This window comes from Suncus etruscus, chromosome 10 (assembly GCF_024139225.1).
Source record: "Suncus etruscus isolate mSunEtr1 chromosome 10, mSunEtr1.pri.cur, whole genome shotgun sequence".
Taxonomy (NCBI): domain Eukaryota; kingdom Metazoa; phylum Chordata; class Mammalia; order Eulipotyphla; family Soricidae; genus Suncus; species Suncus etruscus.
Genome location: NC_064857.1, coordinates 50,523,668 through 50,595,756, shown reverse-complemented (window position 1 = coordinate 50,595,756; position 72,089 = coordinate 50,523,668). Strand labels below are relative to the sequence as shown.

At 43.8% G+C, this 72,089-nt stretch overlaps 1 protein-coding gene and 1 non-coding gene across 2 annotated transcripts; one reads left to right on the top strand and one right to left on the bottom strand.

Annotated features, from left to right (window-relative positions):
* Positions 1–11,960: 11,960 nt before the first annotated feature.
* On the bottom strand, positions 11,961–52,184 carry ZMYM5 (zinc finger MYM-type containing 5). The gene is made up of 7 exons (XM_049782564.1): positions 52,106–52,184; positions 43,371–43,836; positions 43,041–43,134; positions 31,192–31,477; positions 29,831–29,996; positions 27,826–28,035; positions 11,961–13,044 (listed from the first exon to the last, which is right to left on the bottom strand). The coding sequence occupies exons 2-7, from the start codon at positions 43,824–43,826 to the stop codon at positions 12,304–12,306; spliced, it is 1,953 nt and encodes a 650-aa protein (XP_049638521.1). The 5' UTR covers positions 43,827–43,836; positions 52,106–52,184; the 3' UTR covers positions 11,961–12,303.
* Positions 32,284–32,393, top strand: LOC126021600 (U6 spliceosomal RNA). The gene has a single exon (XR_007500102.1). It is a non-coding gene; the product is annotated as a U6 spliceosomal RNA (small nuclear RNA).
* Positions 52,185–72,089: the final 19,905 nt, after the last annotated feature.

Genomic DNA, 72,089 nt, shown 5'->3' with positions numbered 1-72,089 from the left:
GAGCAATTTTGGGGCACAGAGCCAAGAATAACCCGAGCGTCACCAGGTGTGGCCCAAACCGCTCTCCCCTGACAAAAAAGAAAATACCACTTTGGTATTTGGCCACACCTAGGGCCCAGGAAATACACTGGGCTCAGTGCTTGGATGTTTCTCCCAGAGTAATGGAGGAGAAGAGCATGTAATTTCAGGTATGACAGTTGAGCCTATTGACATCGAAAGAGTTCATTTAGTCCTCTCAACTCTTTATTTGATAAGTTTACTCCCAGGTTGGTCTTGATACACAGGAGTGAGAACACTTGACTGTGGCCAACTCAGGTTCAATCCCCAGCACCAATATGGTACCCCATGCCCACCAGGATGATCTCTGAACCTAGAACCAAGAAAAAGCACTGAGTATTGCCAGGTATGGACCAAAGATTAAATTAAAACAAAAATTATTCCCAAGTGGTGCTATTTTGTAATAGGATTATTTTCTTTTTTAAAATAAATTTTAATTGAATCACCTGAGATATAATTAAAAGCTGTTCAAGTTTCATACAATTTCCAAGACCCATCCTTTCACCAGTGCACATTTTCTGCCAACAATGTTCCCAGTTTCACTCCCACCTTTCTGGCAGGTATTTGCCTTCTCTGTCTTTCTCTTTTCCTTTTAAGAACTATGATTTTCAGTATTATTATTGCAGGGGTATCACACATACCACTTTATCTCTTTTAATCATCTTGTCCAGAATGATCATCTCCAACAATCATTGTTATAGTGGTAGTACTTTCTTTACCCTGACTGCACTCCCTCACTCTTTGTGGCAAGTTTCTTACCAGTCCTCTAAGCCAGGTGTCCTCAAACTTTTTTTTTTTTTGGGGGGGGGGTGGTTTGGGTCACACTGGCGGCGCTCAGGGGATACTTCTGGATATGTGCTCAGAAATCGCTCCTGGCAGGCATGGGGGACCATATGGGATGCCAGGGATCGAACCAGTGTGGGTCCTGTGTTGGCTACATGCAAGGCAAACACCCTCCCTGCCGCTGTGCTATCACTCTGAACCTATGAAAATAATTTTACCTCCAAAGAAGCCATTAATAGCAAAAGTTTAGTAAGCTTGTTTTGTTGCCTATTTATTATGTTAAGCTGATGTGTTCCTAAAGGGATCAAAGTATCAAACAAAGTTGTCCAGTAATTCAAAGCACTGTTACTGATATTTCAGCTTTTGTGGGGCATGTTCTCAGCCAGGCCTCCTGAAAAATGGAGGACACAGGAGGAGAGTTGCCACACTTGTTGCAAAAAAGCCCTAATGATATCAGCCCCAAACCGACATACCTGCAATTTTGTCAGATTGATGTCTCAAAGGGAATCATAGAGGGGCAGAGAGGCAGGGCCAGTGGTAAAACATTGATTCTGGGTGATGGATACAGCAGGAGTGACTTAAAAGCAGCTTGGCTCGCTTCCTCCTTCCAAGATGGCTAGCTTTCTGTTGCATTGCCAGTGTACCCATAATTTTTCTTTCTTTTTTTTCTTTTGGTTTTTGGGTCACACCCGACAGCGCTCAGGGGTTACCATATGGGATGCCAGGATTCAAACCACCATCCTTCTGCATGCAAGGTAAACGCGCTACCTCCATGCTATCTCTCTGGCCCCATTTCACGGCTTGTGTTTTTTTTTAATTTGTTTGAGAAGAGTGAGTCAAAAAAACATTTAAAGAAAATACCAGTTCACTGTATACAGACTAAAATTTTAACACATTTCACAATAGCCAAAAAGTAATTTTCAGTTATACATTGTCCAACACTCATCCTTTCTCTAGTGTACATTTTTAGTCACCAAAGTCCCTAGTTTCCCTCCAACCATTTCCCCTGCCATCTCCCCTGCCTCTCTGGCAGACAATTTTCTTCTCTTTCACTTCATCTTTTTCCTTTCAGATACAGTGGTTTCATCTATGGAATTTAAGAAAAATAAAAGACATTATAGTAATAATACCCAGAGACAACAGAGATGAGGACCCAAACAGGATTTAACACATGAAAGCTAAGAGCCTTTCCCACCCACCGTATAACCTCTGTGGTACTCTATAAAGTTAGTTTTGTCCAGTAATTTTTAAAAAAAATGGCCACTCTCAGCAGTATTTAGGATGTGTTCTAGGGATGTGTAGTATGTATTATCTTAAACTTGATCTTACATATAATAGGAATTTGCTCTATCATATGAGCCATGTCCTGATGACCAATTGTGTGTGTATGTGTTTGTGTGTTTTCAGGGGGGGTCATACCCAGCAGTGCTCAGGTCTTCCACCTGGTTCTATACTCAAAGATCACACTCCTGGTAGGGCTCAAGAGACTATATGTGTTTCTGGGGATTGAACATGGGTTAACCAGGTGCAAGGCAAACACACTATGTAGACCCTATATGGACTCTCAAAAAATTTTGTTTGTTTTAGTTTTGGGCCACACCTGGCAGTGTTCAGGGGCTTCTCCTGGCTCTGTGTTCAGAAATCACTTCTGGCAGTCTCAGTGGACCATATGGACACCGGGAATCAAACCCGAGTCTGTCCTGGGTCGTCACATGAAAGGCAAATGCCTTAACACTGTGCTATTTCTCCAGCCCCAAGTTGTATATTTTTAAGAGACTTGACATAATAGATAAAATTTATCTAATTTTTACCTAATTAATATATTCAGAAAGTATGATTTTAAAGGAGTTGGGAATCTTAAATAAAAAGCAATTAGACTTCAAAATCTTGAAATTCATAAAAAAAAAAAAACCCATTGGTGGGCTGGAGAGATAGCACAGCAGTAGGGCATTTGCCTTGCACGAAGCCAACCCAGGATGGATGGTGAGTGGAATCCCGGCATCCCATATGGTCCCCGGAGCCTACCAGGAGTGATTTATAGCACAGAGCCAGGAGTAACATCTGAGTACTGCCGCTTATGATCCAAAAACTAAAAAAAAAAAAAAAAAAAAAAAAGACTTCAAAACTTTGAAATTCATTTAAAAACAAACAAACAAACAAACAAAAAAAAACACTGGTGGGCCGGACAGATAGCACAGTGATATGATATTTGCTTTGCATGTGGCCAAAACAGGACAAACAGTGGTTCGAATCCTGGCATCCCATATAGTCCCCAAGCCTGCTAAAAGCGATTTATGAGGGCGGAGCCAGGAGTAACCCATAAATGCTGCCAGGTTTGTCCCAAACGCCACCCCCAAAATTTAAAAAAAACCACTGCAACTCAAGGCTGAAGATAGTACAGAGGGCTCCTGAGTGCACAGCCAGAAGTAACCCTGAGTATCACTGGGTGTGGCTTCCAAACAAACACAACAAAAAACAACTTTAGGCCAACTCCATACTACTTTATTCTCTTTTGTTATTTTTGGGTCACGCGCAGTGACACTCAGGGGTTACTTCTGGCTATGAGCTCAGAAACTGCTCCTGGCTTGGGCGACCATGTGGGACCCCGGGGGATCGAACCACAGTCCGTCCAAGATCAGCCACGTGCAAGGCAAACACCCTATTGCTTTACCACCACTCCGACGCTTCCATATTGTTTTTGAAAGAGATGTAAACTAAGCCATGAAAAAAATATGCATACACAGGCCACAGAAATGAAAGCTGGAAATCTCAGGAAGAGGGGATAGACCAAGTCCAGCTTTGCCAAAGAGTAGCCTCCTGCACTCATCACCCAGCATTGCCCTTTTGCTTATAAGCTCCTCTCCAACTCAATACAGAGACACCAATCTGACCAAAAGTCCAGGTATGGAGATATTTGGGCTGATATTAAAAGGACCTTTTGAAGTGAGTGCAGGCAATCCTTGATCCTCAAAGGCCTGCATTACTGTACTTCCTTTTTTTGATTTTTGAGTCACACCCAGCAGCACTCAGGGGTTACTCCTGGCTCTACACTCAGAAATCGCTCCTGGCAGGCTCAGGGGACCATATGGGATGCCCAGATTCAAACCATTGTCCTTCTGCAAGCAAGGCAAATGCCTTAACTCAATGCTATCTTTCCAGCTCCGTGTTACTGTACTTTCCAGAAGACCTGGCAGCCCAAAACATGCCCACAAATAAGTCAACAATAGTGTCTTGAATTTCTAGACTGTGGATGCTATGTGACAAGTCCATTATTGTTTAATACTATCATTCCTATAGAAACACACCCATTTAAATGGCAGTGTGTAACTGAGGTCACCTAATGTTCAGAAATAAGTGAAGTAGCAGAATGGTCAGCAACAAGAGTTTGCTAAACCTTCTGACAATAACTTAATCACCTGTTTGAAGAGAAAATAATTTTCAAAAATTTTCTTGTCAAGTATTTTTTTGGGGGGAGCCATAACCGGTGACGCTCAGGGGTTACTCCCACCTATGCACTCAGAAATTGCTCCTGGCTTGGGGAACCATATGATACGTTGGGGGATTGATCCGCAGTCCATCCTAGGCTAGTGCGCACAAGATGAAGTCTTAACAGCTTCTGCCACCACTCTGGCCCCGTTATTCTTCTTTCATTTTTAAAAATAATTTTGTTTTGTTTTGGTTTTTGGTTTTTGGCCACACCCATTTGATGCTCAGGGGTTACTCCTGGCTAAGTGCTCAGAAACTGCCCTTGGCTTGGGGGGACCATATGGGACGCCGGAGGATCGAACTGCGGTCCTTCTTTGGCTAGCGCTTGCAAGGCAGACACCTTACCTCTAGCGTCACATCGCCGGCCCCAAAAAATAATTTTGATATCACTTATCTGGAAACAAATATATTAGGAACAATTATTTTTCTTTTCTTTTTTTTTTTTTTCTGGATTTTGGGGCCACACCTGTTTGTTACTCCTGGTTAAGTGCTTGCAATGCAGACACCTTACCTCTAGTGCCACCTCTCTGGCTCCAGGAACAATTATTTTTCAACTATGTGCTACATGCTCTGTGACGCTCAGGGGTTACTCCTGGTTAAGTGCTTGCAAGGCAGACACCTTACCTCTAGTGCCACCTCTCTGCTTCCAGGAACAATTATTTTTCAACTATGTGCTCCATGCTCTTTAAATATAGTTGATTAAAAAAAAATTCACAATTCAAGTCCTAAAATGACAGGAAACTTCCAACCTGCCTACCCACTTCTTGATAGAGCTATGATGAGCAGCATTAAAAAAACACATGCGGGCCCGGAGAGATAGTACAGCAGTGTTTGCCTTGCAAGCAGCCGATCCAGGACCAAAGGTGGTTGGTTCAAATCCCCGTGTCCCATATGGTCCCCTGTGCCTGCCAGGAGCTATTTCTGAGCAGACAGCCAGGAGTAACCCCTGAGCATCACTGGGTGTGACCCAAAAACCAAAAAAAAAAAAAACAAAAAAAAAAACACATGCATATGAGTTGGAGATATAACATGAAGATAGGGCATTTGCCATGCATGCAGAAGGACGGTAGTTCAAATCCCGGCATCCCATGTGGTCCCCCGAGCCTGCCAGGAGTGATTTCTGAGCGTAGAGCCAGGAGTAAACATTGAGCACTACCGAGTGACCCAAAAAATAAAAACACCCACATGTATGGGGGCCAGAGCAATGGTGCAGTGATAGGGCATTTGCCTTGCATGCAACTGATCCAGGATAGGCCAAGGTTCGATCCCCCAGCATCCCATATGGTCCCCTAAGCCAGGGGTGATTAATGAATACATAGCCGGGAAGAACTCCTGAGAGTCACCAGATGTGCCCCCCCCCCAAAAAAAATAACGAACCACATGTATGGTCAGGATGCTTTTTGGGATCACATCCTTTACCTATGATGCTAAGGGTTGAACCAGTGACAAGTGCTCTGAAGCCTGCAGTTTGATGTATTTCAGCATCTGCTCTGATGATGCATGACACATGTTGGCAACTTCAGGCCTCACAGTCGCAGAACAGGCACTTTCTACCACTGAGCCATTTGTCTCATTCTACTGAACTCTTATTTATTTATAGTCCTCATATAGTATATCTCTTATAGTCCTTGTGGACCCGGGTTCAATTCCTAGCATACCATATGGTCCTCTGAGCACTTCCCGAAGTAATCCTGAGTACAGATCCAGAAGTAACTCATGAGAATCACCAGGTATGCACATACAAAAAAGTAGATATTAGCAACTAAGAATGGAAGCACCAGGTATCTCTCTCTCTCTCACACACACACACACACACACAAAATTCTCAATGTAAGTAAGCAATTTTATGATAGCAATTTTGAAAATTAGGTTCTTTTCGGCCATACCTCTCAATGCTTAGGGGTTACACTTTGGAAATAACTACTACCAATCTTTGGAAACCATATAGATACTGAAGACTTAACCCCAGTCTACCATGGGCAAGACAAAACTGCCCTACCCTTCCATTGTACTTTCTAGCCCCCCTTTTATTTTGGGGGGGGGGAGGCTGGGGCCACATTTGTTGGCGCTCACAAATTACTCCCAGCTATGCACTCAGAAATCACTCCTGGCTTAGGGGACCATATGGGATGCTGGGGGATCGAACCTTGGTCCATCCTGGGTCAGTCGCGTCCTGGCTCTCTGCTCAGAAATTGCTCCTGGCAGGAATGGAAGACCTTATGGGATGCCAGGATTCAAACCAACACTGGTTCTGGGTCAGCTGCTTGCAAGGCAAAAATGCCCTACTGCTGTGCTGTCTCTCCAGCCCAAATGAGGTATTTTTTAAATCAAAAACAATTTTTGCCACACCGGCCTCAGGACTTAAACCTGGATCAGGACCCAAGTTACTTCTGGTGAACTTAAGTTCTGGGGAACTTATGTGGTGCTGGGAATGGAATTCAGAACAGCAGTGTGCAAAGAAAGCACTGTCCTATTATCGTCGGTCTGAAAATGAGGTTTATTTAAAAATTTATCACTGGGGTCAGAAAGATAGCACAGTGGTACAGCATTTGCCTTGCATGCAAAAGGATGGTGATTCAAATTCAGGCATCCCATATGGTCCCCTGAGCCTGCAGCAGGCGATTTCTGAGTAGAGCCAGGAGTAGCCCCTGAGTGCTGTTGGGTGTGACCCCAAAACCAAAAATGAATAAATTAATAAATAAAAATATGAGGGCCCAGAGAGATAGCATAGCAGTGTTTGCCTTGCAAACAGCCGATCCAGGACCAAAGGTGGTTGGTTCAAATCCCAGTGTCCCATATGGTCCCCCGTGCCTGCCAGGAGCTATTTCTAAGCAGACAGCCAGGAGTAACCCCTGAGCACCGCCGGGTGTGGCCCCCAAAAAAACCCAAAAAAATTAAAAATAAAAATATGAATTTATCACTGTCTTCTGTGAGATAAGAAAATCAATAATTGACATTTTTAAGGGGATATTAATTAGGGCTATGGCAACATCTGGAAGTAGAAAAATCATATACACTACCAGGAACTGATCCAAGGTTAGAATGAAACCAGGGTGTGGAAGGGCCTTTATTAATCACTGTTCTATCTGTATGTTTCCAAGGGGTCTCTTACTTATTTTTTGGTTTCTGGACAACGACCCACCATGTTCAAGAATTATTCCTCAGGCCAGAGCAATATCACAGGGCCAGGGCGTTTGACTTGCATGCGGCTGACCCATGATGAACCCAGGATCGATCCCTGGACTTCCATATCCCCTGAGACTGCCAGGAATGACTTCTCAGTGAAGAGCCAGTAGTAGCAATGGAGTGCTGCCTGGTGTGACCAAAAACCAATTAATAAAGTTAAAATCTAAACCCTCCGGTTCCAACCTGGAACACTAGTGAGACAATTTTTTTTTTGGTTTTTGGGTCACATCCAGCAGTGCTCAGGGGTTACTCCTGGCAGGCTCAGGGGACCATATAGGATGCTGGGATTTGAACCACCATTATTCTGCATGCAAGGCAAATGCTTTACCTCCATGCTATCTCTCCGGCCCATAGTGAGACAATTTTTAACAGAAGGCACTCTGCAAAATAATCAGACACACACTTAAATAAAGAAAAGCCTTTAAAAATTCCTGTTACCCTATCTCTAGTCCACAGACCACCGGCAAGCAGCCGCATGAGAAAGCTCCAGAATGATAGCTGTACCTCCTTTAACCATCCTTGCCTTTTATCTATGGAAAAATGTCACACCTACCAATCAGAGGTGCTGCATTCATAGAATAACATCCAATGAGAACCCACGTGGGAGTTGATTGACATAGACACAAATCCCGAAATCCCACAATAAAAAAAGAATTACTCCTGGCTGAAGAGATAACATGAAGGTAGGGCATTTGCCTTGCATGCAGAAGGACGGTGGTTCAAATCCCGGCATACCATATGGTACCCCAGCCTGCCAGGAGCCATTCCTGAGCTTAGACCTGGGAGTGGCTCCCCCCACCCCAAAATAAACCATTCAAAAAAAAAGAATTACTCCTGCAGTAGCTGCGAGACCATACAAGGTTCCAGGATAAGGTTCCACATAAGGATCCAAGTCAGCTGCATGCAGGTCAATTCTCTCCAGTTAGGGTTTGCTAATTTTGAAATATATGTCTCGGGCCCGGAGAGATAACAGTGGCGTTTGCCTTGCAAGCAGCCGATCCAGGACCAAAGGTGGTTGGTTCGAATCCCGGTGTCCCATATGGTCCCCCGTGCCTGCCAGGAGCTATTTCTGAGCAGACAGCCAGGAGTAACCCCTGAGCATCACTGGGTGTGGCCCAAAAACCAAAAAAAAAAGAAAAAAGAAATATATGTCTCAAAATTTTGAGATTAAAATATTCTAAGAGGGGGCCAGTGAGGTGGTGCTAGAGGTAAGGTGTCTGCCTTGCAAGTGCTAGCCAAAGAAGGACCGTGGTTCTATCCCCCAATTCGATCCCCCGGCATCCCATATGGTCCACCCAAGCCAGGGTCAATTTCTGAGCACTTAGCAAGGAGTAACCCTTGAGCATCAAACGGGTGTGGCCCAAAAAAATATTCTAAGAGACAGTATTTTATTTTTTCTTTATTATTTCTGGCACCACTAGGCTATGCTTAGGGATTGCTTGGGGCTCTGGATTTTCACTCATGAGTATACTCCTGGTAGTACTTGGGGGACCATACAGGATGCCAAGGATCAAAACTTTGCTGCATGTAAAGCTTGTAGTTTCTTCCGAGTCACACACATATAAATCTAAAAAATGTAGAAAATTAGGGGTTGGGGGATAGCATTTGCCTTGCATGCAGTATGGGGGTTCAAATCACGGCATTCCATATGGTCCCCTGATCCTGCCAGGAGCAATTTCTGAGCATAGCACCAGGAGGAACCCCTGAGCGCTCCTGAGTGTGAACAAAAAAAATATTAGAAAATTAGATGAGAAAAAAAACCCTGAATTTTCTTTCTACATTTCTTTTTTTTTTTTTTTTTTTTTTGGGGGGGGGTCACACCCGGCAGTGCTCAGGGGTTACTCCTGGCTGTCTGCTCAGAAATAGCTCCTGGCTGGCACAGGGGACCATATGGGACACCGGGATTCGAACCAACCACCTTTGGTCCTGGATTGGCTGCTTGCAAGGCAAACACCACTGTACTATCTCTCCGGGCCCTTCTTTCTACATTTCATTGTGAATTTTCATGCATATCAAAAAAGTTTTTTAAGAAGGGGTCAGAGAGATAGCATAAAAGCAGGGCGTTTGCTTTACATGCAGAAGGATGGTGGTTCGAATCCTGGCATCCCATATGGTCCCCAGAGCCTGCCACCTGCCAGGAGCGATTTCTGAGCGAAAAGCCAGGAGTGACCCCTGAGCACTGCCGGATGTGACCAAAAAAAAAAAAGTTATAAGAACTTCATAGCAAATACAGCTACAATGAGACTCTTAAGTCTTCTAAATTTTCATTTTACTTCATTACATAAAAAATCTACCTATATAGATATAAATCTACCTAACGTTTTTTAAAAAATTTAATTTTGGGGCTGGAGAGATATCATGGAGGTAGGGCATTTGCTTTGCATCCAGAAGGACAGTGGTTCGAATCCCGGTATCCTATATGTCCCCTGTGCCTGCCAGGAGCTATTTCTGAGTGTAGAGCCAGGAGAAACCCCTGCACTACTGGGTATGACCCAAAAACCAAAAAAGTAAGTAAGTAAATAAGTAAATGTGTGTGTGTGTGTGTGTGTGTGTGTGTGTGTGTGTGTGTGTGTGTGTGTGTGTGTGTGTGTGTTTTTAGTAAATGTGTTTTTAAGGGCTGAAATGATAGCACAGCGGTAGGGCGTTTGCCTTGTACATGGCTGACCCAGGACGGACCTTGGTTCAAGCTCCAGCATCCCAAATGGTCCCCTGTGTCTGCCAGGAGCGATTTCTGAGCTCACAGCCAGGGTGTGACCTCCCCCCTCCCCAAAAAAGAAGTTAATTTTGTTTCCTGAATGAATAAATTTTGTTCAATTTTGTTTAGATTTTTGTTTTGGGCCTCACCTGATGTTGCTCAGTGTTTACTCCTGGCTCTGCACTCAGGAATTACTCCTGGAAGGCTCAGGGAACCATATGGGCCACTGAACTCTGGTCAGCACATGTAAGACAAACATCCTATCTGCTATACTATCACTTTGGTACCTGACATTTATCTTTTTTTATTTTAGGACAAACCCTGTTGGAACTCAAAGGCTACTCTTTGAGCTGAGGTCTCACAGCCAGGAGTGATCTGAAATTCAACCTAGCTGTCCAGCACAAAGAGCATGTGCTCAGCCCATTGAGCTGTCTCCAATTTTTATCTTAACTTAGTTATTATCTTAAGCCACTATTGGGGCCAGAGAGGTAGTCCAGGGGTTAACCGACTTACCTTGTACACAGCCAACCTGAATTCGATTTCCTGAGCCCCTCAAGGAGTAACTCCTGAGCACTGCTTGGGGTGAGCTCCCACCTCTAAGAGAAGCCATTGGTTGATTTCATTAGTTTAGTCAGTACCAAACAGTCTAATAAACATATAGTAGACCTGAAACTACAGCAGAACTTTGACAACACTGTCATTCAGATCCAAGTTTCAGACTTGGTCAGAGACTAGATCCAGGTCTCAGATTGGATTGGATTTTTGTTGTCAAAAAAACAAAATGAATGTAAGTGAATGACAATTATTTTCACAGAGATGCTCCAAACTCGCTTGTCATTTGCATCATTAACAGTCTACAAATACCCAAAAAAAAAAAAAAAAAAAAAAAAAACAGTCTACAAATAAGCCTAGTCAATCAGATCTTCCAGCAATTTTGATCTGTAGTCATGACTTTCACAAGTCATATGATAATTTGTGGAAGAGTAAAATCCTAGAAATAAGCCAGAGTTCTATAAGAATTTTAAATGGGCAATGAAATAGAACAACTGACAGGATGTTTGTCTTGCAAACTTAGTGGACCTGGGTTTGATCCATGACACTCTATATAGTCCCACTGCTAGGAGTGATGCCTAAATGCAGAGCCAGAAGTAAACCCTCAGCACCACTATGTATGACTTAAAAAGCCAAAACCAACCAACAACAAAAAAAATTAATTTAGAACATGCTTCCGATAGCAGTGAAGCTTGTGCCTTGCATGTGTGAGACCCTGGGTTCAATCGTCAGCAAATGTGTACACAACACAAGTTAATATTAAACAGTGAACAAAAGTAAAACTTACTGAAAACAATGGTGGCAACACTAGGTGCCCACCTGAAAAATTGAAATCATTAACATTTATTAGTGTAGTTCTCAAATTTCATGTTTAATCTCCACAATGGAGGTAAAATGATGGGTAGGAGTCACAATACAAAAAGGCTGACTTAATATATTTTCATTTTAATATATCTTATATTTGTACCAACATAAAAATAGTGTACACTCTTTAGATTGTTATTATATAATAAAAACCAAGACATTTTACACAATGAATCCAACATGCAAATTAAACCACTTTTCTTGAATGTAACAAATGATATTATTTTGCTTAAAAGAAACATCACAAATATTTGGTTTAACAGCTAAAGCTGTACTTTAGATCCCATTATGATCTTAAGCCACTTATGAATGCTTTTTACCTTACTAAGAATTCTTGTTCAGATAATTATCCTGTTAAATATCTCCTTTTTTCAAGGTAAATTAGAACTGAATTTTAAACACACTTATCAAACATCAGTTTTTAAATATCAATTTGAATTTGAGTGATTCAATACGCTGAGAAAATTAATGGGTTTAGTGAATTTTGTACTGATTATTAACTCCAGAAAGCTCTGTAATTTGGAAAAGAAACATTTTTTTACTATCTATTTTGTTAGACTTACTGCTAATGAACTTCTACAAATTAGGAGTGATGGGAGCATCACATCAAAATAGAACTGCTAGGTACAGATGTTTACTGAATAAATAAGACCCAGTTATGTAAAAAACCAAACAATATACTATGTATACAACAACAGAACACCATCCTTTTCCTCATTATCATAAATTTTGTGCTCTGAACTTTTCTTTTCCAAATCTGATTTTAATTTGGAATACTTAACACTATTGTTAATGTGCATCTCACTTTCTTCATGCTTACTAAGAATATGTGATAAATGCTGCCAATCTTTGCACCCATTCTCATTTTTAAGTTGATTTTTTCCTTCCCCTAGGAGTTTGCAATACAGACAAAAAACAGAATCTTTTGATGTTGAATAAAGTAACCAGGATCGAGTGGTTTTTTCACCATTTGGAAGAATTCGTGTATAATAAGTTTCTGAAAACTTCCTCCCTGTACTGTCCTTTGGAAAGTTAAAATTTCTTACTTGAGGAGGATTATTTTCAATAACAGAGTCCCGTTGCTTAATATTCAAAATTCGGGGCCATGTACCTGGATCTGCAGAAAGTCTAACTGGTATACTGGAGTCTTCTGACTTTTTTTCTTCCAGTTGCTCTTGAAACATATCAGGTGTGGATGATACAGATGGTAAATGCACATTCTGGCTGATCAGTGATACATCTGAGCTACATTCTGCTACAATCTTCTGTCCTACAGTTTTTTCCTTCTTTTGTGGTATTTCCTCTATTTTTTTCAAACATGTATCCAATGTTTCACATAATTTGCTTTCATTTTCTTCTCTATCAACACTCCTTTTTCTATTCTCAGATGCAGTCAATTTGTTAAAATTTGTTTCCATAATCTGAGATGAAACAGAAGTTCATTTTAGAATTGTTAACACTTAAACAAAACACAACAAAAATACATGGGCCTGAGCAATAGTACCATGAGTAAGGCATATGTTTTGCATGAGGCCAACCTAGGTTTAATACCCAGCATCCTATATGGTCTCCATGAGCATGACAGGAATGATTTCTGAGCAAAGAGGCAGAAGTAACCCTTGAACACTAAAGGGGATGGTACCCAAACCCATATAAAAATCGATAGAAATACAATTGTTCAAAAATCATGAAGCGGGGCCGGGCGGTGGCGCTAGAGGTAAGGTGCCTGCCTTGCCTGCGCTAGCCTTGGACGGACCGCGGTTCGATCCCCCGGTGTCCCATATGGTCCCCCAAGCCAGGAGCAACTTCTGAGCTCATAGCCAGGAGTAACCCCTGAGCGTTACTGGGTGTGGCCCAAAAACCAAAAAAAAAATCATGAAGCTCATCATTAGTTATCAAATCAAAACCATCACATGCCAGTTTCATGCCCATTGGGATGGCTATACAGTATTGAAAAATTGGGATCTTCCTATGGTGCTGATGAAAATAATAAAAGGAATCTGTTCCTCAAGTAATATATAATTAACCATTCAGAGAAATGGTAAAAATAAGTCCAGGGTTCCAAAAATGTCCATAAATAATTTATAGTTATTCATTATAGTTAAATAGAAACAATTTAAAAGTCCACTGTTGCTGGAGTGGCAGCATAACAACAGTGGCCAACACCAGACAGACTCTGGTTCAATTCTTGGCATTCCATTTGGTCCCCAGAGCTTGGCAGGATAGACTTCTGAGTGTAAAGCCAGGAGTAATCCCAGAGCACTGCTGGATGTGACCCAAAAACCCAACCCCCCAAAAAAATCTACTATTGATAAGTTACAGTATTAGACATAGGATGGATTTTTCAGTAAGAAAAAGTTGGGTAAATCCTATAAGCAGTATTTACATCTTCTCATACAAGACAGTCACAGAATACTACAGCCTGATACTACTTAAAAAGACACTTTAAGGGGGCCTGAGTGGTAACATAGTAGGACAGTTGCCTTACATGCCACTGACCTAGGTTCAATACCCTGCATTCCATATGGTCCCTTGAGTCTGAGGAGTCTCTGAACACCATTGGGTGTGGCCCCCCTAAAAACAAACTTTTAAAGTAGTTTAAGACTTGTATATTGTTCAAGTTGTGCTCTGTACAAAAATCATATAGGGGCTGGAGATAACACTGTGGTAGGGTATCGCTCTGACCCCTAAGAAGTTCCTTAAAGTTTAAGAAACCTTTAAGTAAACCAGAGTGATAGTGCAAGTAGTAAGGCCCTTCTTTGCATGCAGCTGACCTGCATGTAGCTGATCCCCAGTACTCCATCTGGTCACCTAAGCAAGCACTGCTAGGAGTGATTCCTAAGTATAGGTGTAAGTCAAGATATGGTCCAAAAGCAAACAAAAGAAAGGAAAAAGAAACTTTTAAAAGATTAGTTCTGGGGCCGGACGGTGGCGCTAGAGGTAAGGTGCCTGCCTTGCCTACACTAGCCTTGGACGGACCGCGGTTCGATCCCTCCCCCCGGCATCCCATATGGTCCCCCAAGCCAGGAGCGACTTATGAGCGCATAGCCAGGAGTAACCCCTGAGCGTCACCGGGTGTGACCCAAAAACCAAAAAAAAAAAAAAGATTTGTTCTGCTTAGAATATGGCCAATAATGCGAAGCACCGTAATTAAAAAAAAACTCAGGGTGGACATATAGGTAGGGTAGGGCACCACCAGGTGTGGCACAAAACCCAAACCAAACCAAACAACTGAAAAGTAACAGAAAATCCCGTGTGCTTTGGCAATAGATGGAGACAATTATGTCTAAGACGTCTTAAGAGTAGGGACAGAAGAGTTTGAGAGTTAACTTGTAATGTTAGGAATACACAATCTAAATTAAAAGAACCCCCCCCCTCACAGCTAAGGAATAAAATATTTCTGCTGAGGAAGAAAAGAGATCTGAAAATATATTTTGGAAACCATCAAAATAACTATTAGTTGAAACTATGAGATTGGGTAAATTGTAGGGGTAGTGTCATAGAAAGGGCGATTAACTCAAAGAATAGGAGTTATGGGCTTAGCATAAGAGAATTCCAGGCTTAATCTTTAGCAACACTTCTGAGTACTCCTGGGTAGTCTGCCTAGTCTCCTGCATGCCTTCTACCAACCCACTCCCCAAATTTGTGCTAGAGGTGCATACATATATAATAGAGATAAAAATTCAATGACTGGGGCCGGAGAGATAGCATGGCGTGTGCCTTTCACGCAGAAGGATGGTGGTTTGAATCCCAGCATCCCATATATGGTCCCCCGTGCCTGCCAGGGGCAATTTCTGAGCATGGAGCCTGAGCGCCGCTGGGTGTGACCCAAAAACAAAAACAAACAAAAATTCAATTACTATCTGTATATATATAATACGCACACTCAGAAGTCGCTCCTGGCAGGCTCAGGGACCATATGGAATGCCCGGAATTGAACCCAAGTCTGTCCAAGGTTGGCCACAAGCAAGGCAAATGCCCTTCCAATATGCTACTACTCCAGTCCTATATTATTATTTTTTACATGGCCAAAGCCAAGACTAACTTATATTTTTCAATCCTAAATGATTAGTCAAGTTTTTCTAATTCCCCACTATATGACCTTGAACAAACTGCTAAACTTTTTCAATTTCATTTTTGTTTTGTTTTGGGCCACACCCAGTGACTCAGGGGTTACTCCTGCCTATGTGCTCAGAAATCACTACTGGCTTAGGGGACCATATGGGACTCCAGGGGATCGAACAGCGGTCCGCCCTAGGTCAGTACATGCAAGATAAATGCCCTACCACCTGCACCACAGCTCTGGACCTAACAATTTCAATTTGGGGGGGGGGGGGGGGCCCCACACCTGGTGACACAAAGAGTTTACTCCTGGATATATGCTCAGAAATCACTCCTGGCTTGGGGGACCATATGGAACTCTGGGGGATCGAACAGCAGTCCTTCCTAGGTCAGCACATCCAAGACAAATGCCCTACCACTTGTGCCACAGCTCAGCCCCATCAATTTCAATTTTGTTGTTTTTGGTCACACCTGGTGACATTCAGGTTATTCCTGGCTATGCACTCAGAAACAGAGAACTATATGGGACGCCAGGGGATCAAACCGCGATCCATCCTAGGTTAATCACCTGCAACATAAATGCCTTACCACTTGTACCATCACTCTGGCCCCATCAATTTCAATTTTTAACTGCTCTTAATGTGAAGCTGTGCATTCTCCATTGAAAAGCAGCTGAGCGGGCCCGGAGAGATAGCACAGCGGTGTTTGCCTTGCAAGCAGCCGATCCAGGACCTAAGGTGGTTGGTTCGAATCCCGGTGTCCCATATGGTCCCCCGTGCCTGCCAGGAGCTATTTCTGAGCAGACAGCCAGGAGTAACCCGAGCACCACCGGGTGTGGCCCAAAAAACAAAAAAGAAAAAGAAAAGCAGCTGAGCAAACACCTATATCTTACCACAAATGAAAGAGAAAAAAGTAGATAAAAATACTAATTGTACTTAAGTAATGCATTTATTTATAAGTGTATTTGTTTTGGGGACACACCCAGAGGCATTTGGGTTACTCCAGGCTCTGCACTCAACAATCAATACTTGTAGGCACAGGGGACCATATGGGATGCCAGGGATTGAAGCCAGGTCCATTTCGGATCAGCCATGTACAAGGTAAATCCCCTACTGCTGTGCTATCACTCCAATATACTTAGACCAGTGCGTCTCAATTATTTTCTGTCATGCCCCCCTAGGAAGAAAACATTTTCGCACCCTCGCGCGACTGTAAATAATATCCTTATTAAAAAAAACCTTAACCTGCAAAACAAAAATACATAAAATAATTTGAGCTGATTTTTTTAATCAGAGGTGATGTCTGGATGAATGGCTACTATGAGCACGTTTTGCAATGCATAGCTTTTCGAAGCGGGGTTTGAAGCGGGACACAGCAACTCTCAGCTCCAGAGACATACAGAGATACAAACACGGGGCTTAGCTTGGTGTTTGTCGAGGCCAACCGCATCCCCCTTTATGGAGCTTTGCGCCCCACTATTTGAGAACCACTGACTTAGACTAAGTCTAACCCTTTATGCAAACCGTGTAGAGATCCATAACTCATTGTTTTTGACATACACGTTAATAAGGATACTCACAATTATTAACAATAACTGAATAAAGTCTAATAGTAAAAACTAATGATAAAAGGGACTAAGAGGCTGGATAGCACAGCAATAGGGCATTTGCCTTGCATCCTGCTGACCCAGGATAGAACCAGGTTCAATCCCCGGCATCCCATATGGTCCACTGAGTCTGCCATAAGTCATTTCTGAGCGCAGAGCCAGTAAGTAACCTTTGAGTGCAGTAGGGTGCACCCCCTCAAAAAAAAAAAAGAAAAAAAGAAAAAAAAAGAAAAAAGAGGCTACTGCAGTTCTGAGTACGAAGGCTCGAAAACATTCTGCCTTTTCCCATTCATCCCACTAAAGTCGCTGTGAAGACATCTGAGATTCTTTGAAAATTTGGTCCATATTATATTCCTGGAATACAGTAATCTTCTGGAACACCTATAATTTGTACTGGTGAATTAGATTAAAAAAATGAAGCATCGGGGCCGGCGAGGTGATGCTAGAGGTAAGGTGTTTGCCTTGCAAGCGCTAGCCGCAGTTCGATTACCGCCCCCCCCCCCCCCGCCGCGTTCCATATGGTTCCCCAAGCCAGAGGCGATTTCTGAGCGCTTAGCCAGGAGTAACCCCTGAGCATCGAATGGGTGTGGCCCAAAAAAACAAAACAAAACAAAACAAAAATAATAATAATAATAATAATAATGAAGCGTCAGGGCCGGAGAGGTGGCCCGAGGTAAGGTGTCAGTCTTGCAAGTGCTAGCCAAGGAAGGACCGTGGTTCGATCACCTGTTCGATCCCTGGGAGTCCCATAATGAAGCATCTTGGGGCCAGAGAGATAGCATGGAGGCAAGGCATTTGCCATTCATGCAGAAGGTCATTGGTTCAAATCCCAGCATCCCATATGGTCCCCGGAGCCTGCCAGGAGCGATTTCTGAACATGGAGCCAGGAGTAACCCCTGAGCACTGCCGGGTGTGACCCAAAAACCAAAAACAAACAAACAAAAAACAATGAAGCATCTTAAAAAGGGAGAAAGAGGGGCAAGAAGAGATGGCATGGAGGTAGGTATTTGCCTTGCATGCAGAAGGACAGTATTTCAAATCCCGGCATCCCATATGGTGCCCCGAACCTGCCAGGAGCAATTTCTGAGCATAGAGCCAGGAGGAACCCCTGAGCGCTGACTGGTGTGACACAAAAACAAACAAAAATAAAAAGGAAGAAAAAGGCATTGGTGCTCCCTAGGCAAATGTGTGTATATTGCCAGCCCATGCACATGATTATATGTACATTGCCTCCATCTAGCCTCTTGAGATATCTTTTTTCCTATTTTCTTTTATGTTTTTGTTTTTGGGCCACACATGGTGATGCTCAGAAGTTACTCCTGGCTATATGCTCAGAAATTGCTCCTGGCTTGGGGGTCCATATGGGACAACAGGGGATTGAACCGCAGTCTGTCCTAGGCTAGCACACACAAGGCAGATGCCTTAATACTTGAACCACTGCTCCGGTCCCTTTTCTCCTATTGTCAAGTTGGATTGTTTAGCAGGGTTTTCTGTCTTTGAAGAAGTCCATGCTCATTCTTGTGTGTAATACTCTCCTCATGCTACCTGCATCACATGTTCAGAGTACTGCTGGAAGTAGCCCCTAAGCTCTGTTAGGTGTAGCACGAAAAAAAATAGTGGGCAAAATCACTGGAAATAAAAGTATCAGTATGGACAACACAACCAACAAAACCCAATTTTACTTCTAAAATATTTCAGAAATTTTCCAGTTAGATGACTGTCATCCACACAAAAAAGCTATTTACTCAAGAGATTACTACTAAATCAAACACAGATCTTACTCATGTGTCAGAAGCAAGAGATCATTAAGTTTTAGGAATCATGAACTGACCCTCATTAACAGTCTTTTTGATGAGTATAGAAATTTAGTTCTAATTTTCATTACAGCATACTAACATATAGTCACCTTCAGTTAAAGAATTTCTCAATTTCAGAAACTTCAATGTGTTGGACCATCTTTTTTTGTTCCCTCAACACATCTAAGGCCCACAGTGATAACTCATGGCTCTGAGCTCAGAAATTATTTCTGGCAGGTTCAGGGCACAAAATGGGATGCCAAGGATCAAACCTGGATTGGCCAAATGCAAGAATAACACCTTAGCCGTTGTGCTATCACTATGACCCCAAGGATCGTATCAACTTTTCTGGTGTTAAGCTGTTAAGGAACATTATTTGTCCCAACTCAATCAACTGTCAATAGGACTCCCACAATCGATAAAACATTTAGAGCATGACAGAAGCACCTACAGTGAGCAAAAAGGATTGCACAAGGACAAGTACTTGTCTTAAAGTAGCCCACTGCAGTTTGAACCTCCACACCAGTCACCCGAGCATCAGTAGATCACGCATATCCCTATGTCTAGATCATTAGACTATATCAAAACTTAATCTGTACATTTTATTACTACATGTACCAAATTAAGTTAATCAAAGATTTCCGTTTTCAGGTCCAGAGCGACAGCACAGAGGATAGAGCATTTATTTGTCTTACATGAGGCTGACCTGGGTTTGTTCCCCAGAAACCCAGTCCTGAGCACTGCTAGGTATGACCCCTGCACACTGCCAGGTGTGGTTCACCTCACCCCCACAAAAAAAAAAAAAAAAAAGATTTTTAAGATCTTAATGTTGTCATGATTCACTTGTTAACAATGAGCTATATTCTGAGGCCAGAGGGATAGCAAAGCTAGTGAGTGTTTACTTGCATGTGGTCAACTTGGATTATTTGGCATTTCATATAGTCCCCCAAGCTTTCTAGGGGTAATTTCTTAGCACAGATCCAGGAGTAATCCTTAAGTGCTGCTGGATGTGGCCCACAGAGCTATATACTGAGAAATGTGTTTGGTAGGCATTTGTATTGTAATATATAATATGTAGTATAGTATACTGCAAACTTACCTGATAGTGCCCATTGCTCATAGGCTATGAACCTGTTCACCATAATACTATACTTAATATTGTGAGTTAATTGCAATATTGTCTGGTTTTTGGGGGGAGTTGTCTTTGACATCACACCCAGAAGTGGTGAGGGTTTATTCCTGGTTCTAAACTCAGGAGAAAATACGCACTACTAGGGATAACTGGGGTCAGATGCAGTTTATACTGAACTATCTTGACAATTCAACACAATGATTTTGGTGTATCTGCATACAGAAAAAAGTCATAAAAAGTTTGTATAGTGGGCCGGTGAGGTGGCGCTAGAGATAAAGTGTCTGCCTTGTAAGCGCTAGCCAAGGACCGACCACGGTTCGATCCCCAATGTCCCATATGGTCCCCCCAAGCCAGGGGCGATTTCTGAGCGTATAGCCAGGAGTAACCCCTGAGCATCAAACGGGTGTGGCAAAAAAAAAAAAAAAAGTTTGTATAGAGGGGTCAGAGCTATAACACAGCGGTAAGGTGTTTTGCCTTGTACATGGCCAACACAAAACAGAACTCGGTTTGAATCTCGGCATCTTATATGGTCCCCATGCCTACCAGGAGCTATTTCTGAGCACAGAGCCAGGAGCAACCCTTAAGTGATGCTGGGCTGACCCCACCCCACCCCCCAAAAAAAAAGATTTATATAGAGCACTTATGAAACAAAACAAAACCAGAGCACCAACTGATGTGGTCCAAAACCAAAATACGTTTTGCTTTTTATGCTAAAACTTAGCTTTAGGGGCCAGAAAGATAGCATGGAGGTAAGGCATTGGCCTTGCATGCAGGACGGTGGTTGGAATCCCGGCATGCCATATGGTCCCCAGAGCCTGCCAGGAGCGATTTCTGAGCATAGAGTCAGGAGTAAACCCTGAGTGCTACGAGTGTAGCAAAAACAAAACAAAAACAAAACTTAGCTTTATTACACTGTACAATACACATTGTATAGTACAACTATAATTATTTGTAGACAATTTTTTCGACAATTTTTTTATTGTAGACAAATAAGACATTAGGTGAGGCATACAGTGGGTCACTGCATTATACATTCACATTTTGTTCCACTGGAGTGTTTTCCAGACCACTAACTTGCATGGAATATTGTTTTCCAAGATAACATTGCCTTTGTTGTTTTCTGGAGAGGCCACACCTGGCTTTCAAACTCACTAGTCAAACCTTCAGCAATGAAATTTCTTTGGAGCTGTTCTACAATTCCTTTTTCTTTCAGTTCTTCAACTATGTTTCCTTTTCCAATAAATCCTCATTAAGTCAATTCCTCAGGAACTCTAAGAAATTTCTCAATATCATCTTCATCCACATCTAGGTTACAACTGTGTCATCTTAACCAACTTGATATATTTTTGCAACCTCTTCATCCTTGGCAAACACTTCAGTTATGGATGAACCTCTTGAGTATCTTCTTCAGAAGCCATTCATAGACTCCTTGATTACATCATCCCAAACCCAAGCAACGTTCCTGATGCTTCCAGAATTCCATCATTGTCTTTTAAGTAATATTCCTCAATTGCACCAATAGCCTGGGCAAAGGTCCTCCTCAGGTAATTTAATTCAGAGGCTGTTTGAAAGGAGAAACATCACTATGATATTAGAATGAAGATCATCAATAAGATGAGGGTGTCCAGAACATTATCAACAATAAGCAAAATCTTGAAAAGTTTTTACTCTGTGAATAGCACATCTTGATTTCACTGGCACACCAATACAGAAGGCAATTTGAAAGAGGAGTTTGTCATCCACGACTTCTTATTGCGCCAGATGGTATCTGTTTACTGACATGCTTGAAGGCCTTGGAGTTCTCATTGTGCCATTTCACAAAGGATTTTAATTTGTAGCCTTTGCTGACCAGCTAAACTGTCATCCTATCCTTAAAAGCCTGGAAATCTGGCACTGACTTTGTCTCCTTATGTATCAAAGTCCTTTTAGGCATTGGTTTCTAGAATAGAAAAGTTTCATCCATACTAAAGATTTTTCCCAAGAAGCTTTCTTCCACAATTAGCTTCTCTAGGGCCAAAGTGATAGTAGTGAGTGTAGAACGTTTGCTTTTCGTGTCACTGACCCAAGTTCAATCCTCAGCATCTATATGGTCCCCCATGTACTTCCAGGGAGTAATTCCTGAGTTCAGAGTCAAGTGAGCATAGCCAAGAGTGGCAAAAAAAAAAAAAAAAATCAAAACAGCCACAATTAGCTTATCGAAGGGTCCAAAATAAATTCAACAGACAGGGTCGGAACCAAAGCACAGCATTTTCCTTGCAAGCGTTCAATTCTCAGCATGCCATATGGTCCTCTGTGCCAGCCAGGAGCGATTTCCAAGCACAGAGCCAGGAGTAACCCCTGAGCATGGACATGTGTGACCCCCACCCCCCAAATTCAACAGCCTTCACATCAGTGCTTGTAGACTCATGACTCTCTTTCACATTATGTAATGTATAACAATTCATGAATCATTTAAACCACCTTGAGCCAGCAATAATTCAACATTAAAGTTGGGCCCAACATTTTCTTTCAACATTGCAAACGCACTTTTTTGCTTTGGTTGTGATCATCATACTGCTGAGAAGAATATGCTTATGTCTTCAATCAGAAGTTTCTCCTTTTTTTTTTTTTTTTTTTTTTTTTTTTTTTTTTTTTTGGTTTTTGGGTCACACCCGACAGTGCTCAGGGGTTACTCCTGGCTGTCTGCTCAGAAATAGCTCCTGGCAGGCATGGGGAACCATATGGGACACCGGGATTTGAACCAACCACCTTTTGGTCCTGGATCGGCTGCTTGCAAGGCAAACGCCACTGTGCTATCTCTCCGGGCCCAGTTTCTCCATTTCTAATATAGGGCATTCTTGAATTTTGTTAGACTTGTTACCTTCAATGAGGCAGACATCCTTAACAGCTTCTGAAACTCTATTATTCTTCAAGATAGCAGCTATGATGGAATGCAAGATATCTAATGGTGAATTAGAATAAATTGACTTTCCAATTTCCTAGTTTAATCACTTATGAATTATGTTTTCAGGCCATTTACTCCATGTAGCCTCTTATTGATAACATTAATAGAAGGTTTATAAGCTTAAGGACCTTGATGAACTAAGCAAGATGAGATTACATCAAGCAGGATAGACAACAAATTGATCAGTTGTGGCAAAGATGTACAAGGCTATTACCGAGGTAAAATGCTACAAATTAAAACTACGAGTGTGGAACCATTGTCATGGTATGACATTGACTAAAATTGCAATAGTACCTTCATTTTATTGTAAAGTCATAATCTAGATAACATAATTTTGGTCAATGTCTGACAATGATAGGGGAAGAACATTTATAAAAGCTGTATTTTGGGGATGAAGAGATAGCACAGCAGAAGGGCGTTTGCCTTTCATGTGGCTGACCTGGGAGGTACCCGGTTAGATTCCCAGCATCCGATATATTCTCCCAACCAGCCTATTTCTATTTCTGAATGCAGAGCCAAATAGGGACTATTTCTGAATGCAGAGCCAAAAACAAGCCCCGAGCACTGCTGGGTGTGGTCCAACAATCAATCAATCAAGTTTAAAAAAAAAAAAAGCTCGGGCCGGAGAGATAGCATGGAGGTAAGGCCTTGCATACAGAAGGTCGGTGGTTCCAATCCCGGCATCCCATATGGTCCTCCGAGCCTGCCAGGAACGATTTCTGAGCATAGAGCTGGGAGTGACCCCTGAGCACTGCCGGGTGTGACCCCTCCCCACAAATAAAGCTCTATTTCAGGACCAAAGCGGTGGCGCAAGCGGTGGACATTTGCCTTGCACGTGCTGACCTAGGATGAACAGAGGTTCAATCCCCCAGCATCCCATATGGTCCCCCAAGCCAGGAGTGATTTCTGAGCGCACAGCCAGGAGTAACCCCTGAGCCACATGTATGGCCCAAAAATAAAAAAACATTTTTAAAAAGCTCCTTTTTTTACATAGATGAAAATTTAGAAATAACCTAATATTGCATTTTCAAGCTACTTATGGGTGGTTTGTATTACTGATATAGCTCGGCTGGGGGCAAAAAGATAGTACAGTGGGGAGGGTGACTGCCTGGCTTGTGGTTACCCCAGGTTTCATCTCAGGTGCTCGATATGGTCTTCCAAGTACCAACAGTAGTTCCTGAGTACATAAACAGGAGTAACCACTGGGCTTTACCAAGTGTGGCCAAAAAACAAACAAAAGAATAAGCTTCCTATTGTGAACACAAAGTGGCAAGCAGTGTAATTCAAGAAAGCCTGAATATATTGTTCCTGCATATTTTAACTATACTTTTTCTTTTTTCTTCTTTTTTGGTTTTTGAGTCACATCTGGGGATGCTCAGGGGTTAATCCTGGCAGGCTTAGGGGACAATATTGATGCCAGGATTCGAACCACTGTCCTTCCTGGGTCAGCCGCTTGCAAGGCAAACACCATTCCTCTGTGCTATCTCTCCAGCCCATTTAACTATACATTTTTAACTCAAGTGTCAATTTAAGGTAACTCTATAAATCACCTAGAGATTTTTACTGTTTTTCAAAAATCCTTTGGGGGGTGTGCAGGAGCCGACCCAAGTTTGATCCCAGGAACCCCATATGGTTCAAATGCCAGGATATGGTCCAAAACCAAAACCAAAACCCTTCTGAGTTATTTTTGCCTATAATCTTTAAATCTGTATCTAATAAAAAGTGTTCTTGGTTAAGAGTTGGGATATAGGGCCCGGAGAGATAGCACATCGGTGTTTGCCTTGCAAGCAGCTGATCCAGGACCTAAGGTGGTTGGTTCAAATCCCGGTGTCCCATATGGTCCCCCTTGCCTGCCAGGAGCTATTTCTGAGCAGACAGCCAGGAGTAACCCCTGAGCACCGCCGGGTGTGGCCCAAAAACAAGAACAAAAACAAAAAAGAAAAAAGAGTTGGGATATAAGTCAGTGGCAGGGTTAATTGTTTCATATGTATTAGACCAGGGGTGCTCAAATGCTGGCCCAAAATTCCCATTGAAACAGTTAAGTTTGTTGATTGATTTATCTTTAATTTTCATTTGTTTTTCTTTTTGGGTCTAACCTGGAGGTGCTTTGCGCCCAGAAATCGCTCCTGGCAAGCTCGGGGGACTATACAGAATGGTGGGAATTCCTGTGTTGGCCACATACAAAGCAAAGGCCCTACTGCTATGCTATCACACTGGCCCTTAGTTTTCATTTTAATATTGTATTTGTTTCCATTTTTTACAAATAAGATATGTGAAATATTTATATTTTATAAATAAGATATGTGCAGTGTGTATAGGAATCTGTTCAGTTTTTTGTTTGTTTGTTTGTTTTAAACCAGGGGTCTCAAACTCGCAGCCTGCAGGCCGTTTGCGGCCCTCCGTACAACATTTTGTGGCCCTGCCCTAGAGGAATCTTTTTTTGTTTTGTTTTGTTTTAGTTGTTTGGGTCACACCCCCCAATGTTCAAGGCTTACTACTGACTTTGCATTCAAGTATCACCCTGACTTTGCCTCCTGTGGCTCCCAGGTAAATTGAGTTTGAGATCCCTGTTTTAAACTATAGTCCAGGGCCAGGGTGGTGACGCAAGTGGTAGGATATTTGCATTGCACGTGCTAACCTAAAACAGACCTGGGTTCGATCCCCAGAGGTTAATTATCAGGGAAATGCAATTTGGGGGGGCAATAATCACTGGTGCACAGAAAATACTCCTGGTTGGCTCAGAGGACCATATGTAATGCCAGGGATCAAACCAAGGTTGGCCGCATGGAAGGCAAAGAACTACCCACTGTACTATTGCTCTGGCCACTGAGGATATGCAAATTATAACCATAATAAGTAACAATTTAATAGTCACTCTTAGTTTTATATGGGAGAATGGGAATGACATGCTGTGTTACCCAGTGGGAATTGTGGTGCCAGGAATTAGCCCAAAGCATGTACAAAGCATGTAGTCTGTCACTTTGAGCTGTATCTCCCTGGCCCTTAGAACAGCATTTTTTGGATTGTTCTTGTTTTGAGGCCACATCTGGCATACTCCTAGTTCTGAACTCAGGGACCACTCCCTGTAGTGCTCAAGGCACCAAATGGGATGCTGAGGATCAAACTCTGTCTGACACATCCAAAGAAAAGCATGTTATTTGCTGTATCTATCTCATGTGTCCTCAAGCAGACAGCACTCGGTTGCTTTTTTTTCCTGTTTGTTCTTGGCAACACACAGAGATGCTCAGATATAATTCTTGGCTCTGGACTGATGCTGGACTATCATGCCTAATGGAGCTTGGGGATAGGATCACAGGGATTGAACCCCAGTCAACCACATGCAAGACCAACACTCTACCATCTGTACTATCATTCCAGCCCTAGAACACCTTTAAATCAAAAGGGCAATAGCAAAAAAATACTTTGGGGGGGAGGGGTTTCACCCGGTGAGGTTCAGGGATTATGGGCTCAAAAAACACTCCTGGCTTGAGGACCATATGGGACGCCAGGGATCAAACCCAGGTCCATACTAGGTCACCTGCGTGCAAGACAAACGCCCTACCACTGCGCTATTGCTCCAGCCCCATTTGATAGCAAATTCTGATAAAAATATAGAATAAGGGGTCGAGGAGATAGCACAGCAGTAAGTAATTTGTCTTGCATGCAGAAGGACGGTAGTTCAAATCCCAGCATCCTATATAGCCCCCTGAGCCTGCCGGGGGCGATTTATGAGCGTAGAGCCAGGAATAGCCCGAGTGCAGCCAGGTGTGACCCCAAAACAAACAAACAAACAAAAAATATATATAAATATGAAGAAGACATTTATAAAAATAGAAAATGGTAAAAAAAAAAAAAAAAAAAGAAAAGAAAATGGTGGGCCCGGAGAGATAGCACAGCGGCATTTGCCTTGCAAGCAGCCAATCCAGGACCTAAGGTGGTTAGTTCGAATCCCGGTGTCCCATATGGTCCCCCATGCCTGCCAGGAGCTATTTCTGAGCAGACAGCCAGGAGTAACCCCTGAGCACTGCCGGGTGTGGCCCAAAAACCAAAAAAAAAAAGAAAAAGAAAAAGAAAATGGTAGAGAAAATATTACAAGATAAAATGTTACAAGATACCGGGGCTGGAGAGAGAGCACGGAGGAAAGGCAATGCCTTGCATGCAGAAGTTCGGTGGTTCAAATCCCGGCATCCCTTATGGTCCCCTGAGCCTGCCAGAAGTGATTTCTGAGCATAGAGACAGGACTAAACCCTGAGCACTGCCGGGTGTGACCCAAAAACCAAAAATAAAAAAAATAAAGTTACAAGATACCAATATTAATTTAAAAAGTTACAACTATCAATTGATTTCAATATTCAAAATAGGCCAGCATTGGAGGTGGATTAATAATATATCGGGTAGGGTGTGTGCATTGCATACAACTGACTTGGATTCAACACCCCAGTATACCAAATGGTCCCAAATGGTCCCCTGAGCCCCACAAAGTGATCCCTGAACCCGGAGCCAAGAACAAGCCCTGAACATTACTGAAAATGGCCCAAAGCAATCCCACAAACAAAAACATTGAACAAAATACAATTCATCTACACTGTAAGCAAATAGGGAAAACTCTTATATATACATATATATATATGGATATCTATTACTTTTATTTAAAATAATTACCTTTTTATATTCATTAGCACAACTTTGGCAGCAAAATCTTGTCTGCTGACCTTCAATCAGGACAATGTTTCCAACACTTTTATCAGGCAAGTACTCTCCACACTGTTCACAGCAATTCATTGTTAAACCGTTGGCCAGCCTGTACTTATTAAAGCACTGATTACTGCACAATTTATGTGTTACATTGTTAACGCTGACTTCATGGCGAATCTAAAAAAAAAAAAACAATTTATTAGGTAAATATGTCAATCTAGCACAGTAGTAAGCATAAACAAACCTCTAGTAAATCACAGTGAAATAAGTACTTAGAAAAAGTTAAAAAGCAATCTTCAGTTTTCTCTTTGTAAATTAAAAGGCATAAAAAGGCAATAAAAACAACAATTCCGGGCCAGAGAGATAGCATGGAGGTGGGGTGTTTGCCTTGCATGCAGAACAGTGGTTCGAATCCCGGCATCCCATGTGATCCCCCAGCCTGCAAGGAGCAATTTCTGAGCAGAGCCAGTAGTAACCCCTGAGCACTGCTGGGTGTGACCCAAATACAAAAAAAACAAAACAAACAAAAAAAAATTTTTTTCCATAGACATTTAAGAATTACAGAAAATGAATCAAGTTAGATATGGCCAACTTAAAAAAATATTTTTCATTCTAAGTTACTTTTACTGCCTTAGATAATATGTGCAACACTACCTCCCCACCTTCTAGAGAAAGGCTGGAACATTCCAAGGTGAGATTCATGGCCTTCAGTACAACTAGGCAGGCAGTCTATTCTCCTAAAACGATTTTTATTATTTTTAATTTTAGGGTTACATCTTGTGCCCATGACTTACTCCGAGCTCTAGGCTCAAAGAACAAGCCTGATGGTCCCTAGGGACTGTATTTAGTGCCAGGGATAAAATCTGGCAGCAAGGAAGTGTTGTGTCTACTGTAGTATCTCGAGCCCAATGCGGCATATTTGAGGGATTGGTAAACAATCTATTTCTTTAAAAATGGGGTTTAAGTCTCATATTTTGGGAATTTCTGGAAAAGGTTATCAACAATACTCATATTCAGAATGACATATTGTATGTAAATAAAGCTGTTTTTGCTTTACTTAGCTGTGTTAACTAAGATAAAATTATATCATGGATTTGTGCAGCTCAAGAAAATAGAATTGTTACTGTATAAAGTGAAGACTATAAATCTGCAAATTTTATTTGTAGCCATTGGTATAACTACATGAAGTTATCGGCACACTTCTATTCTACTTGTTTTATATGATACTGTATCAGGACAATATGCTCAATTACTTCATGTCCTGAGACTACATGAGTTATTCCTGGCTTTGCACTCAGGCTTGGGGTATCATATGAAATGTTATAAAGCAAACACCCTACCTGCTTGTGCTATTGCTCTAGCCCAAGGCTACATTTTTATTTACCATTGCTAGTGAAACAAAAGCCATCATAAAATTGTTTTGCAGAGGACCAGTGTGATAGCAAAGCAGGTAGGGCACATGGCTGCCCCAGGTTTCATCTCTAACATCCCATAGTGCCAAGAGGTACATCCCAAAACTCAAACCCCAAAAACAAACAAAAACAAACACACACACAAAATATAACAACAACACTGTTTTGTATATCAATTCTACAGGAGGAAAAAAAGAATGTTTTCGGGGCGGGCGAGGTGGAGCTAGAGGTAAGGTGTCTGCCTTACAAGCGCTAGCCAAGAAGGACTGCGGTTCGATCCGCGGTTTGATTCCCCCAGCGTCCCATATGGTCACCCAAAGCCAGGGGCAATTTCTGAGCGCTTAGCCAGGAGTGACCCCTGAGCATCAAATGGGTGTGGCCCAAAAAAAAAAAAAAGAATGTTTTCAATAACTATATAAACTTGTATGTTAGTAATTCTAGTATGTTTAATTCTTAAACTTTACTGTGAATATTCAAGGTGTATAAGAGCATATAAGAGCACTTAGTTAAAATACTTGTTAGTCTAGATAACTATTTTCCTAAGAAATAAAAATCCTGACCTCTGTTACTTTACTACAGATTGTACATCTTGATTTATTTAGCCCTCTTTTTCTAAAATTCTGAATATCTTCATAGGGCATTAAACAGGTTGTACTAGAGAATTTCTGGATGAATTCAATTGGCTTCACTGGAGGAAACATAGGAGCTTTACTTGTCGATAGGTCACTGAAACACAAAGGACAGACTGCATTTTAAAAAAGATGAAATATATAAACAAAATACTAATGATCATCTGTGATTTCTAAATCAAGCAAAATCTACCTTTCATTGTCAACAGTTCCTAAATAGGAGTTGGAAAGAGAGCTCAAAAGGCTGGCACCCATGTCTTGCATATGAGAAGCCAGGAGTCAATCTCCAGCCCTGTAAACTCCATCCTACAGTAAGGGATTTTCTGTTGGCCCCTAGCAGAGCAGCTCTTTTAGCCAAGAATCAGCAACACTAAATATGAAGGCAAAAATATTTAGAAACACAAAAATCATGCCACAGAATTTTAAGACTTTCAAAAATATTCCAAAAGGCTGTTGGCAATTTTTACAATTAGGACAGGAGATGAGGAAATGGAAAAGGCAAAAGTAGTAGCAAGAGGGGTATAGGGGTTGAAGCAATAGCACAGTGGTAAGGCGTTTGCCTTGCATGTGGCCAACATAGGACGGGCCCTGGTTCGAATCCCAGCATCCCATAAGGTCCCTGAGCCTGCCAGGAGAGACTTCTGAGTGCAGAGCCAGGAGTAACTCTTGAGTGTGAACCAAAAATAAAAACAAACAAAACAGAAGAGGGGTAGAGAGGCTAGAGCAATAGCACAGCAGGTGGCCAACCCAGGTTCAAAACCCAGCAGCCCAGAGAGTCCCCTGAGCCTGCCAGGAGTAAATTTTTTGTTTTTGTTTTTGTTTTTTGGGTCAGACATGGCGGCACTCATGGGTTACTCCTGGCTCTGTGCTCAGAAATCGCTCCTAGCAGGCACAGGAGACCATAAGGGATGCTGCAATTTGAACCACTGTCTGTCCTAGATAGGCTGCATGCAAAGCAAATGCCCTACCACTGTGTTATCTCTCCAGCCCTGCCAGGAGTAATTTCTGAGCACTGAACCAGAAATAATCCGAGTACTGGCGGGTATTGGCCCAAAAACCTAAAAAGTGGTAGCAAAAAAATAAAGAAAATAAATCTACTTTCACACTTATATTCCATTTCCTGACCATATGAAGACAATATGGATTCCCACAGCTGACTTTCTCCAGAATAAATTAAGCTCCATAAACGTCAATAAACTCCCCTATCAATTTTGCCCGGGAATATACACTGTTATTTGAGAACATACATGCCAAGTATTCAACTGTAAGGATTGTTGAAAGATACAGCTTACTTTTTACATATTAAATTGCTCTTCCTGGGAGTACGTTTATGAGAGAAGGAAGAAAGGCAGGTGGTAGAACAAAACAGGTGAATCGATCCTTTTCGTTGATAAGCAGTTTGACCCTTTTGTAAGGGATTTTTGCAATAAGCACAAATGATTTTAGTTGATTTAGTATGTTGCTGTTGATCTGAAGGTTGAAATATCTGTTTAGGAAGAGAGGCCACTGGTGATAAAGAATCCACCCGTGCTTGCTTCTGATTACGGGGAAATAATGCTGACTGGGAGATCCAAGAATCTTAAAAGTAAGACACAAGAGAAAGGAACAAATAATTCAAATTCACATCAAAAACTAATTTGTATTAGTATAAAGAATAAGAAGTAGCTGTAGATGCAATGGTTAGGATAAGCAGCATTGTGGTATAATCCCCAGAGAACTGTACACTTTGTAGTCTATTGAACAAAACTCGGATGAGCAATGTATTAGTTAGCCATCCGCAAAATCAGAATCTTAATACTTGAGTCAATATCTATCTCCTGAACAAACTACATTATGCAAGAACATTAAACTATATCTTAGTTTTCTCACCTATCTACAAACCAGCAATGATACTTTGATTATGCAAAGTATTATCTCTGTTCCACAAAAAAAATTGCAATAGTAATTTGTATTATCTAAGAGTAAAGTATCAACATAATAAGTATGCAAATTAAACATCAACATAACCAGTCATGTATATGATAAAGTTGCCTTTATATAAATTGTTTTGAAATTAGTCAGCTAAATTACAAAGTTACTCCAAATTGGGTTACAAATTGGCATACAATTGGCATACAAATTGGCATACAAAAAAAACCTTTTTTTTTTGGTTTTGGGTCACACCCAGCAGCACTCAGGAGTATGAGCTCAGAAATTGCTCCTCTCAGGCATGGGGGATCATATGGGATGGCAAGATTCGAATGCCATTTCATCCTGGTTTGGCTGCATGCAAGGCAAACTCCCTATCTATCTCTCTGGCCCCTGTATCTTCTTATTTTTGGGGGGGGCCACACCCTGTTTCGCTCAGGGGTTACTCTGTCTATGGGCTCAGAAATAGCTCCTGGGTGCTCGCTTCGGCAGCACATATACTAAAATTGGAACGATACAGAGAAGATTAGCATGGCCCCTGCGCTCTAAGAATGACACGCAAATTCATGAAGCTTTCCATATTTTGGGGCCGGAGAGGTGGCACTAGAGGTAAGGTGTCTGCCTTGCAAGCGCTAGCCAAGGAAGGACCGCGGTTCGATCCCCGGCGTCCCATATGGTCTCCCCAAGCCAGGGGCGATTTCTGAGTGCTTAGCCAGGAGTAACCCCTGAGCATCAAACGGGTGTGGCCCCCCCCCCAAAAAAAAAAGAGATAGCTACTGGCTTGGGGGACCATATGGGACACTGGGGATCCAACAAAGGTCTGGCCTAGGTCAGCTGCATGCAAGGCAAATGCCCTACTGCTGCGCTATTGCTCTGGCCCCCTGTATCCTTTCTTTTTTTTTTGGGGGGGGTGGTTTTGGGTCACACCTGTCAGCACTCAGGAGTTACTCCTGGCTCTAAGTTCAGAAATCTCTCCTGGCAGGCTCAGGGGACCATATGGGATGCCGAGATTCAAACCACCGTGCTTCTGCATGCAAGGCAAACGCTCTACCTCCATGCTATCTCTCTGGCCCCAACCCTTTATCTTTTCTTATGGCTGAATAATATTTCATAGTTTCTTTATAAAGTTGGCTATATTTGTATACTTGGGTTATTCTCAGATTTTGGCAATTGTAGACACTGATAATCAGTTTCCTAATTCATCATCAAACTACTTTTATGAATAAACCACAAACAAAACATTTTTATCATGAACAGCCATATAATCAAGAAGTAGGGGCCAGATATATTGTATAGCAGAAGGCGCTTGCTTTGCACATGGCTGTCCGGTTCAATATGGACATCCCATATAGTTCCCTGAGCACGAGGAATGATTATTCCTAGCTCTGTACTCATGAGTGACACCTTGTAGCTCTTCGGAGATCATTTGTGATGCTAAAAATTTGTACCATGTGCAATGCAAGCATCTTAACTCTTGTATTCTCTTTCCAGGGTTTTCAAAATAATTTGAGGGGTTTGAAAAAGATACAAGACATGAACCTCGGGCCCGGAGAGATAGCACAGCGGTGTTTGCCTTGCAAGCAGCCGATCCAGGACCAAAGGTGGTTGGTTCGAATCCCGGTGTCCCATATGGTCCCCCGTGCCTGCCAGGAGCTATTTCTGAGCAGACAGCCAGGAGTAACCCCTGAGCACTGCCGGGTGTGGCCCAAAAACCAAAAAAAAAAAAAAAAGACATGAACCTCACTACTATCCAGTCCAAAATCCTTAAAAGGTGATGGGGAGGGCCCGTAGAGATAGCACAGCGGTGTTTGCCTTGCAAGCAGCCAATCCAGGACCAAAGGTGGTTGGTTCGAATCCCGGTGTCCCATATGGTCCCCCGTGCCTGCCAGGAGCTATTTCTGAGCAGACAGCCAGGAGTAACCCCTGAGCACCGCCGAGTGTGACCCAAAAAAAAAAAAAAAAAAGGTGATGGGGAGGGGAACACCACACCTATCTTGCCACAGAAAACCTAGCAGTCTCTGCCACAGCTGCCATCTTTCCAACTCCAAAAGAAAATAATTTCTACCTTCTCTTCTCAGATAGTCTGGGCCTGATGCCTCTGAGGCATACTCAAAATGGGTGAGGGCAAATGTCCTTTCTGTTTGGAGACACAACAGCCCAGCACCATTCCCTACTCCATCAGACAAAACAGCCCAGATCCACAACTTAATCAAATAGTCAAACCACCAAATTTGTTTCAAATTTATAAGATCCTGAGCCTCAAGTCAACACCTCAGAATTCCATGTCAACCATCACAGGACATCTGATAGGAAAGTTACATAGAAATCTACCAAACGGGCCAGAGAGATGGCATGGAGGTAAGGCGTTTGCCTTGCATGGAGAAGGTTGGTGGTTTGAATCCCGGCACCCTAAGCCTGCCAGGAGCAAATTCTGAGCATAGAGCCAGGAGTAACTCCTAAGCGCTACCGGGTATGACCCAAAAAACAAAACAAAAAAAAAACAACAAAAAAAAAAAGAAAGAAATCTACTAAACGGGGTCAGAGAAATAGTACAGAGGGTAGGGCATTTACTTTGCATGCAGCCAATCCAAATTCAATCCCTGGCATCCCAAAGTAAGTCTTTTTTTTTTTTTTTTTGGGTTTTTTTTTTTTTTTTTTGGTTTTTGGGCCACACCCGGTAACACTCAGGGGTTACTCCTGGCTATGTGCTCAGAAGTTGCTCCTGGCTTGGGGGACCATATGGGACACCGGGGGATCGAACCACGGTCCGTCCAAGGCTAGCGCAGGCAAGGCAGGCACCTTACCTTTAGCGCCACCGCCCGGCCCCCCAAAGTAAGTCTTGAGTACAGTCCCAGGACTAATCCCTGAGCGCGCGCGCACACGCACACAAGCACGCACACACATACACACACACACACACACACACACACCATTTGCATATGGCCAACCTGTTCCATTCCTGGCATCCCAAAGTAAGTCTGATCTAAATTTTGTCAATTCCATTTGACTTTGTGTTTCAACAAACAATAAGAAGTAATTTTGTGGGCCCGGAGAGATAGCACAGTGGTGTTTGCCTTGCAAGCAGCCGTTCCAGGACCAAAGGTGGTTGGTTCGAATCCCGGTGTCCCATATGGTCCCCCGGGCCTGCCAGGAGCTATTTCTGAGCAGACAGCCAGGAGTAACCCCTGAGCACCACCGGGTGTGACCCAAAAATCAAAAAAAAAAAAAAAAAAAGAAGTAATTTTGTGCCTACAAGGAGTCAGGCTAGGTTGGGAAATTAGAGACACTGGTCAAGGAAAAGACTCTGGGTAATGGGATTGGTGCCAGAACTGTTCATGTCTGAAACAACCTTATTACGAACGACTTGATAATCAGTGCTATAATAAATATTTCTTAAATGGGGGATGGGGTGGTTTGGGTCACATTTGGTGTGTTCAGGAGTAACTCCTGGTAGTGTTTTAGGAAATCATAAATGATGCCAGGGGTAATCAGGGTCCAGTACAAGCAAGACAAGCATCTTAACCTCTGTACTCTCTCTAAAACCCTTTTAGGTATTTTAGTAAAATACCTTTTAATATATACTTTTTAAAAACATTTATTCATGGGGCCAGATAGCATGGAGGTAAGGCGTTTGCCTTCCATACAGAAGGATGGTGGTTCAAATCCTGGCATCCCATATGGTTGTCCTCGTCATTGTCCCCCACCCCGTGCCTGCCAGGGGCAATTTCTGACCCCTGAGCTCTGCTGGGTGTGACCCAAAAACCAAAAAAAAAAAAAAAAACATTCATTTATTTATCTATTTTGGTTTTCACTCCAGGCCATAAGTTTAGGTATTTTGTGTTAAAAGATTTTTGCTGGAGGCCAGAAGATAGGGCGTTTGCATGCAGCCTACCCAGGCAGGACAAACCCAGGAACACAGGCTCAATCCCTGGCATAGTACTTAAGCCTTTTCTTTTGTTTTCAATGTTTTTGTTTTTGGGCCACACTCAAGGCTCTGTATGCTGTTCACTTCTGGAGGTGTTCAAGGAAATGTATGGGATGCCAGCTAAGAAAACCAGGTTAGCAGTGTGAAAGGTAAATACCCTACCTGCTATGTAATATTTTTTAAAAATAACCACTTTGCTATTTCTGTGGCCATACAGCTCAGAGATCCTGGCTCTCCGAGTACATTGTCATATTCTCCCCTGAAGATTTCCCCCCCACCCACAATAAAATGCTTTGATCTGAAAAAAAAAATCATAATCACTTTGCTAGTATAATACTATCCCTTGGCCCCAAATACAGTGAAGGCAATGGAAAAAAATTGAGTGGGAAAGACAGATGTGAAATGACATGATACAGGGGCCAAGGGAACTCAGGTACATTGGTGGTGTTAAGAAAGGACAAGTCAGAATCAACATCAATGAAAATAATGAGATCCAAACTTTAAAATGTGCCTTTATTATGGCAGGCTAGGGCAGGGGAGTGGCAGTAGGAGATGGACTTTGGGAACTTTTGTGGAGGGAAGTTGACATTGGTAGTGGGATTGGTGCTGAAACACTGAATTTCTACAACTATAAATAATTCTGTAAACAACCATGCTTTAAAAAAAAATAGGGGCCGGAGAGATATCATGGAGGTAAGGCATTTTTGCCTTGTATGCAGAAGGATGGTGGTTTCGATCTCGGCATCCCAGGTGGTCTCCTGAGCCTGCAGGAGCGATTTCTGAGCATAGAGCCTGAGCACTGCCGAGTGTGATCCAAAAACCAAAAAAAAAAAAAAAAAAAGTAGCCCTTAGGAGAACTACAATTCAGAGATTGTGATGGAAATTCTAAGGTAAAATACCCATTACATTAATGGGGTCAATTTTGCATTAAACATCAAAAGCTTTAAGATTGTATGGAAATTATGGGGCTGGAGAAATACACAGCGGTAGGGCATTTGCCTTGCATGCAGCTTTGAATTCCGATATCCCACATTCCATATGGTCCCCCGTGCCTGCTTGGAGCGATTTCTGAGCATACAGCCAGGAGTAACCCCTGAGCGCCGTAGGGTGTGACCAGTGGCTAGGGCATTTGATTTGCATGTAACAAACCCAGATTCAATACCCTGCTTCCCATATAATGCTGAGCCACTCAGCAGTGATCCTGACTGCCATCATGAGTTACCTCTATGTACAGCTGGGTGTGTCCCAAAATAAAATTTGAGGGGACAAGGAGGTAGATTATATATGCCTGACATGCTAAGGTCCCAGCTTCAATTCCTTACACTGCAGAGGACCCTTGGATGGTCCCCAACATTGCAATGACCATGCAATATCAGACCAAGAATTGTCAGGACTGTCCCTTGAGTTCCCCAAAGGTTGCTTGGAAGAGCTCTCCCTAAATAAACTCATTTAAGATTGATGGGGCTAAAACTATAGAACAGCATTCTTTTTTTTGGTTTTTTGTGTTTTGGGTCACACCCGGCAGCGCTCAGGGGTCACTCCTGGCTCCATGCTCAGAAATCACTCCTGGCAGGCTCGAGGGACCATATGGGATGCCGGGATTCGAACCAATGACCTTCTGCATAAAAGGTAAATGCCTTACCTCCATGCCATCTCTCCGGCCCCAAGAAGAGCATTTCTTTTGTTTGTTTGTTTTTGGTTTTGGGCCACACCCGCCAGTGCTCAGGGGTCACTCCTGGCTGTCTGCTCAGAAATAGCTCCTGGCAGGCACGGGGGACCATATGGGACACCGGGATTCGAACCAACCACCTTTGGTCCTGGATCAGCTGCTTGCAAGGCAAACCGCTGTGTGCTATCTCTCCGGGCCCGCCAAGAGATTTAAGGTGTTTGCCTTATGTGCGGCTGACCTAAATACAATTCCCAGCATCCCAAATGGTCCCCAGAGCCTGCAAGAAGTAATTCCTAGTGCAGAGCCAAAAGTAACCTGAGCGCCAACCCAGTGTGACCCAAAATTAAATAAACAAATAATGTGTTATCCCATACTTCTAGCAACCTCGTTATGAATCTAAGAGGTTCTTGAGACCATCTACAGCAGGGGTCTCAAACTCAATTTACCTGGGGGCCGCAGGAGGCAAAGTCAGGGTGATCCTTGAGTGCAAAGTCAGTAGTTAGCCTTGAATATTGGGGGGGTGTGATCCAAACAACTAAAACAAAACAAAACAAAAAAAGATTCCTCTAGGGCAGGGCCACAAAATGTTGTACGGAGGGCCGCAGAGTTTGAGACCCCTGATCTACAAATTTCATCATTTGTTAGAATGACTCAAAGTTCAGGAAAACTATATACTAGGTCCCAAATGAACAATAAAAGTTCTCCAACAGTAAGGCTTCACTGTTTTTTGCAGATATTTTATTACAGCTTCATTGTGTAAATATGACTAACAGAAACATACACTGCACAGGACAAAGTTCAGTCTCCAATCTCTCCTCTCCCTTTAAGTGGGTTGGCTTAAAACCCCAATATTCTTATGTAATGGTTGGTATTTTGGTGATTTGTCTGTCTTTTTATCTCTGCACAAGTTCAAGAGTGACCTAAAAACTTCACACATTCAATTGCTTGGGAAATTCCATTGATTTTAGGCTCTCCCCTTAACAGAAACAAAGGTCAGTCCAAACTATTTATAGACTTGAAGGAATTGGGACAGAGCTGATAAGGTGCTTGCCTTGCATGAAAGCAACCCAAATTTAATCCCTTGCACTCATATGGTCCCCCAAGTACAGCCAGGAGAAATTCCTGAGTGCAGAGCCAGAAGTAAACCTTGAGCACTGCCAGGTATGGCCCCAAAACAATCAAAGAAACAAACAAACAAAAAATCCTCGATGAACAGTGCAAATACTTTTGCTAAAAATCAGCCGCTGATGAAAAGGCTTAACAGCATTCATTTAGTAAAGACAATAAGCACACATAAAATCACTTTGACTTAACACCATAAGACAATGGTTGTTTTAAGAGAAGAGAAAAAGCAATACTCAATTGCAAGCTAAATTTTTTATTTTGGTTTTTGGGCCAGACTCAGCGGATTACTCCTGGCTCTGTACTCAGAAACTGCTCCTGGTAGGATTCGGCGACCATATGGGATACTGAGGAGGATGGAACCCAGATCCGTATCGGGTCAGCTGCATAGCAAGCTTCCAAGCATGGACTGGTCCTCCTAGCCCTCATCTCTAATTTCTGGATTTTTTTTTCTGATTGGGGGGGGGGGGGGTCATACCCGAGTGGCACTCAGGGATTACTCCTGCTCTGTAGCTCAGAAATCATTACTGGCAGGCTCAGGGACCATATGGGATGCCAGGAATTTAACCACTGTCTATCCTAGGTTGGCAACATGCAAGGCAAATGCTCTACTGCTATGCTCTCTCTATGACCCCAATCTCTGGATATTATTTCCACATTATCTTTAAAAAGGAAAACATTTAAGCCAGAGTGATTGCACAGTGGGAGGGCATTTGCCTTGCAAGCCTCAGACCTGGACGGACCCAGGTTCAATCCCCAATATCCTATATGGTTCTCCGAGCCTTCCAGGAGCATTTTGTTTTGTTTTGTTTTGAGTCACACCCAGCAGTGCTCAGGGGTTACTTCTGGCTCTGTGCTCAGAAATTGCTCCTGGGAGGCACAGGGGACCACCTGGGATGCTGGAATTCAAACCACTGTCCATCCTGGATTGGTTGCTTGCAAGGCAAACAAATGCCTTACTGCTGTGCTATCTCTCTGGCCCCCTGGGTGTTATTTTTGAGCACAGAGCCAGAAGTAACACCTGAGTGCCACCAGGTGTGAGCCAAAAACAAAGCAAACAAGACAAAAACAAAACAAAACAAAAAATTTTTAAATAAAGAGACCAAGAGATAGGTATAGCACTTAGGGCAGTGCCTTGCACACACAGCCCAATGTGGGTTCAATCCCTGACATCACATGGTCTTTCAAATACCAAAAAAAGAAGAAAAAGATATTGTTTTGTTTTGGGGCCACACTTGGTAGCACACAGGGGTTATTCGGGTCTCTGTGCTCAAAAATTACTCCTGGCTCCTGAGATTATATGGGATACCAAGATCAAATCCAGGTTGGCTGCGTGCCAAATGCCCAACGCCCTACTACTGGCTATGCAGCTTTATCTCTCTGGTCCCAGGAAGAGAAAATTCTTTGAAAGACTTTGAAAGTTAGCCAGTATCTGGAAAATCTGTTTAATTAAAACAAAGTAGTATTTTTCAAAATAACCAACATACAATTGTAACAAATTAGAAAAATCTATTCAAAAATTAAGTAAGAGTATGAAAGGTTGGGGTCGGAGATAGAATGGAGGTAAGGTATTTGTCTTGCATGCAGAAGGACAGTGGTTTGAATCCCGGCATCCCATTCGGTTTCCAGAGCCTGCCAGGAGCGATTTCTGAGCATAGAGCCAGGAGTAACCCCTAAGCGCTGCCGAGTATGACCCAAAAAAAACAAAACAAAACAAAAAGAGTATGAAAGGTCATTATATGGTTTCAAATAGTACACTGTTAGAACCTTTAAGAAACTGAAATAGGGGGCTAGAGAGATAGCACAGTGGTAAGGTGTTTGCCTTGCATGCAGCCAACCCAAGATGGACCTGGGTTTGGGTTCGATTCCCGGAATTCCATATAGTCCCCCCAGCCTGCCAGGCTGAGTGCTGCCAGGTGTGGCCCAAAACAAAACAAAACAAAACAAAACAAAAAAAAGAAACTGACATAGATGGGAGACAGAGTGATAGTATAGTGGTGGTTAGGGCATTAGAAGAAACCAACACATGTAAAATTCTGGTACACCATTGAGAAAATTTACATCTAAAAAAGCTATATAGTGGCTGGCGCAGTGGCGCTAGGGGTAGCCTAGGATGGACCGCGTCCCATATGATCCCCCAAGCCAGGAGCGACTTCTGAGCGCATAGCCAGGAGTAACCCCTGAGCGTCACCAGGTGTGACCAAAAAAAAAAAAAAAAAAGCTATTTAAGGGGCCAGAGAGATAGCACGGCAGGTAAAGCGTTTGCCTTGCATGCAGAAGGACGGTGTTTTGAATCCCGGCATCCCATATGGTCCCTCAAGCCTGCCAGGAGTGATTTCTAAGCATAGAGCCAAGAGTAACCCCTGAGCGCTGCCAGGTATGACCCAAAAACAAAAAAACAGAAAATGTTGATTTATAGGCCAGAATAGACAGAATTCAACTACCATTTGTTATTTGGTACCACATAAATTGACTGATTACTGCCAAGGCCCTGAGCACTGCTAGGTATGGTTCCAAAACCATCCCACCCCAAAACCAAAAAACAATAGGAAAAGCAAAAATTCTTAGAATGTTAGAAAATCTGGGGCCAAAGCGATAGACAGCAGTAGGGCTCTTCATCTGCCTTGCACGCAGATGACCCAGAAAGGACCCAGTTCAATCCCTGGCATCCCATCCCCTAGGGGTCCCCCACAACCCGAGCCTTCCAGGAGCGATTTATGAGCACAGAGTCAGAAGTAACTCTTGAGTGCCGACAGCTGTGACCCTAGAAACATAAATAAATAAATAAATAAATAAATAAATAAATAAATAAATAAATAAATATCAGTCTCTCTCTTTAAAAATAAAAACCTAACCTCACATAGATATGTAGTTATAGATAGAAGTGTTATTTTATTTTGTTTTGTTTTTGGTCACACTTGGTGGTGCTCAGGGGTTACTCCTGGTTCTGCACTCAGAAATCACTCCTGGCAGGCATGAGGGATCTTTTTTTTTTTTTTTTTGGTTTTTGGGCCACTCCCGGTAACGCTCAGGGGTTACTCCTGGCTATGTGCTCAGAAGTTGCTCCTGGCTTGGGGGACCATATGGGAACCGCGGTCCGCCCAAGGCTAGCGCAGGCAAGGCAGGCACCTTACCTTTAGCGCCACCGCCCGGCCCCCGCATGAGGGATCTTATGGGGATGCTGATGAACCACCATCTCACCTCAATCAGCTGTGTGCAGGCAAACGCCCTACCACTATGCTATCTCTCCGGACCCAGAAGTGTTATTTAAATAGCTTTTTGTTGTTGTTGTTTTTGGGGGGGGTCACACCCGGCAGTGCTCAGGGGTTATTCCTGGCTCTAGGCTCAAGAAATCGCTCCTTGGGGCCGGGCGGTGGCGCTGGAGGTAAGGTGCCTGCCTTGCCTGCGCTAGCCTAGGATGGACCTCGGTTCGATCCCCCGGCGTCCCATATGGTCCCCCAAGAAGCCAGGAGCAACTTCTGAGCGCATAGCCAGCAGTAACCCCTGAGCGTCACAGGGTGTGGCCCAAAAACCAAAAAAAAAAAAAAAGAAATCGCTCCTGGCAGGCTGGGGGAGCATATGGGATGCCGGGCTTCAAACCACCGTCCTTCTGCATGAAAGGAAAACGCTTTACCTTTGTGCCATCTCTTCGGCCCCAAGTAAACATTTTCAATGTGCAATAAATCTGAAGAGCTAGATATACTTTACTGTCTGCTACTAAGCCTGATTTTAGAAGAGCTGCAAAAATATAAAACCATGTTACTAATCAAGATTTGGGCCAAAGACATATAGTACAATGAGTAAGGCATTTTACTTGCATGTGGCTTACTGGAGTTAGATCCCTGGTATCCCATATAGTTCCCCAGTACCACACCAAGAGTGATTTCCAAGCAAAGTCTAGAGTCTTGTGCAATGAGCCAAGAAAGTCCACAGTAGAGCTGAGAGTGGCCCCCCAAAAAATAACAAATAAAATAAAAATAGTATTGTTTAGGGATGTTACTCAAGTTTTAGAACATGTGCTGTGTATGTGTCAGTTCCTGGTTTTGAGTCCCAGCACTGAAATAAATTTAAAAAACAATCTAACCAACCCACTCTAGGGGGGAAAAAAGTACTTTCAATTGGAAATACATGTAAATTATAATAAACAGTCTTTCAGTTCTCAAAAATTCAGACAAAATAAACTGTGAAGTATTCTAAGTAAAATAATTGTATTTTCATATAAAAGTTTGTACTTGAACTATAAATAAAATAGCTATAGGTAACCTAGAAAGGAAAATAGTCAAAAGTTTGGAAGGGGGGGGTCAGAGAGATAGCACAACGGTAAGTAGGGCATATGCCTTGTACATGGCTGATCCAGGACCAATGGTGGTTTGATTCCCAGCATCCCATATGGTCCTGAGTCTGTCAGAGGTGATGTCTGAGCGCAGAGCCAGAAGTAACCCCTGAGCAACACCAGGTGTGACCCTACCCCAGAAAAAAGGTGGAAAGGAAAATATTGAATATTCTTTATTGCTTACCAGGACTATGATGAGATGGAAATCCTCCGTTCTGAAATTCATATCCTGTCATATTCATTCTACCAGGATTAAAAGGTCCTACTCCAGTCTTGCTCTGTGAAGTTAAAGATGGGGCGTATGTTTGCATATTAACACCAAAATTACTTGACTGAAGTTCTTTAGCGACATCTCCCAAGTTGGTACTCTACAGTGCCGTTATAAGTGTAATCATTAAGTTCATATCTCGCCCAGCATTGAGAGCTTATACCTGTTTCTAAGTTGTAACATTAGCAATATGAATTTGAGAGTCGATTCTGCAGTGATACCACTATTCCCCATTCCTGCATTTACCTTACTTCTTGAAAGACTGGTAGTGCAGAAATCCAAATCTTTGATTCTGTTTTTAGTTCCAGGAAGTTCCCATCCAACAAAACTGGAAGAAATTTTTTTATCCGCTCCATTTGTTTCTAAGTCCTCTTCATCATCAATGACTATTGTCTCAATTATATTGCCCTTTTGAGAAGTTAAATCTCTTGAGGAAAGAAGGAATTTGGAGTAATTTCCTTGGAGCTTTTCAGTTTTTGATGATATAAAGTTTCTTGGATCAGCTACAGCTGGTGCAGTTGAAGGAGGTTGTATAGAGTCAATAAATACAACATCATCATCCTCATCATTGTCCACAGGAGAGTTTTTACTAACCACAGGATTAATTTGGTCACCAAATGAATTTCCTACGTTTATGGTTGTACTCCCCAATAAAACAGGAGTATGCTCAGTCAATTCTAATACTTCCACTGAACAATCCATGCCAAAGAACCTGTGAGACAAAGATAAAGAATAGTATAATGATTAAGTCTTAAAAACTGAAAAGCACAAATAAAATTTTTCTAACTCCAGGTGTGGCTCAAAAAAACAAAAACAAAAACAAACAGAAAATGTGAAAGAGCTAGAACTATATAGTGGTGAATTAATTTCACATTTTCACTTTGTGGGCCAGAACGATAGCACAGCCAGTGTTTGCCTTGCATGCAGCTGACCCAGGACGAACCTGGTTCAATCCTTGGCATTCTATATGGTCCTCGAGCCTGCCAGGAGCAATTTCTGAGCACAGAGCCAAGAGTAACCCCTGAGCACTGCTGGGCGTGACCAAAAATAAAAATTTTCACTTTGTGGGGCTGAACCAATGCAGTGGCTAGAGCACTTGCCTACCATGAACTGACCCTGTATCAATCCCACGATGGTCCCCAAGTGCCACTAGGAGTGATTCCTGAAAGCAGAGCCAGGACTGTGGTCCAAAAACCAAAAAAGAAAAGAAAAATTCACTGTATGTGAGCCACAGTGAACAGCCACCAAACATAGGAGGAAATCAACCAAGTATGTGGCCTACAATGTGCTTCAACAATGACAAAAAGTGGGGGAAAAGGGGCCGGGAAGGTGGCGCTAGAGGTAAGGTGTCTGCCTTGCAAGCGCTAGCATAGGATGGAACATAGGGGGAAAACTTCAAATAGTAATAATCATTTCAACAACAAAAAAAATTGTTGTTTAAAACAATCCCTGCCTTTATGCCTTACTTCTGTAATGCCTACAAGTTCTCAGGTTACATGCAAATTTCACAACCTCATGAGCACCACAAGAGGCAGATGCAAAATTCAATCAGCTAAGTGTTTGACATCCAGGTCACTGTTTGCAGCAGCAGCAGCACCACCACCACCACCAAGGAAGGATTAGAGGGCAGTAAGGAGAAAGGGGAAAAAAGTTAAGTCTCCCTGTCAAGAGAAGGTGTTTAAAATCTAGCTCTAGGAATAGGAGCCTGAGAGATAGCACAGCGGTAGAGCATTCAACTGACCCAGCACAGACCTGGGGTTCAATTCCTGGCATTCCATATGGGATGCTATTGCTCCGGCACCAACATGTTTTATTTTAATTCAATGGGAGTTGATATAAAATGAAGCAAGGTAAAATAAAAGGAAAATCAACACAAAGAAAGCAGATGCAAAATTTTACCTTTTGTCTAGTACATGAGACAAAAGTCAGGCTGAAACCTAAATATCTTTAGATAATAATATCTATCTTTTGATAATGGTTATACCTTCAAAGTTTGCAAGATACTTTAAAAGAGTTAAGAGCTGGGCCAAAGCCATAGTACAGCGGTAAGCATTTGCCTTGCACACAACCAACACAGGACAGACAGTGGTTCGAATCCCGGCATTCCATGTGGTCCTCAGAGCCTTCCAGAGATGATTTCTGAGCACAGAGCCAGGAGTAACCTGAATGCCACTAGGTATGACCCAAAAACCAACCCCAAAAAAAGAGAGATAAGAGCTAACTCTCAAAGATAAAAAATATTGATACATAATCCTAATATATCGGTTCTGTGGTGAACTACTTTTAGCAATATCTCAGTTATAATTTACCTAAATGTTCCAACATTTGCCTTTTTAAAAATGGTGGCCAACTGCAGAAATTTTGTCATTTTAACCATTTTAAAACGTATACAATGTTCAGTGTCATATTTGTAGTCTTTGTTGCAGAATGGGAATCCCACATAACCCAGAGTCACATCCCTGACCCTCATCAATGTCACTATTTTGGGAGGGAAGCAATGCTCAAGTGTTACTCCTGGCTTTACCTCAAATCACTCCTGGCAGATTCAGGGGACCATACAGGATGCCAAGGATCGAATATGGGTGAGCTGCATGCAAGGCAAATGCCCTACCCTTTATGCTATGGCTTGGGCCCCCTCAGTGTCAAAACCTTTTTTTTTTTTTTTGGGGGGGGGGTTTTGGGCCACACCCGGCTATGCTCAGGGGTTACTCCTGACTTTCTGCTTAGAAATAGCTCCTGGCAGGCACGGGGGACCATATGGGACACCGGGATTCGAACCAACCACCTTTGGTCCTGGATTGGCTGCTTGCAAGGCAAACGCCGCTGTGCTATCTCTCCAGGCCCTCTCAGTGTCAAAACCTTTTTAAAGCATAACTTTTATTGTTTGAAATGGGAGGCCATGCATATAAGGCAAGGCTATTCCACTGAGGCTCACATCAGCTAAATACTTAAAATTGTGAAATTTTAAAAACAAAAAACAAAAAAAAAAAAAAAAAAAAATTGTGAAATTTTAATTCTCTCTCTTTTTTTTTTTTTTTGGTTTTTGGGCCACACCCGGTAATGCTCAGGGGTTACTCCTGGCTATGCACTCAGAAGTCGCTCCTGGCTTGGGAGACCATATGGGGATCGAACCTCGGTCCGTCCAAGGCTAGCGCAGGCAAGGCAGACACCTTACCTCTACCGCCACCGCACCGGCCCAGAAATCTTTAATTCTTTTTTTTTTCTTGTGGTTTTTTGGGTCACACCCGGCAGTGCTCAGGGGTTATTTCTGGCTCCAGGCTCAGAAATTGCTCCTGGCAGGCACAGGGGACCATATGGGGCACCGGGATTCAAACCGATGACCTCCTGCATGGAAGGCAAACACCTTACCTCCATGCTATCTCTCCGGCCCCGAAATCTTTAATTCTTAAGTTACAACATGATGAGCTGTAGCAATAGAGTAGCTGATAGGGTGCTTGCTTTGTATGTGGCCAACCCAGATTGACCCCTGGCATCCCATACGATTCCTCGTGCACTGCCAGGTGAAATCCTGAGGCTCCAAAACAAGAGTCATCCCTGAGCATGCCCCCAAAAAAGTTATTAGAACATGAGTATCATTAATTTTCCTGACACCATGTTCAATTAAAAAAAACACTAGGGGCCGGAGATAACATGGAGGTAAGGCATTTGCCTTGCATGCAGAAGGAAGGTGGTTTGAATCCCGGCATCCCATATGGTTCCCCATGCCTGGCAGGAGTAACCCCTGAGCATTGCAGGGTGTGACCCAAAAAAAAACACAAAAAAACACTAATAACTAAAGAGGGACCTGAGAGATAGTGCAGTGGTAGGGCATTTACCTTTCCAGCACCAACCCTGGATGGACCCCGGTTCAATTCCGGGCATTCCATGTGATCACCAGAGCCTGACAGAAATAATTTCTGAGCACAGAGCCAGGAGGAGTTACCCCTGGGTGTCACCGGATGTGACCCAAAAACAAAAACAAAAACAAAACAAAACAAAACACAAAACCTAAAGAATTCAGTAGACCGTCAACAACTAAGTTTATATGCAGGGGCCAGCATGGTGGCACAATCAGTAGAGCTTTTGCCTTGCACGCGCTAACTTAGGGCAGACCGCAGTTCAATCAAACCTGGCATCCTATATAGTCCTCCAAGTCAGGAGAGATTTCTGAGCGCATAGCCAGGAATGAGCCCTTAGTCACCGGTGTGGCCCAAAAACAAACAAAAAAGTTTATATGCAAACAAAACTTACAAGTAAAAACTAATGCAGAAATGTTGAGACAAGTTTAGTACAAGAAGAGAAAAATTAACTGAACTGTTTATGGAACAGATTTTAGCTTACTTAGGGAGACATCTAGAGGTACTCCAGGATCACTCCTGGGACTCAGGGACTGAGTCTGCAAAGCGCAAGACAAATATCTTAAACCCTATATATACTCTCTCTGACCTCCTCATCTGCTTATAAAGCATTAAAAAGTAAATACCAGGGAAGTATCTCTATATTCATTATTTTGGTTTTTGGGCCACACACGATGAGGCACAGAGGTCACTTCTGGCTATGTGCTCAGAAATTGCTCCTGGCTTAGGGGACCATATGGGATGTTGGGGGGGGGGGTGGTCAAACCGCGGTCCATCCTAGGTCAGCCGCATGCAAGGCAAATGCCCTACCACTATGCCACCACTCCAGCCCCATATCACAAATTAATTCTAAAACATGTTTTATGGTAAATTTGTAGATTTGTATCAAATAACTAATCTTAGCAAATATTTATGAATTTACATAAAATATTCAATTCCAAAGTTAGCTGTTTAGTGAGTATATATAATACAGGCATTCCCATATAAAATTTAAAAAAAAAAAAGATGTAAAGGCCAGACATACCTGGTTCAATGTTAAGGAATATGACTGATATGTGTTAAAGTGTGAAAAAAAATAGACATTGAAAAGATAGGGCTGGGGCCAAAGAGATAACCTTCCAAGCAGAAGGACAGTGGTTTGAAATGGTCCTCCCCTCCACCCCCATGCCTGCCAGGGGGGATTTCTGAGCATAGAGTCAGGAGTAACCTCTGAGCACTGCCTGGTGTGACCAAAAATAAAAAATAAAAAAAAAAGGGCTGTGGGCCGGAGAGAGATAGCACAGCAGAGTTTGCCTTGCAATCAGCTGATCCAGGACCTAAGGTGGTTGGTTCGGAGCTATTTCTGAGCAGATAGCCAGGAGTAACCCGAGTGCCACGGGTGTGGCCCAAAAGCCAAAAAGATAGGGCTGTTGGGGCCGGAGAGATAGCATGGAGGTAGGGAGTTCGCCTTGCATGCACAAGGACCTTGGTTCAAATCCCAGCATCCCATAAGGTCCCCAGAGCCTGCCAGGAGCGACTTCTGAGTGCAGAGCCAGGAGTAATTCCCAGTACTGCAGGGTGTGACCAAAAAAAGGATAGGGCTGGAGAGATAGCATGCCTTGCATGCAGCCAACCCAGGACAGAACTGAGTTCGATTCCCAGCATCCCATATAGTTCCCCTGAGCCTGCCGGGAGCAATTTCTAAGCACAGAACCAGGAGTGCAGTCCAGTGGGGCCCAAAATCCAAAAAGAAATCAAATCTTAGAGATTAGTTCCCAAATATCCAAACTAAGTACATGTCTTTCTAAATCCCCACATTACCCCACACAACCTAGGAAGGGTCACTACCTTCAAGGAATCTCTACTCTCAAGGAAAAGAATAAAGGGAACACATTTTGTAAGATGAACAGATAACTCAGTTAACTTAACAGAAATTCTAAAAGTAGGGACAAAAATAACCCAGATAAATGAACTGATGTACACTGTGAAATCTTCAAAGGGTCTAAGAACCTGTAGCTCCAATAGTCCTGTAAGAGTAGGTGACTAAGGTAAGGGATGAAAATCCTAGATCCCAACACGCTGCATGCTGATTATAACAGGTTTTTTCACCTATGATAAAAGCTCTTGTCTTTGCAGAGATCCAAGAATTCTGTCCCAAGTTTACCAAGCCACAGTGTATGCCTCATGAATGTTTTCTTTTCACTCCATTCTGAGTAAGCTGACTTCCAAACTACTATTTTCTGGAGTATGGAGAGAATGGAGATCCTTACCGGAAGAATTCTTCCTCAAGGGGCCGGGCGGTGGCGCTAAAGGTAAGGTGCCTGCCTTGCCTGCACTAGCCTTGGACGGACCGCGGTTCGATCCCCCGGTGTCCCATATGGTCCCCCAAGCCAGGAGCAACTTCTGAGCACATAGCCAGGAGTAACCCCTGAGTGTTACCGGGTGTGGCCCAAAAACCAAAAAAAAAAAAAAAAATGTGTTTAAGAAAGCCAGAGCGATAACACAGCAGTAAGGCATGTGTTTGTTTAAAAAAAAAAAAAAAAAAGAATTCTTCCTCAAAAACATTATTCTCTGAGGAACTATGAACCAGGCCTAAAGACTCAGGACTGGGAAGATAGCTCAAATGTCTTGAATGCATGCTCTGCATAAATGAGTCCTTGGTTTGACATTTGAAACCTTCCAGGTTCCCTGGGCCCTGTAGGATGTGTCTCCCATCCCACACAAATATGACTGAGAGCGTCCCCAAACAGTCAAAAGAATTGTCCTATACTAGACTCTTTTTTTTTTTTTTTGGTTTTTGGGTCACACCACCCACCTGGCAGTGCTCAGGGATTATAATCCTGGCTCTACGCTCAAAAGTCTGTTCTGGCAGGCTCGGGGGAACGGATGGGATGCCGGGATTTGAACCGCAGTCTTTCAGCATTTAAGGCAAATGTCCTATCGCTGTGCTATCTCACCGATCCCAAAGCTTTATTTCTTTTGTTTTTGTTTTTGTGGTTTTTGGGTCACACCCGGCAGTGCTCAGGAGATACTCCTGGCTCCATGCTCAGAAATTGCTCCTGGCAGGCACGGGGGACCATATGGGACTCTGGGATTCGAACTGATGACCTTCGGCATGAAAGGCAAACGCCTTACCTCCATGCTATCTCTCCGGTCCAAAGCTTTATTTCTTGATCCTAATTTAGTTTGTCCTTGCCAAAGTAAATGAGAGCAGAAATCTGTACAATTAGATTACAACTAAGTTAAAATCTAGTTCTTTGTACTACATACTACAAATATTTAGAAACACTGTAAATGGCTCTTCTGAATAATCACAGCTGAGTCACTATTTTGTTACTGTCAAAATTTAGTTTCCTAAATGAACTAATGAAGACATTAGTTGTTCCACAAGCATCCTGGATCTCACTAAAATAATCATAGAACGTATAAAATGAGCTTCCTAAGGTAGGCTCTACCTAAATGAAACTTTTAAGAGTTAATGACAGCACTTTATCCCTAGGTCTTGAGCTAAATTAACTTTTTTTGGGGGGGGAGGGTCACACCCGACAGCGTCAGCGTTCAGGGGTTCCTCCTAGCTCTAAGCTCAGAAATCGCTCCGGGCAGGCTCGGGGGGACATGTGGGATGCCGGGATTCGAACCACCTACCTTCTGCATGCAAGGCAAACAACGCTCGGCCTCCATGGTATCTCTTCGCCCCTAAATTAACATTTTGATATGATTGGGGAGAGCCTGCCAGGCTATATAGGTTCACGGTAAGCCCCAGGGTTTGCAGAAACCATCAGGGTGTCAGGGGATTACATTCCCATTGGCCAGGCCTTGCCGACTGGGTCTGATCCTTAGCATCCATAAGCTCCCCTCAGCCTGCCAGGATGTGGTCCAAATGGGGGAAAAAATGAAAGTGTGGGGTGGAGGAGAAAGAGAGGAGACCTAAGTGTGCGCTCAGCAAGAAGCTAGCACAAGTGCGAGAACTGCAGGTTTCGAGACTGGACCCTGAGCACTGAGTCCGGGGCACAGAGGCCTGCCCTGGCACCAGCGCTCCACGCTGTGTGCCCAAAATCAAAGCCTGGTCACCTTCAAACTCGGGGCACGGAACATCGGCTTCGGCTCCGGCCCAAACCTCACCACAGCGGCCAGAGGTTGACTGACTCCGGGCCTCTCCGTTCGGGGCTGGGCGACGGGAGCGAACTCCGCCGCCGGCCAGCAGAGGGGAGGGCGGGGCGGGCCGTGGCGGCAGGGGGGTTCCCCAAACCGCCGAAGAAGCCCGAGCTCAGCCCGCGCTCCAAGGGACAAAGGCGGGCTGGCGTCTCCGAGTGCGTTCGTTCGTTCGGGCGGGCGGCGAGAACGAGGCGGCGCGAGGCCTTCACGTCGCGCGGGCTATCGCGAGACCTCCCGGCCGGCGAGCCCCGCCGTCGCCTCCCTCAGAGCCCCTCAGAGTCCCCTCGGACGAGTCCCGTCCGTCCCGGGAAGGGGCAGGTCGCCGAGCCCGCGGCCGGAAGGGCGCCTCAGGGCCCGAGCCCGAGCCCCGAGTGGGCGCAGCTTCCGTCCGCCATTAGGAAGAGAGAGACAGAGACAGAGACAGAGCGTTCGCCTTGCATGCAGAAGGACAGTGGTTCGAATGCCATGCAGGGGTCTCAAACTCGCGGCCCTCTTGCCCTAGAGGAATCTTTCTTTGTTTTGTTTTGTTTTGTTGTTTTAGTTGTTTGGGTCACACCCCCCAACGTTCGAGGCTTCCTACTGACTTTGCACTCAAGGACCCCCCTGCGGCCCCCAGGTAAACTGAGGGAGAGCCTGCACGCGGCATGCCACAGGGTCCATCCCCCTTGAGCCTGCCAGGAGCCGGAGGAACCCCCGAGCGCTGCCGGGTGTGACCCCAAAAAAGGGAAAGCAAAGAAACTCCGCAGCAGAAGTGGAAGCGCCCGGAAAAACTTGGGCAACGCGGCGGCGCCCCCGCACGGAGGCTGAGGACACGCCGCCACCCCGGAAGCCGAGCCGGCGACCGCCTCAGCCTCAGCCTCAGGTCCGAGGCCTGCTTGCTTCTGGCTTCCTTCCTTCCCGCACTCACCTCCCTCGCCTCAGCCGCCGCCCCCTCGCGCCGCCCGCACCGCAGCGCCGAGAAGAGGAGAGAAGAGAGGAGAGACGCCTCACCCGGCTCCGGCCGCGGCTCCGCCGAGCGGACCGTCCCGACCTCCCGCCTCCGCCGCCTCCTCCTCGCCCAGCCCGACCCCTCGGCGGCGGCGACGCGCAACTCGGCTCGGATAGCCTCGGCTCCGCTCCGCTCCGTCCAGGCCCGGCAGGAGCGCTGAGGCGACGACGAGGAGGCGGAGGCGGAGGCGGCGGTGGCGCGGCAGGCCCCGCCCCTGCTCCTCATTGGCGGGCGCGAGGGGCGGGCTGAAAAGTTCCCGCCGCGCTATTGGGTGCCTCCGCCTTCCGTCACGCCTACCGCCAATGAGGAGGCGGTCCGGAAGGTCGTCCTTCGACGCCGGCCACGCCCCCGCCCCGCGTGGCCCCGCCTTCTGCGTGAGGGTCGCTCGGCGTCGCTCGGCCCCTCGCAGGCTCGTTCTCTCCTCTGGCGCAGTGCCGGTTTCCCGCCTGCTCCGAGGAGACCTCGGCCTCCAAGAAGTCGCCCCTCTTCCTAGCCCGGTAGCCCGAATCCCCCGCAGGGTCTCCGAGCTCGCCTCCCCGCACAGCCCGTCCTGGCTGAGGGAAGTTTAGTTTAGTTCTGCGGCCTCCATTGTGTCGGGCCCACTCAGAACGCGCGACCCGGTCAGTGGTCAAGACCGAAGCCCCGGAGGACCGGGAAGAAGCCGGGACGCCCCACGAGGCCGCTGCCGGACGGAGCGGAAGGGCGGCCTGTGCACTCGAGGGCCGCGGTGACTGGCCCGGACGCCGCTCCCTCACGGCTCCCTCCCTCCCTCCGAGCTGGCTGCCCGGGGCTGCGGCCTCGCCCGGCGCCGACACTCCGCTAAGCGGAGCGTCCCCGGCTCCGGGGTGGCCCGCGCGGACGCCGTGGCTTCGCTTCCCGGAGCCCAAAGCAGCCCCGCTGCGAGGACGCCTGTGGCCCGCGCGGGAGCTTCCTGGGGGACGCGCCTCCTGTATTCCCCGTCCCCCGCAACTCCTGGGCCAGGGCGGCGGACTGGACGACAGGGAAAACGGCCTAGTGGCCCCGGGACGTTGAGAAGCAGCCTTGCTTGTGGAGGTGCGAAGTCCCTAGCTCACGACCACCAGGGACACAGGCCGTAATGAATGACAACGCCAGGGAGTTTATTCCAGCGGGCTGGGCTCCAACATCTGAGAAATGAGGACACACACACACACACCCCAGAATGACGCACAGGCCAAGTTTAAAAGGGTTCCGAGGGCCCAGTTTAGGGGACTCCCCGCCTCTGAGTATTGATCTTTTTAAAAAAGTATTGGTTCTTGTTTTTTTGTTTTTGTTTTGGGGTCACACCCCACAGCACTCAGGGGTCACTCCTGGCTCTACACTCAGAAATCGCTCCTGGCAGTCTCGGGGTACCATAGGAGATGCCGGGATTCGAACCACTGTCCTGCATGCAAGGCAAATGCCTTACCTCCATGCTATCTCTCAGGCTCAAAATTATTGGTTTCTTTTTTTTTCTTTTTCTTTTTTTTTTTCTTTTTTTCTTTTCTTTTTTTTTTTTTGGTTTCTGGGCCACACCCGGCAGTGCTCAGGGGTTACTCCTGGCTGTCTGCTCAGAAATAGCTCCTGGCAGGCACGGGGGACCATATGGGACGCCGGGATTCGAACCAACCACCTTTGGTCCTGGATCGGCTGCTTGGTTCTTTTTTTTTTTTTTTTTTTTTTTTTTTTTGTGGTTTTTGGGTCACACCCGGCAGTGCTCAGGTTATTCCTGGCTCCAGGCTCAGAAATTGCTCCTGGCAGGCACGGGGGATCATATGGGACGCCGGGATTCGAACTGATGACCTCCTGCATGAAAGGCAAACGCCCTACCTCCATGCTATCTCTCCAGCCCCCAAATTATTGGTTCTTTTTTTTTTTTTTTTTTTTTTTTTGTGGTTTTTGGGTCACACCCGGCAGTGCTCAGGGGTTATTCCTGGCTCCAGGCTCAGAAATTGCTCCTGGCAGGCACGGGAGGACCATATATGGGACGCCGGGATTCGAACCGATGACCTCCTGCATGAGAGGCAAACGCCTTACCTCCATGCTATCTCTCCGGCCCCAAATTATTGGTTCTTAATGTAAGGTCGGTCTAGGATTGGTTGGAGCTCAAAAGTAGCATCAGAGTAGCATCAGACAGTTATGGAGGCTGTCAGCTCAGTGAGGGGTGATGAGGCATCTCCAGATTCATGAGATGGTGTCATCTGGCTGGCTATCTGCCCACGGCTGTTCGGCCTCCGATATCTGACCAGGAAGCCAATTGCTTGAATATATCCATAGGGTCCAGGTACAGGAACTGACTGTTCTGGGCCTAGTCTTTCTACCTTAAATTGCAGCCTGTCATGAATGCACTTAGACTCAACAGCAATACCAGGTTTGCTGTTGTAAACAGCAACAGTTCATTTCTAACAGTTCACTTCTAAACCAAACAGTTCATTTCTAAACCAAACTGGATTCTAACAGAGGGTGTGGATAGGAGATAGGAGCATCTCCATCTCCGGATGGTGTTTGGAGACTGGACTGGATAGGCAGGCAAGTCATAGAGGGACAGACGGCTGCCTGGCCCAGAGCTCGGCTCTCCCCTTCCAGGGTTGGGTTGGTGCCGACCTATACAGCAGGTGTTGCAGGCGGTGCTGTTCCTGGCTGTGATGTGCGCAGGGTCTCAGAAGGGGTCAAAATCTGTTTATGGCTGAAACCCAACTACAAACATGCTTGTGATCATGGTGCGATTTAAAAAGGGGGGGGGGTGGAAAGAGGTCAAAGGACAAAACCTTGTGCGGGAGCTCGTGAACAAAGCCACCTCCTGAAAGAGCAATGGTTTCAAATGGATACACGTGAGTGACTAAGATTAATGAGAGTCCTGTTTGCTCTTTTACATTTTCCACGGACACTTCTGAAATTCCAAAGTGTATTTTTTAAAAGCTTTGAGCTGAAACAAAAAAAAAAAAAAAAAGATGGGGCCGGGCGGTGGCGCTGGAGGTAAGGTGCCTGCCTTGCCTGCGCTAGCCTAGGACGGACCGCGGTTCGACCGCGGTTCGATCCCCCGGCGTCCCATATGGTCCCCCAAGAAGCCAGGAGCAACTTCTGAGTGCATAGCCAGGAGTAACCCCTGAGTGTCACAGGGTGTGGCCCAAAAACAAAAAAAAAAAAAAAAGAAAAGAAAAAAAAAAGAAAAGAAAGGTCCTGAGCAGTGGACCGGATACGGACCCGGGTTCGATCCCCGGCAGAGCCAGGAGTAACACCAGAGCGCCGCCAGCTTGTGGCGCCAAAACAAAAACGAAAGCTTTAGGCTTGGGGCCCCAGAGATAGCACAGCGGCAGGTCGTTTGCCTCGCAAGCGCCCACGGTACCCCATATGGTCCCCCGTGCTTCACAGGAGTAACCCCTAAGCAATGCTGTGTGCGGCAAAAAACAAAAAACAAAAAAGCTTTGGGCTACACCAAGGTACCTGGAATGCAGTGCTGAGCTTGAAAACCTGGGTTGGCCCTGTGCAATCTTAAGTATTTTTTCTCTATACCGACTCCTTCGTAAGAGGAATATTACTGGTCGCAGTGATTTGTCTTTAGATGAATTGTGAGTGCCACGTTGTTTGGTTCACTTTAGGTTTTTTTTGTTTTTTTTTTTGGGGGGGGGGCTAGTCCCGCAGCACTTAGGGGTTATTCCTGGCAAGCTCGGGGGACGGGGAATCGAACCGGGGTCTGTCCCAGGTCCGTCTTGAGCAAGGTCAATGCCCTACTGCTGTGCTATCTCACGTTTAAAAAAAATTTCAGGGGCCAGAGCCGAGAGAAAGCACAGTTGGTAGGGCGTTTGTTTTACAAGCACCTGAGCCTGGTTGGATCCTCAGCATCCCTTATGATACCCAGAACACCGCCAGAAATGACCCAGGAGCGCAATGCCAGGATTAATCCCTGAGTGTAGCCCCCCAAAATAGTAAAATCCAGGAGATAAATAGTACAGTTGGTAGAGTGCATGCCTTGCACATGGCAAATCCAGGTACCCAGTAACTGATCCCTGAACTAATAGTGAGTACTGAGCACTGCTGTGTGTGGCCCTAAACTCCAACCAAACCAAAAAAAAAAAAAAAAAAAAAGCAACCACCATAATGAATTACATTGCTTTGTAATTATGTGATTAGTAAGTTGGCAAAACTCTAAATTTTCACATAAAATTAACAGAATGAGGGACCGGAGAGATTAACAGAATTAGAGGTAGGGCGTTTGCCTTGCATGAAGAAGGACGGTGGTTTGAATCTCGGCATCCCATATGGTCCCCCGAGCCTGCCAGGAGCGATTTCTGAGCCATAGAGCCAGGAGTATCCCCTGAACGCTACAGAGTATGACCCAAAAACAAAAAAATTAACAGAATAAGAAGATTTTGTGTACTTGACAATTGAAGTCCAAAGTTTTATGTTCAGCATCACACCTAAGCAGACCTACTTATCTAGGTACTTCTGAAGAGTGAGCTGAAATATAAAAGATCTAAACAAATATTTGAGTTATTAAGTATAGACACAACACAATCAGTAAATAGAAAATAGATATTGTGAGGCCAGAGAGATAGCATGGAGGTAGGGCATTTCCTTGCATGCAGGACGGTGGTTCAAATTCCGGCATCCCATATGGTCCACCGAGCTTGCCAGGAGAGATTTCTTTTTTTTTTTTTTCTTTTTTTTTTCTTTTTTTTTTTTTTGGTTTTTGGGCCACACCCATTTGACGCTCAGGGATTACTCCTGACTATGGGCTCAGAAATCGCCCCTGGCTTGGGGGGACCATATGGGACACCGGGGGATCGAACCACGGTCCATCCTACGCTAGCGCTTGCAAGGCAGACACCTTACCTTTAGCGCCACCTTCCCAGCCCCCAGGAGAGATTTCTGAGCATAGAGCCAGGAGTAACTGTTGAGTATGACCCAAAAAAAAAAAAGGGAAAAAAGAAAATAGATAATTTTAAGAAAAATGAAAGACATTTTTAGCAGTATCTCAGAGACAAGAGAGATGAAGGCTGGTAGGTGCAGCTTATGACATGAAGCTCCCACATAGAGTGGTGAGTGCAGTCAGAGAAATAACTACCGTATTTTCCGGTGTATAAGACGACTTTTGAAACAAAAAAAGTCAACCGAAAATCGGGGGTCGTCTTATACGCCAAGTATATCCCAACAAATGTTTCAATATGCCACTAAACGAAAATTGTCTGAATATTGCCACTAAACGAAAATTGTCTGAATATTGCCACAAAACGAATTTTCCAACTCAATCCTGCACCAATCACTGCCAGGCTGCTCGGACCGCCTCTCTCACTCAGCCAATCCAAGTAGGCTTTTTATGCATGTAAATTAGACAATGTCTGGACCCGAATCTACACTGTCAAAAGCCTGCTCAGATTGGCCAGAGTCAGAGAGGAAGTCTATTACAGTATAACCTTTGGACCTTTGCTTGTTGTGATTGGCTCACTGTGGTACATGAGCACAGGAACACATGCAGCACATGCAGCACAGGATCGTTCTGTCCGATACAGCTAATATCGGGCTAAATCTATGTTTTAACTGCAAAATTAGGGGGTCGTCTTATACGCCGGAAAATACGGTACACTGAGAACTATCCTAACAATGTGAATGAATGAGGGAAGTAGAAAGCCTGTCTCCAGTATAGGTGTGGGTGGGGTGGGGAGGAGGGAGATCTGGGAAATTGGTGGTAGGAATCTTGCAGTGGTGAGGGGGGGTGCTCTTTATATGACTGTAATCATACAACTACAATCATTTGTAATCACGGTGTTTAAATAAAGATAATTTAACAATAAAAAATAAATATTGTCTTAAAGATAGTTCTAATAATAGATAACAATTTCAGTCTGGATTTTATAGTTTCTAAATCTTAGTATTTTATTGTGCCAGGGATAAAACCAGTCTTACACATGCAAAGCATGTGTTTTGCTACTGAGCATGTGCAAAGCATAAAGTATGTGTTTTGCAACTGAGCCACATAATGGAGTCTAAAAAGCAATATTAGGCTTACAGTGATTGCTCAGGTGATATGTAAAAGACTCTGAATTTGGTTCTCACTGATTTCCCACCTCTTCTCCCACTTCGCGTGTGGCCCTAGTGGCCTCCATCACTGCAGGCTTCTAGCACTATATGGCTTGAGCTGCCCTTGAAATGGCCCCTATAAGATGTTCTAGTAAGGGATCAGGGTAATAGCACAGCAGTTAGGACACTTGCCTTGCATGCAGCCAACGCAGGTTCAATCTCTTGCATCCCTTATGGTCACCAGACCTACCAGGAGTGATTCCTTAGTGCAGAACTAGGAGCATCAATGGGTGTTGCAAAAAAAACAAAAAACAAAAAACAAGGCACTATTATGCAGACTGTGATCTCTCACCATTAATAAGATGTAATGACAATAAGTCAGTGATGTTTTGAAAACAGTTACTTTTGGGACAAAAATAATTACTGGAGGCTGAAAAATTACAGCATAGCTCACATGTACTTAGGGTAATTTGAGTAATTCTGTATTTTCAGCTTGACAGCTCTGCTGTCTGCCATCATGTAATAAGCAGTTTCTAACTGAACCACAGCCAGGTGTATGTAAGCAATACAAAAAGGAGAGGCAACCCCAGCTAAGAAGTAGTGTGACCACCAATCACATCTGATGTGACCTCTGGAGAGCATTTTTGTAAGCCCCTCTGTGTCCCTAAGAACAACACAACCACAATTTGGGTGCCTCAATTAGGAGTGCAAAACAGTAAAAACAGTACAAACTACTACATATGTAAGACTAAACCTGATGCGCAAGTCCAAGCAAAGAGCATAGCGAAAAATGTGTGTGGACTACAGCCAGGTAGGTGTACTCAGAGACAACCACCAAGGGAAAGTGAGAAGAAAACTTTTTTTTTTTTTTTGGTTTCTGAGCCACACCCAGTGATGCTTAGGGGTTACTCCTGGCTATGCACTCAGAAATCGCTGCTGGCTTGGGGGACCATATGGAACGCTGGAGAATTGAACCACGGTCCATCCTAGGCTAGCACTCGCAAGGCAGATCCCTTATGGCTTTCACCACTGCTCCGGCCCCAAGAAGAAAACAATTTTAAAAAGGAATTTATTGGGACTGGTGCGACAGTACAGCAGGTAAGGTAGGTATTTTTCTTGCATGCAGCTAACTTAGGTTTTATCCCTAGCATCCTGTATAGTCCCCCAAGCACCACCAGGAGTAATTCCTGAGTGCAGAGCAAGGAGTAAGCCCTGAGCATCACTGGATATGGCCACAAAACAAAAGGGAAATTATGAATATCAATAGAATCAAAGCATCAGTGAAATAAATATTCAAACTGGAAAGGAAAATATAACCTACTTCTAGTTGATAACTGTCTTTTTTTTTTTTTTCTTGGTTTTTGGGCCACACCCAGCATTGCTCAGGGGTTAATCCTGGCTGTCTGCTCAGAAATAGCTCCTGGCAGGCACGGGGGACCATATGGGACACCGGGATTCGAACCAATCACCTTTGGTTCTGGATCGGCTGCTTGCAAGGCAAACGCCGTTGTGCTATCTTTCCGGGCCCGATAACTATCTTTTATGTGGAAAATTTTGAAGACTTCACAAAAAATAATCTTAGACATTTGCACTCCTTTGTTTATTGCAACACTATTCTCCGTAGCCAAAATCTCAAAACAACTCGTGTCCAAGTACAGATGACTGGTTAAATAGAACTATATAAATATTATATATAAATAATGGAATAATAGTTACAAGAAAGGGAAAAATCACAATTTGGTGCTTATGGATGGATCTGAATAGTTTCATGCTGAGTGAAGTAAGAAAGAAAAGGACATAGAATTATCTCTTGCATGTGGGATGTAAGGAAACATAGGAAGGAAATAAAAACTGATCAAAGGCAACAGAAACAACTGGTCTACAGAACTGTATGCCACGATGTACTTTATTGTGGAAAACGTGGAGAGGTTTTGTTTTCATTTTTTTTTTTGTTCTTTTGTTTTTGGGTCACACCCAACAGTGCTCAGGGGTTACTCCTAGCTCTACGCTCAGAAATCACTCCTGGCAGGCTCAGGGGACCATATGGGATGCCGGGATTCCAACCACCGACCTGCGTGAAAGGTAAATGCCTTACCTCCATGCTATTTCTTGGGCCCCTTGTTTTAATTTTTAAGAGGAAACACTTTTTAGAGAAATAGACAATCTGGTAGAGTTTGGAGTTGGAATATTGCATGCATGACACCTTACCATGAACTGTGTAAATCACAGTTCCACAAGTAAAAAATCATTTTATCAAGGTATTAAACTGAAGCATAAACTCACAGAGGCTAGAGAGATATTACAGGGGCTAGGGACATCACTTGCACACAGCTGACTTAGGATTGGTCCTGAGCATTCCATATAGTCCCCTGAGCACCACCAGATATAATTACTGAGTACAAAACTAGCAATTCCTGAACTTGCTGGAGGTGTGTCCAACCCTCCACAAAAAAAATGAATTTACGGGCCCGGAGAGATAACACAGCGGCATTTGCCTTGCAAGCAGCAAGGTAGGGTGTTTGTCTTGCATACAGAAGGACGGTGGTTCAAATCCCGGCATCCCATATGGTCCCCCAAACCTGCAAGGAGCGATTTCTGAGCATAGAGCCAGGAGTAATCCCGGAGCACTGCGGGGTGTGACCCAAAACAAAACAAACAAACAAATGACCAACATATATACACACATGCACACACATAGTTGATTGATCAAACTGTTACAATGTATAACTGACCCATGTAGTATGGTATATGGGAATGGGTGAAAGCCTTGCTTAAATATAAAGTCAGCAGGAAAGGCGGTGAAGAAATTTTAAGGTAGTTGCTTGTAGTTGCTAATTCCTAGCAATCACTGCTGTCGGGGTAGACTTGGCTGTAAAAGTGTCATAGGTTAGATTGTATATACATCATTCTCAACCCAATCAATTTTTCCGTATCCTGTCTTAAACATATCACAAAAGATATTTTTCATATGTTGCTAAATACTCTTTTTTTTTTTTTTACTTTTTTTTTTGTTTTTTTTTTGTTTTTTTTTGAGCCACACCCGGCGGTGCTCAGGGGTTACTCCTGACTGTCTGCTCAGAAATAACTCCTGGCAGGCACGGGGGACCATATGGGACACCGGGATTCGAACCAAACACCTTTGGTCCTGGATCGGCTGCTTGCAAGGCAAACGCCGCTGTGCTATCTCTCCGGGCCCTTTTTTTTATTTTTTGTTTCTGGGCCACACCCAGCAGCGCTCAGGGATTACTTCTGGCTCTGTGCTCAGAAATCACTCCTGGCAGGCTCAGGGAACCATATAGGATGCCAGAAATCAAATCCAGGTCTCTCCCAGGTCGGCCGCATGCAAGGCAAATGCCCCACCGAAGTGTTATCTTTCTGGCCCCAAGTTGCTAAATATTCCTGAGCACTGTAATAAGACTCTTTTTTTTTTTTTTTTTTTTGGTTTTTGGGTCACACCCAGCCGCGCTCAGGGGTTACTCCTGGCTCTATGCTCAGAAATTGCTCCTGACAGGCTCGGGGGACCCTATGGGATGCTGGGGTTTGAACCACCGACCTTCTGCATGAAAGGCAAATGCCTTGCCTCCGTGCTATCTCTCTGGCCCCTAGACTCTCGAGCACTGTAATATAAGTCTAGAGCATCCAAGTTCCCTTTTCATAGTCTTCTATGGACAAAACATTAGAAAATAGTTGTAGACGGGGCCAGCGCGATAGTGCAGTGGTAGGGCGTTTGCCTAGCATGCAGCTGACACAGGACGGATCTTGGTTCAATTCCCAGTGTCCCATATGACTCCTGAGCCAGGAGTGATTTCTGAGTGCATAGCCATGAGTAACCCCTGAGGGTCATCAGGTGTGGCCCAAAACAAAACAAACAAACAAAAAGAAAATAGTTACAGACATACTGAGATTTCAAGTAAACTTCTAAAATATTCTTATGGGGCCAGAGAGATAGCACAGAGGTAGGACATTTGCCTTGCATGTGGCCGACCCAGGAGGGACCTGGTTCGATTTCCAGCATCCCATACATCCCATACCCCAGGGACAATTTCTGACTGTAGAGCCAGGAGTAACCCCTGAGCACTGCTAGGTGTGGCCCAACAACCAATCAATCAGTAAATAGAGTTTTTTTTTATTAAAAAAAGGGGGCCCGAGAGATAGCATGGAGGTAATGCATTTGCCTTTCATGCAAAAGGACAGTGGTTCGAATCCCGGCATCCCATGTGGTCCCCTGAGCCTGCCAGGAGCGATTTCTGAGCATATAGACAGGAGTAACCCCTGAGCACTACCAGGTGACCCAAAAACCAAAATAATAATAATAATAATAATAATAATAATAATAATGCAGCTGGAGAGATAGCACAGCATTAGGGCGTTTGTCTTGCACGCAGCCAATCCAGGACAAATGGTGATTTGAAACTCGGCATCCAATACGATCCCCTGAACCTGCCAGAAGTGATGTCTGAGTGTAAAGCCAGGAGTGAACTCTGAGCACTGCCAGGTGTGACCCCCCCAAAATATATGTTTTATATATAAATATATATTCTTATATAATATATTATATATGTGATATATAATATTATATAATATATTCTTATAATAAGCACAGTAATAAGAGTTAAGAGCACAGTATACTGTAGCTCGAGTCCACAGCATCCAAATTCCTTTTCCTGTAGACTCCTGTAAACAAAACATTAGAACATTATTGCAGACAAACTTAATTTGAAAATAACTTATGTGAGAAGCCGGAGAGATAGTACAGTGGTAGGGCATTTGCCTTGTACGTAACTGACCCAGACAGATCCGAGTTTGATTACTGGCATCCCATATGGTCACACGAGCCTGCCAGGAGCAATTTCTGAGCACAGAGCCAGGAGTAACCTCTGAGCACCACTGGGGGTGACCCTCTCCCCCCAAAAAAAAACTTATGTGGCTATATCAGTTGCTTTTGGTTCCACTGAAGTACAAAGATAATTAAGATGCTAATAATTTCAAAGAAAAGATGGGAATATTTGAAACTTCCTAATCATCAAACTTAAACCACAATTGTCTTGCTGCAATTTTACAATAGTGACCTTCGTCCAGCCCATATAGTGAGTGGTTCAGAACAAAAAATAAATTACATTTCTTCAAATTGTTCTTTGGATCAACAACATACTGTGACAAGTCACGATTTTCTAAGAGAAAGTCCACATATGCCTGTAATTTTTGCGTCCACCTGCATCACACGAAAAACATTTCAGATGCACTAAAAGCATAGGTGGTAACTTCCAAATTTCAATCTCATTTAGAAAGTCCTACTGCCCTCTAGTGACTGAAGTAAAGCCTGTTGTTATTTGTCAGTTTTTCCTCTTTGGAAAATAACCTAAGGCAATCCCGTAATGTACATTTACCAGTAAATTCTAGTGGCAGAAATAGATGCATAAAGGTCTCAAATGCCTGACATTTTCTTGTGACTTTTTGAGGCTCTGGATTGTGAATTTGAACTGATCATAAAAATAGTGTAAAAATAGGGGGGAGGGGTAAAAAAAATAGTGTAAAAATAAATTCATTGAGCAGTTTGTGTTTCAGCTCTGCCAGCGTTCTTTCTTTCTTTCTTTCTTTCTTTCTTGCTTTCTTTCTTTCTTTCTTTCTTTCTTTCTTTCTTTCTTTCTTTCTTTCTTTCTTTCTTTCTTTCTTTCTTTCTTTCTTTCTTTCTTTCTTTCTTTCTTTCTTTCCTTCTTTCTTTCCTTCTTTCCTTCTTTCCTTCTTTCTTTCCTTCTTTCCTTCTTTCTTTCTCTCTCTCTCTCTCTCTCTTTCTTTCTTTCTTTCTTTCTTTCTCCTTTCTTTCTATCTTTCTATCTTTTTTTTTTTTTTGGTTTTTGGGTCACACCTGGCAGTGCTCAGGGGTTTTTTCTGGCTCCGCGCTCAGAAATTGCTCCTGGCAGGCACGGGGGACCATATGGGACGCCGGGATTCGAACCGATGACCTTCTGCATGAAAGGCAAATGCCTTACCTCCATGCTATCTCTCCGGCCCCATCTTTCTATCTTTCTTTCCCTCTCTCTTCTTCCTTCCTTCCCTCCCTCCTTCCTTTCTTCTTCCTTCCTTTGTTTTTGGGTCATACCCTGTGACACTCAGGGGTTACTTCTGACTATGTGCTCAGAAATCACTCCTGGCTTGGGAGACCATATGGGATGTGCTGCGTATTGAACCCAGGTTTGTCCTGGTCAACCGCATGCAAGGCAAATGCCCTACCGCTGTGCTATCACTCGGCCCAACTCTGCAGCTTTCAAGTCATCAAGGTGATCATTATTTTCCTCTTTATGTCTTTTTTAATATTTGCTTTATTCAGATCTTCATGGAGACCTTTTATCAGAAAAAGAAGCAATTCCTGTGAATCTTGTTGGCTATATCCTGCAAATTGTTCAATAATTTCCCAATGGTTATTTTAGAGTCTTTTGGGCTTATATATACATACTGTCTTACCCACAGAGCTTTCATAATTAAGCCATTTTACCTTTATGCCCCAACAGATTAGACCTATTAATATATCATCCTTATAATAATTTTGGATGAAATAAGCAGCCAAACTTGGAGTACCTCACATGCACTGTAATATTGAGTTTATGTAAGAAATATTTCCTACCACCACCACCACCACCACAACAACAACAACAACACAACACACCACACCACACCACCACCACCACAAAAAAAGAAAAAGAAAAAATATAAAAGAAATATTTTCTAAATTACAAAGTGCAGTGAGAGCTGAACCAGTTCCTCCAAAATCAGGACTGGAATTTCTAATCTGATTACTCACAAATTTTGTAATTTCTTCTTTAGAGTGACATGTTGGCTTGTTAACTCAATTACCTGTCTGAATTACTGTTGGCTTCCTTTTTTCTTCCTCTTGAATATCCTGTGTTATATCTGAGGAGTGTGAATGCTTTGGCTTAGAGGGTTCCTTATTTCATTCGGCAGGAAACTGTGGCTTGGTTTTATCATTTGTAAGAATTCTACTTCGGAAAAAAAAAAAAAGAATTCTACTTCGATGAGATATAATGAGACCCAGAATTTCTTGGGCAGGGGGCTGCCATCTATAGAAATATAAGCATAACCCTTTCTCAAATGAGGAGGTACCTGCTAACCATTCTTTGTCAATTATTTTTGTTTGTTTTTTGGGGCCACATCCATTTGATGCTCAGGGGTTACTCCTGGCTAAGCATTCAGAAATTTCCCCTGGCTTGGGGGGGGACCATATGGGATGCTGGGGGATCAAACCACGGTCCTTCCTTGGCTAGCGCTTGCAAGGCAGACACCTTACCTCTAGCGCCACCTTGCCAGCCCCTTCTTTTTCAATTTTTACCCAAATAGGTGTATTGTTTTTTCAGCCTATATGTCTTCTTGAAAATGTCAGTTAGAGGCTGGAGAGATAGCATGGAAGTAGGACATTTGTCTTGCATGCAGAATGATGGTGATTCAAATCCAGCATGCTATATGGTCCCCTGAGTCTGCCAGGAGCAATTTCTTTTTTTTTCTTTTTTTCTTTTTCTTTTTTTTTTTTTTTTTTTTTTTTTTTTGGTTTTTGGGTCACACCCGGCAGCACTCACGGGTTACTCCTGGCTTCATGTTCAGAAATCGCTCCTGGCCGGCTCGGGGGACCATATGGGACACCGGGATTCGAATTGATGACCTTCTGCATGAAAGGCAAATGCCTTACCCTCCATGCTATCTCTCCGGCCCCGCAATTTCTGACTGCAGAGCCAGGAGTAACCTCTGAGCACTGCTGGGTGTGACCCAAAAATTAAAGAAAGAAAGAAAGAAAGAAGGGGCCGGGCGGTGGCGCTGGAGGTAAGGTGCCTGCCTTACCTGCGCTAGCCTAGGAGACGGACCGCGGTTCGATCCCCTGGCATCCCATATGGTCCCCCAAGCCAGGAGCGACTTCTGAGCGCATAGCCAGGAGTAACCCCTGAGCGTTACCGGGTGTGGCCCAAAAATCAAAAAAAAAAAAAAGAAAGAAAGAAAGAAAGAAAGAAAGAAAGAAAGAAAGAAAGAAAGAAAGAAAGGAAGGAAGGAAGAAGGAAGGAAGGAAGGAAGGAAGGAAGGAAGGAAGAAGGAAGGAAGGAAGGAAGGAAGGAAGGAAGGAAGGAGGAAGGAAGGAAGAAGGAAGGAAGGAAGGAAGGAAGGAAGGAAGGAAGAGAAAAAAGAGAGAGAAAGAAAGAGAGAGAAAGAGAGAAAGAGAGAGAAAGAGAGAGAGAAAAGAGAGAGAAAGAAAGAAAGAAAGAAAGAGAAAGAGAGAGAAAGAAAGAAAGAGAAAGAAAGAAAAAGAGAGAAAGAGAGAGAGAAAGAAAGAAAGAGAGAGTAATTGGGCCTCCTAAAATTTCATCAGATAACCAAGATGCCCTTCAACAGATGAATGGCTAAAGAAACTGTAGTACATATACACAATGGAATATTATGCAGCCATCAAGAAATAAGTTGTTATGAAAATTTCCTATACATCGATGTACATGGAATCTACTATGTTGAGTGAAATAAGTCAGAAGGAGAGAGATAGACACAGAATAGTTTCACTCATCTATTGGTTTTAAGTAAAATAAAAGACATTATTGTAAAAGGATCAGATACAATAGAGTTAAGTGTTGGAAGGGCCGGAAGAACCGGCTCACAATTTGAAGCTCACCACAAAGAGTGGTGAATGCTGTTAGGGAAATAACTACACTAACAACTAGCATGGCAATGTTAAAGAATGGGAGAAGTAGAATGCCTGTTGCGAATACAGATAGGGGTGGGGGAGGAGGTGAGCATTGCTGGTGGGAATTTTGCATTGGTGAAGGGGGGTATTCTAATTATGACTGAAACCCAACTACAAACATGCTTATAAACATGGTGCTTAAAAATTTATTTAAAAGAAAAAATAGGGGCTGGGCGGTGGCGCTAAAGGTAAGGTGCCTGCCTTGCCTGCGCTAGCCTTGGACGGACCGCGGTTTGATCCCCCGGTGTCCCATATGGTCCCCCAAACCAGGAGCAACTTCTGAGCACATAGCCAGGAGTAACCTCTGAGCGTTACCAGGTGTGGCCCAAAAAACCAAAAAAAAAAAAAAAGAAAAAAGAAAGAAAGAGAAACAGAGAGAGAGAAAGAAAGAAAAAGAAAGAAAGAAAGAAAGAAAGAAAGAAAGAAAGAAAGAAAGAAAGAAAGAAAGAAAGAAGGAAGGAAGGAAGGAAGGAAGGAAGGAAGGAAGGAAGGAAGGAAGGAAGGAAGGAAGGAAAGAAAGAAAGAAAGAAAGAAAGAAAGAAAGAAAGAAAGAAAGAAAGAAAGAAAGAAAGAAAGAAAGAAAGAAAGGAGGGAGGAAGGAAGGAAGAAAGAAAAAGAAAGAAAGAATGAGAAAGAGAGAGAAAGAGAAAGAAAAAGAAAGAAAGAAAGAAAGAAAGAAAGAAAAAGAAAAGAAAAAAAGAAAAGAAAAGAAAAGAAAAGAAAAAAGAAAAGAAAATATCAGCCGCTATGTGGGGCTCTCCTTGGAGTAAATTCAAAAAATTTAATGAAAAAATGTTAAGGTTAAAATGTAATTCTGGGGCATACCTCTTTTCTGGTTTTAATAATTGAGGTGTTTAGTTTTTTGGGGGGTCACACCCGGCAGCACTCAGGGGTTACTCTTGGCTCTATGCTCAGAAATTGCTCCGGTAGGCTCGAGGGACCACATGGGATGCCGGCATTCAAACCTCCATCCTTCTACATGCAAGGCAAATGCCCTACCTCCATTATATCTCTCTGGCCCCTAATAATTGAGTTTTGAGGGTTCTGTGAGCACATTCAATGATGCCTTGTCCCTGAGGATTATAAGGGATATAAGTGACACACTTGAGCTGTCCTTTATAGAATGATTGTAAAGTTTTACTAGTGTAAGATGAGGCATTATTAGTTTTGATGGTATTGGAAATGCTCATGACAGAAGAAGATTGTAACAAAAAAGAACAAATGGCTTTATCTCTTTCAGAAGTCATAGTGACAGCCTATATAAAACGAGAAGTATAAACTACTTCATGAAGAAAAGGTTTCTTTGGAAAAAGGTTAAATGTTTAAAATCCATCTACATCCATCTACATCTACATGAATCCATAATTCATTTCTCTGCAGGCCTCATGGATTACCTCCGGCTACATGTGGTACACAGTGTAACGGAGTGCAGATATGACATGTGTTAACAAACTGGCTTGCCTCCATAGAGTGTGATAATGAACATGAAGATGGTGGATGTTTCTAAAACAGGCACCCACAGGTGATTAGTAGTTTCATTTCCTTGAGCCATTGGACCTGGGCATCCAGGATAAGATCTTATGCGAGTGATGAAAATGGATTCAGAATGCTGTTGTAAAGGGTTTGTAGTTGCTGAAATAATTCTTGGACCACATGATTATGAAAATTTAGGGTGGCAGTGACAATTCCAGGGAAAAGGTCAACCATGTAATCACTCACCATGTTACATGGTCCTGGCACATGAGAAAGTAACATGGCAACTTCCACTTGTTGTGCAGGCTTATAATTGATAGACATGGTTGTGTTCAGTAAGGGGCCAGTAATACTATTGTTTTCTTATAAAGAGCTAAAGATAAGTCCTCATACCCCAATCTTAAGAAGATTGAGGATGCAGGTCTGGAAACAAAGCCAGAAAATAATCCACACGAAGATGGGGAAATGAAACAGGTCTAGGAATCATTCCACAAAGAGCAACGGAAATCTTCCTGAGCCTCAGTCTTTTTGGGGGGTGGTGGTGAGGATCACACCTGCCAGTGCTCAGGGGTTACTACTGGCTCTGCATTCAGAACCCGCTCTGACAGGCTCATCCCATATGGAATGCTGATACTCGAACCGGGGTCCATCCTGAGTTTGCCATGTGCAAGGCAGAGGTCTTACCGCAGTGCTATCACTCTGGCCCACTGAGCCTCAGTCTTTATTGGGAAGAACAGGATCAACCTCATGTGTGGAGAACAGTTTGGGGTAGAGAACCTATATATAGGTTCTTCCCATTCAGGTGGGACAAGCAACATGCAAAGAAGAAGCCATCCCTGACTAGGGTGAAAACTGGATAATTCAATAAAGAGCCATCTATGTAAAACAACAGTGTTTGGAATGGAAGAAGAATGAATTATGGAAAGAAATTACAAAAAATGTCCTTCTGAGAATATCCCCAGCTTTTCCAGCTGAAGTGGAAGTGGAAGGAAGTCGCTCCTGATAAGTCAGCTACAACTCTTTGAAGAGTGTCAGTAAGGGAAAAATGTATTCAATTTTCTTTTCTGGAATGGGTACAACTGTGACATGAGGATCATAGCCTTGTAGGGCATGTGCCTGCTGTTAGATTAATTGGATTGTGCCATATTCAGTATATGCTTGTTACTCATTGGTTTGAAAGACCTTTTTTTTTTTTTTTTTTTTTTTTTTTTTGGTTTTTGGGCCACACCCGGTAACGCTCAGGGGTTACTCCTGGCTATGCGCTCAGAAGTTGCTCCTGGCTTGGGGGACCATATGGGACACCGGGGGATCGAACCGCGGTCCGTCCAAGGCTAGCGCAGGCAAGGCAGGCGCACCTTACCTTTAGCGCCACCGCCCGGCCCTGAAAGACCTTTGAATGAAGCAACTTTTGGATTGATGCTATAGACCACTGAGCTATCTGCTTCCTAGGAGCGAAAGGCTTGAAGGTTGGAGTTCCTGATCCTGTTTTATCCCCTTCACTGTGTTTGGATTATTTCCAAAAAGGAGCTTTTGCTTCTAGACCTGCATCTACCCAATGTCCTAGACTTGAGGAATAAGGCTTCCACTTCATCCACTGTCTCCCTTTAATTATCAGGACAACTATCAATTCCAAATATGGCACAAGGGTTAGAGGCTGCTTATTGTGTAAATAGAGACATTCTTATGGGCCAGATAAGTAGACTATAACAGCTGTTGGTGATTGGGGCATAGCAAAGAGCAGCAACTATATTTTTCTTCAGGGGCAAACCTGGAAAAATAGGTCTTTTGGAGCTGGTCCATAAAAAAAATTCTAATTCCTTTTGAGCTTCAAGGGTTAACTTCAGGGGTTAAATGCCTTGGATTATCCAGGGCAGAGTCGCCTTCAAGTGTGAGATATATAAGTTATAGAGCTCAGAATTAGGAATTCCAAGGAAAGAATGGATCCAATTAATGTATCTCAGCAGTTTTTGAAAATTTTTAATAGTTTTGATGTCTTCCTGGTAGATGATGATTTTGGGGGGATGTACTGTAGTGTGTTAGGGCAAGAACTGAATCTTCTCTGTGGCAACCTATAGACTAGCCACCAGCAAGCATGTCATCACTTCCTCATGTTAGGTCACACCCTGCTTTTACCCAAAACAAATGAGTTCCCCCCCCCCCCAACTTCCTCTTTCTTTTCACCAAGCCCTTTGACTTGTAAAAGTCCACCTGGATCTCACTTGACCCTCCCCCTCCAAGTTGAATTTGCACTGGCAGAATAAAAAGAGGTGTCTGTTTGTCTTGGAGTGCAAAGTGGGACCACAAGGCAAGAAACCAACTGACTCCATGATTCTCTCCTGAATGGCTTGGTTTATTGATTCTTTATGGTTATCCTGCTTCAGACCTGTTCACCCTAAGTTAGAAATATGATGCTTGGGGAGATTTCACAACTGGCACCTGAATAGCCACCCAAGGACCCAAGAAGACCCCAACAATGGTGTGGTTTGATCCCCTGGTGAATTGTCACCATGATGGCCCCCTCGAGCTAGACTTAGTGTGCAGTACCCTTCACCGGAACATCAATGCACATGATCTCCCTTTTAAATGGCTTCATGTTGCTTTGGCCCATCTACCTGCATTTCTTGCTCTGGACAGTATGTATCAGAATCTCTGGAGATTCTACCATGCACATGCCCAAGAAGGGAAGGGTGCCTTCCTAGTAGTGACGAAGTCTCCATCTAAAGACTATTGCCCACTGATATTCTTCCACCAAAGGTAATCTGTACAAAGACCTTAGCTGCCCAAACTGCAGCAGCTTATTGAGGTCACTGCTGGGGTAGAAGCCAGTGAGAAAGCTCCATTGGAGGGAGACCAACAACAGGAAGATGAGAAGGCTTCCCCCATCCAGATTCTGGCCCAAGTACCAAAGATCTTTCTGTCCCAGATGACCTCAGGAGCCTACTACAGAAGGTGGAGATAGAGAATCTAAGTTCAGCCAAAGCCCAACAGCGGAAAAGCTAATTTCAGAATCCTCTGCAACTTTCTTCTAGGTTAATCTCACTTTCTCTCTCTGTCTCTGTCTCTGTGTCTATCTCTATCTCTCTATGTCTCTCTCTTAGCTTTTTTTGGCCACACCCTCTGATGTTGATGTTCAGAGGTTACTCCTGGCTATGTGCTCAGAAATCGCTCCTGGCTTGGGGGACCATATGGGATGCCAGGGATTGAACAAAGATCTGTCCTGGATCAGCTGTGTGCAAGGCAAATAGCCTACTGCTGTGCAATTACTATGGCCTCTTTTTTTTTTTTGGTTTTTGGGCCACACCCGGCGGTGCTCAGGGGTTTCTCCTGGCTGTCTGCTCAGAAATAGTTCCTGGCAGGCACGGGGGACCATATGGGACACGGGGATTCGAACCAACCACCTTTGGTCCTGGATCGGCTGTTTGCAAGGCAAACACCGCTGTGCTATCTCTCCGGGCCCTACTATGGCCTCTTAACCTTATTTAAATTGGTCATTAAATTGCTGGTTAAACTGTGTTTTCTACCTGTATAGATCTTAATAGTTACTCTTTTGCTCAATACCTCACTGAAAACAGATGATAAGGTATTCAACTCTAGGGCATTTGTCTTGCACACAACCAACCCAGGACAGACAGTGGTTCTAATCCCTGCATCCCATATGGTCACCCTAAGCCATCCAGAAACGATTTCTGAGTGTAGAGGCAGGAGTACCCCCTGAGTGCCACTTGGTATGACCAAAACACACACACACACAAACACACACACAC

Excerpts from the sequence above, each read along its gene's own strand:
- ZMYM5 (XM_049782564.1), bottom strand. The coding sequence starts at position 43,826 with ATGGATTGTTCAGTGGAAGTATTAGAATTGACTGAGCATACTCCTGTT. Across the intron at positions 31,478-43,040 it reads TCCATCTCATCATAGTCCTG|ATTCTTGGATCTCCCAGTCA; the intron begins GTAAGCAATAAA and ends CTTACTTTTAAG. Across the intron at positions 28,036-29,830 it reads TCTGTAGTAAAGTAACAGAG|ATTCGCCATGAAGTCAGCGT; the intron begins GTCAGGATTTTT and ends TTTTTTTTTTAG.